The 72,089-nt window shown below is 40.5% G+C and overlaps 1 protein-coding gene across 1 annotated transcript; it reads left to right on the top strand.

The window, feature by feature from the left end:
- Positions 1–47,725: 47,725 nt before the first annotated feature.
- On the top strand, positions 47,726–49,490 carry LOC145980310 (lucifensin-like). The gene is made up of 2 exons (XM_083113337.1): positions 47,726–47,844; positions 49,216–49,490. The coding sequence occupies exons 1-2, from the start codon at positions 47,772–47,774 to the stop codon at positions 49,362–49,364; spliced, it is 222 nt and encodes a 73-aa protein (XP_082969463.1). The 5' UTR covers positions 47,726–47,771; the 3' UTR covers positions 49,365–49,490.
- Positions 49,491–72,089: the final 22,599 nt, after the last annotated feature.

Genomic DNA, 72,089 nt, shown 5'->3' with positions numbered 1-72,089 from the left:
TCTAGGAATTATTCAGGTTTCCAACCTCTAGGAATTATTCAGGTTTACAACCTCTAGGAATTATTTAGGTTGCCAACCTCTAGGAATTATTCAGGTTTCCAACCTCTAGGAATTATTCAGGTTGCCAACCTCTAGGAATTATTCAGGTTGTCAACCTCTAGGAACTATTCAGGTTGGCAACCTCTAGGAATTATTCAGGTTGCCAACCTCTAGGAATTATTCAGGTTGCCAACCTCTAGGAATTATTCAGGTTGGCAACCTCTAGGAATTATTCAGGTTGCCAACCTCTAGGAATTATTCAGGTTGCCAACCTCTAGGAATTATTCAGGTTGGCAACCTCTAGGAATTATTCAGGTTGCCAACCTCTAGGAATTATTCAGGTTGCCAACCTCTAGAAATTATTCAGGTTTCCAACCTCTAGGAATTATTTAGGTTGGCAACCTCTAGGAATTATTCAGGTTGCCAACCTCTAGGAATTATTCAGGTTGCCAACCTTTAGGAATTATTCAGGTTGCCAACCTCTAGGAATTATTCAGGTTGGCAACCTCTAGGAATTATTCAGGTTGCCAACCTCTAGGAATTATTCAGGTTGCCAACCTCTAAGAACTATTCAGTTTGCCAACCACTAGGAATTATTCAGGTTGCCAACCTCTAGGGATTATTCAGGTTGCCAACCTCTAGGAATTATTCAGGTTGCCAACCTCTAAGAACTATTCAGTTTGCCAACCACTAGGAATTATTCAGGTTGCCAACCTCTAGGGATTATTCAGGTTGCAAACTCCTAAGAATTCAGATTGCCAACTTCAAAATCTCCATTATCTTATTTTTGAAATCTGATTAATTAACACTGTTTGTAATTTTTTTTCTTCAGTATTTTACTTCCTAGGCTGCAGGCTTCGCAGATAGCCTATTATATTACACACATACACACACACACACACACCCACACACACACACACACACATATATATATATAGGTATATATATATATATATATATATATATATATATATATATATATATATATATATATATATATATATGTGTGTGTGTGTGTGTGTGTGTGTGTGTGTGTGTGTGTGGTGCATTCCATGTATCCATGTCAAAGTTCCTGCATCTTATTTTTTAAAATTCATTAAATGTTGTAACTTTATTCTATCTTGTAAGTCAACAATCTACATTTGTCATTTGGATAAAACTTCACGTGTTGTACATAATTAAGTTGGAAGGTATTTTAGATATTGTCAGTTTATATTAACATTTGTGTTTTGTATAGTTACACCAAAAACAATGAATTTCTTCTTTAACGGTTAAATTTTCCCTTCAACACCACTAGAAAATTAAAAGGTCAATTACTTTCTGTCATTGTCTTATACTCGTATAATTATTTTTCGTAATTTGAAAATTCACAGAAATTACAATGTTTAAATAAATTCCTTAATAAGTAAAGAGGCAGTGTCTTATCTGTTCCACCTTTGACACAAAATTGTTCACTTACAGCTATATATGTGGGGAAGTATTTTAAGGGTAGTTATGTTTAATGTACAGTGGTAAGTTTCATAATTCGTTGCACGGAAAGTAAGAAAAATGTTGCTTAAATATCAGTAGAATAGTTACTTTAATGTCAAAAATGAAGTCAGGGCGTCCCATCCAATGGAATGCCCCATATTATAATTTTCTTTTAGTAATCCCCTAAGTGTTTGAAATTCCTCAACCATTTCTGTGTGTGCTAAATTTGAAATTCTTTACATTTTTTTAAACACAAATTAATTTCCATCTCGCTTTCTCTTATGGAAAATGCGCTGTACTTCTGCGTTATCAGCATATAATTCACACACCCACAAAAAAACTCTTGCTTATATTTCCTCCAATGATGGAAGCATCTGACTCCACATCTGGAACAATGGTTGCAGATGGAGCAATGTTATTTTCCTGCGCCTGCAGGTTTGTGGATTCTTTATAACACATTGGGGACAAATATAAAGGGAAGAAATCCGTACAATATCTGCCACCACTGCAAACAAATTGCACCTGTGTATCTTCAGTACTATGTCTTACTTTTCTTAAGAAAAAACAACAACAATATTTCGAGATACGTATTATGCTATGCAGCATAGCCGCAGGGGGGAATGGCTCATAGCTTTTCACACATTCGCTCGTTTTCTAAAGCAACTTGTAGATATGATGCGTCGCGGTAGCTCAGTCCTTGGTCGACCTTCGTGGCGGAGTGGTTAGGACAGCGGGCTGCGACCCAGGGGTCCCGGGTTCGAATCCCTGCTCGGACGTGGATGTTTGTGTTCGTCTGTCCTGATGAAAATGAGAATTGAAAGAAATTGGCAAGTATGAATTTGATGTGCGGGGAAGGCTTTTTCCTTTAATAAAAACAAATTAAAAAAAGTCGATTGGGCCTCTGACTACCATGCGATAGACCCAGGTTCGATCCTCGGCTGGGGAGTACCGGGAATTTGTAATTTTTTTTCAAGCGGCTCCGTTGCCCACCAAGCGTCGTATAAAGTGGGTGCCTAGAGGAAGCTCTAGGGCAGGCCATGTGGCACGAATGGAAGAGGAAAGAAGAGTTTACAGGATTTTGTTGGGAAAGCTGATGGTAAGAGACCTGTAGGAAGGCCAAGACGAAGATGGAGAGATAACTTTGAGATGGACCTAAAGGAAATCGGTAGGGATGGAAAAGAGTATATAGATCTTGCTCAGGATAGGGACAGATGGAAGGCCTGTGTTGCTGCAGCCATGAACCTTCTGGTTTAAGAAGGCTAGAGAGTCAGTCAGTCAGTCAGTCAGTCAGTACATAAGATTTAGCATAGTGCATGGGAATCGCCGCCACTGGTGCTGGTTGAAACAATTGAAAACATTGTTAATTTGTGGAACACAAAATTATTCGAATACCTCGGAGAACATAATGTAACTGATAAGCACTAAGCTGTACGCCGTGTGACACGTTTGTCTTTAGGCGACTGTGTGGCTCATTGTTGAAAATGATGACGCCAGAGGTTCCGGGTTGGAATCCCAGCCTGGGCGTTGTTGTTCTTTGTGAGAGTGTTCATCAATTTCATCATATCTTCTCTCATCCTCATCGTCGCGATTAGACAAGCTTGACAGAAAAACTACGCAAATTACCTAATTCAATCAACCTCACAGTATTTCTGATCTTATCTTCTAAACATCTTTGTTCCACATATTCGAACCTACGCCCTTCCGCATAAAAAATCATGTGTAAGGGCCTTATACAACAAACAACATACAATATACGCGAGCGCGCGCGCGCGCGTGTGTATATATATATATATATATATATATATACACACACACCCGTATGTATGTATGCATGTATGTATATATATATATATAGATTTATGTGGGTGTGTATATTTGTTTGTTCCGGCATAACTTTCGAACGCCTGGAGCAATTTCAACCAAACTTGGTACACGTATCACTTAAAATCTGGAAATAAATACTTTTGGGGTAAGACACCCCTGGCACCCCTAGGGGTGGGTGGGAAGGGGTGACATGTAAAAATAACCGGGAACCACCGATATTAAATTCCGCACAAACAGACATCCGTCACTCTTTGCAATCCGCACAACAATAGTGTTTCTCGGGTTGTCTAACATTCAGGCTGTGTTGCGAATGGAATCCATAGTTTTCGTGACACTCCCAATGCGGTTCAACTCCAAGTTCATCACCTATCGGAATGGGGGTGAGAGGGGGTGAAAAAAATGCCAGAAATGACCTAGATTAGTGTGGAATCCATAGTTTTTGGAGTCGAACCTGCTTCACCTTACTGCTAAGTCTTAGAAGTGGAGACATGTCGAACTGTTTGGTTCTCATACGACGATATGTGAAGACCTTCAGCTTCATCGTGAGCCCGCCGCATATACAATTTTATTAGAAGATGGTTACCACATTTTCACCTCATTTCTCCAATGTGGGACATTTTCAAAGCAGTTTCCGCCCAGTAGAGCCTCTTTTGCAGATGATTTTGCCCCCAAACCACACTAAATTCTGGCCTTCCCCTGGCACCACTGCTGTGCATACAGATATGTTTACAACTGAAAACCATACAGAGAGCGGGAAAGCAACATTAGGAAGTACACACATGGGTCATTAATCTGTGAATTATTTAATACACCTAGCTGTGGGAAAATGTCTATGTACGCAATCAGTATTGACAATTGAAGACGGAAAAAGGGCACGTGTGGTACTAATTTCGCTGCAAGGAAAGCATTAGATTTCCTCATCACGTGACCTCCAGTGCACCAACCTCGATTCACTTCTTCGCAAGCAATATAAGCGAATTGCTCAAGAAGACTTTTCAGTAAGTTGAGGAGAATTAGAGAAAGAATATCTAGAAAAGCTTCCAAACATGTTTCCGAGACTTATCGCCTGCTTTCTTCTTATTTCTTCTATATCCGTAGCAACGTCGAACAAGTACACAAGTACACAGGTAAGTTTGCTTGTAGAGATATGGAGACCATTAAACCGAGAAAACCTCGTCATGTTAATATTCACACTTGTTTATTTCCTGAACTTGTCCGACCAGCGAGTGATCCCAAGAATGCGCTAGCTTGTAACTTCCGTAAAACAAGGAACTGGAAAGGCAAACGCGTGGATCTAAACAGGATCTACCGCGTTTGAAAGGTTTAACAACCTTTCGACGCCTAGAATGATAAAAGCAAGCTCCTACCCGGAGCTAGCTCTCTTTTGGATTCTGACACTCATCGACGCTACATGGATACTAGTCCGAATACTTAAACAACACTTTACACTGCTGAACTACGACGATGGAACACGGAGTTACCGCTGCCTAGCATGCTACAAGGCGCAAGGGATCGCTTGGCTTGGTGAACTGAGGGTCGCTGGATAGAACCTTGGAACTTTCACGATTCGGTCTGCGAGAAGCATTAGGACAAGACAACACACACATCTACCAGGTATGAACAAGCGTGAATAACCTTTTACACCAACTTTCCATATCTCTACCCTCCTACGGAGCAGGTTCAGCCATCAAATATTATTAAGCTCTACCTAAATGTTTAAATGAAACTTCCCTGTGACCTCAGAGCCCAGGTAAAACGGGCTTACAACAGTAGATTCATAGCATTATTTACGATGAGGATTGAACGGGTATAACCCCCTCCACCCTCTTCCCCCCCCCCCCCACACACCTTTAAACTGACTTGGTAACAAGCAAGAGCTCGGCATTGGTCATAACACTGTAATTTGTTTGAAACCATTTATTTTCTAATAACTTATAAATCATAAAGACCTTGTTGATTCGAAAACTATTAACATGCTCATTGTCTCAGGATGGATATTTCTCACGGTCGATTTTTATAGGATGACTGGCATATGTTTTGTCACAAATATAAAAATATATATGAACAACTTCACAAAGGGACATCCCAGATTACGTATCGCATAACTCTGTCGCCTGGTAATCAAGGAAACCCGGGTTCGATTCCCAATGGATGCACATTGCAGGATGGCTGAGGATTCCCCTTCAACTGTAAGTCCAGTGTCCAGTACCTATCGAGCATATAGGTAACTTTGGAAAATATAACAAAAAAATCACTGGGGGGGCATGAGTGATTAATTCAGTGATAGTTGATAAATGTGTGGCTTTGTAAGCAGGATGTCTAGGATTCGATTCTCGATGGAAGCCCGAAGTTCACAACTGAGGCAAATGAATACTTAAAACTCCGACACAACTTATGGGACAGAGTGTATACAGCTCAAATTTACGTATAAGCTGTTATAGAAAGTCCTCAAAATGATTCAAAATGTCATTTCGTCATTTAAAGGCTGGAGACCCTACCACAAACTGGCACCAGTGAGGAGAAGTGGTGTCTTGCAATCTGGAAGCTTAAAACCTGTGTAAAAACATTTGGTAAATTAAAATTCAATATCCCTATGAATTCCAAACACATCAGTAAGTTTACGAATGAAGAAGAAAATTCGGTAATAAATTCATTTTGCCAACACACGGAAAAAAATACTATCCCAGTGGCTCATAAGTGACAGCACATGCATTTCGAAGATATTTTTATGAGGCAATCAGTTACTTAGCATGTACGTAGATAAATAAATAGTCTGCATTTGATATGATTTAAACTTGTGAAATCTTACATGCAAAACATCTACAAGAAGAAAAGAAACAACATAAATTATTTTCAGTTTACTCACCCTTGAAGTTGGGATCGCACTTGACACCCAGTCTATCTCATAATGATGGAGCCCTAAAACAAACAACATTATTGTGTAAAGAAAAATATATTAATTTCCCCAAAATTTTAAACATGAATATTGCTATATTTTACACATATGCTTCTTTTGAAATCAAAGTGTTGTAATGCCCACTACAGGGAAACGCACAGGACCGAAGCGTGGAATTTCCGTGTCAGAAGTCTGCAGGTTATCTTAAAAGTTATTGCCCACTGAGAGGTCGGAAACGAGTCTGTTGCGTTCTCTTGCCGCATTTCTCCGCGTCTCAGTGGGCGTCAAGCTTAAGTTGGAATTGCTATTTGCCCTATATTTTAATAATCTGTCAGCTTGCTTCATTTCTTTCCAGCAACCAATAAGGTTGAGACTCGCCTCTTCTGCCATCTTCCGGGTGCTTGCGAAGTGCGCTGCCTTCTCCTTGGTTACAGCGCTGGGTTCTGCAACAGCGACAATGCCTGTCAATGCGAATGACGGACATCTTCTATAATGCATGCAATTGGACACCTCATCCGGAATTCAGCACACTGGATTAAGCATTTTATTAAATTCTAGTTCATTGTAACTTAATTATGTAATAAAAGCTTTAAAGGTTCATTCTTGTCTTAAAATTTTGCCGCTCTTTACCCCAAATAAGTTCACTAATTTTCCAGGTTATTCAGGCACTTTTGAATAAATTTTCTTTCCTCTTTATTGATATTATTAATGACTCCCGAGGACAGCAGTTTTGTTTGAGTATAATCAATATATAAGACATTTCATAATAAAACGGGCCTGTACACAATTGAGGCTAAATCTATGGAAAACATCCTTTCACAATGTAAAAAGGTGGACATTACATTTATAAATTACATGAAGAACATTTCCAAACCATTCCCCCGTAATATCTTCTTACTTGTAACCGTATGTATGATGATACAGTTCCCAGACCTCCCGTCATGTAAGCTATCCCTTGTCTCGACAGAAGACCTCAGGACATGTCGTTTTTCTGTATCTCAATCTTTGAAATTGTTGAGTCAATCTGGACTCGTTGTAAGAAACTCTTTTGCACAAATTCTCATCTCCTAGTAAAGATTCAACAACAACCAATAACTCATATACAGTTTGTCATATACGATGTCCGATGAACTCGTATAGACATTGCACAGTACAGAGTGGCGTAACTGTGACAGCCAATACACATCCCTTGTATTGAAGGTCCTACTGGCGAAGGTGTGGCCATAAGAAAATCAAGCAACGTCATTGTCCTCTCTGCGTTTCTCTCTGCCTGAACGATCATCGGACATCATATGTGGCAAACTGTATAGAAACGTTGCAGAGAGTTTTGACTATACTCCTCTGATTACGCGATATGCTGCACACGTCTCCTCCGTCGTTAGAGAAAAGATCTAGGTACCGTTGTAAATTTCTTGAAACGCTCTACAATTGTAAAGTGAAAATGTTCAATGAGGGTTATTCCTGAGAAAACAAAAAATAATCGATCAGGAAATTCGATTATCGCAGATACAATATAAACTTCCAGTTTGACCAAATTCCAAATGTAAACAAGTGGATACAGAATACCTTGGAGCTTATTCTGTTGCAAATGATCGCATACAGACTGGATCGCTTGAAATTTGAAAGCGATAGGGTAAAACAAAAGTAACTGGAAAAAGATTGGGAAGTTCCCAGACGCTTTAGATGCAGATATAAGGAAGGGACAATACTAATATTTTCCAAGATAATATTGATCTTCTACAAACAGTTTCGTGTTAAGACTTCTGCAGGTTGAAAGAAAGCTTACATAATTTATAAACATTGAAATACTTCAATTTTACAACAGTAAAATGTATAATTTTCGACATTGTGTACTCGAACACAGACTCTTTAATTTTATCATATGGCTTAGAGAGAGCGTAGTCAGAAATTTTTGTAGGGGGTAAAGGCCAGTAATAAAAGTAGAATAGTAGAAATAATAATAATAATAATTTCAACTGTTATAAATTTTATTATACAATAAATAATTACTTAACTAATTAAATAAGCAAGTTTTATTCGAAATTTATTATTATTTATTTATTAATGCTATTCGATCCACAAGCCGAGTGCATATCCAGCACAACAGTTACAATACTGAAATACACAGTTATTGTATCTTATTATTAACTTTTGCAAGTGTCGTTCAAGAAAAGACTTTTGAAGTTAGTAAAAATTTTACTAATAAAGTTTACATTGATTACATTAAATTAACTTAAAATTATAATTTTTGGAATTATGAATGATTTATAACAGTTCCAATTTATAAATATAGTCAACACATGTGCGTTAGACAATTATAATTTTCGAAACACGTAAAATATTTTCATTTGATTTACTCCGGTGATGTAGTGTCGACAATAGAGCCTTTTCCCTCGTGTTTGTGTCCAGTCTTTTCACTTTACTGCCTGAATCGTATGATTTTTCGGATCTGTCTGAAAAGTATGCATAGCTACCAGAGAAAAAAAAATGTTCCCAAATTCGTGTTGTAACCAAAAGCCACACAATGATTGTCGCATTTCTTAAGAACACTGCCTTTACACCTTTGAACTCCATGTTATTCTATTCAAAACCGGAAGTGAAGTTCCCGCCCGCTCCCATGAAGCACAGAAATGTAAACATCCGGTGCATAGCCCCATAGTACTTTATAATTATTAAGTAATTTACACTGAAAAGTTACCGGTAAAACAGGTAATGAAAAATCTAATTTTATCCAAATTTATTAATACGAAATCAGAAAACGTGTCAAGTAAAGATAACATTCCTTTTTCTATAAATTGTCCAATTGATTTCCTTTAACTTGTTGCAAAAACAAAGGTTCTATCTCTATTCTGTGAAAAGTTATACGTGTTTAAAGATTACACAGAAATTCTGACAGCGACCATATTGATGATGTAATTTCTCCGAAACACGCAAAGGGATTCTTTGGGACTTTTTGTGACAAATACAACACAATTAGTACTACATGGTCCAGCAAGGTTCGTTTAATTTTTTTGAATGTTCAGGTAGACTCTAATTTGACTGGATTGATTGATTGATTGAGTTGGTGTTTTAAGTCCACTTTATGCACAGTAAGGCTAATTCGGACTGGACCTCCAGTTTAAAGTGGGATTCGAACCACTATGTGCCTCCACCGGGTATCGAACCCGGGACCCTAATTTGGCTGGACTATCTTCACAAACATTTTCAGCTTCCTCAAAAACTCTCGAAAAATGTTCTGCCTCTGATCTTGCTCCACTTATGCTACCATTTCTATTTTCTGCTTGAATTCTACACTGAGGTGACTTAGTGGTTTGGGCCATTGTTTTGAAGACTACTTCTTCGATTTTCCTCGTTGTGTAGTACTGTTCTGATTTCTATGTGATTCATTCCATGCCTGTTCGGCTATTTTCGACCTATCTATCTCACCTTTGAGTGTGTGCTGCTTGTGATCATATAGCGTCTTCTGTATAGTGCATTCACATGCATTCGCAAATTTTGTTTTACAGGGTCGGGCATATTGTATCTTCCAATATCAGTTGGCAACCCTGTCGGAACTCAGTTGCGCATGCGCAGAAGTCTCCCATGCTTAGGCAGCTACAAGTCTCGCAATCAGTCTGCCATGGAACATTTGCATGATCAAACAAGAATCGTGACAGTGAAGGCGTTCATCCGAGCGGCTTCAATTCAGGACATGCAGCGGGCACTGCACTGAGAAACATCAGGATGCCAGACAATACGCCTCCTCTGACCTGGATACTTCTTGTTTCTGCACGCTGCCGTTGGATTTATATTGTCTGACTCATTGTATCATGTTGTGACGCTCTGGCCATAGGTTGATGGCGACCCTCATTGAATCGTCGTCGCAGTGCGCGCTGCATCTCCTAAATGGAACTGTTCGGATGAGCACCTCCACTGCTACGATTCGTGTCTGAAGCGGCCAACGTTCAATGGCAGACTGATTGCGTCACTTGCAGCTGTCTGAGCATGGGAGACTTCTGCACATACGCACCTGCGTTCCGACAGGGTTGCCAACTGATATAGGTAGACACAATATGCGCCACCGTTGGCGGATATATCTACATTAACTTTCATTGTATCTATGATGTGTCCCTGTTCTTGTCTTAGTATTGTGGGATTTTCTCAAAACGTAGTGTCAGTGTAAGTGTAGGTACAAGCACTAGACAATGGACAATATTCAATTAACATTGCATGCTGTGTGCCTGGTGACCTGAAATAAATCACACATAGAACTGTAAACTCAGAGAATGACATGTTTTCCTTTGTCCGCGTACGGCTTTACCTGCTGAATAAAAATCTGTATAAAATCGGTTTCGCAGTGTTGACTGACAATGATAATGGATTTCAACAACAGGTGCAAAGAGCTTCAAAACAAGATTAATGTTATATTTGTACGATTAAAGTTTTTCCACAAAATTAAAAATAACAGTTTTTTTGACAAATTTTAAAAATCTTAAAATTAAGAATTGTATTTAAAACCTTTCTGTCTGCACCGTATTAAAATTTCATCACGACCCGTTTTTTCATTTACAGAATTTCAAAGAGAGCGACCGTTTGCAAAACCCGGAAAAAACGGCACTTTCTTGTTCTCTCGATGATAAAAAATAGAAGAGACACTCGAACAAAAATGGGTTAGCATAGATTAACGGTGAATTGAATAAACTGAATTTTGATGTAACTTGTTTTCATGTAGGTCTACTGCCTAATTTTTAATTGTAGTCCAAACTCGAATATCTATAATGTTTAATCTGACAGTAAGCAGGAACCCAGTTGAGAACTAACTGCTAGTTAAAGGCTCGTGGCAACAAATATATGTATATGAAGACAGAGACAGGTTAACGTGATCGATTATCCCTCTAATCCATATTATACACACATAGATTCAAAAATATATTAAAAACCAGGAAAATACTTTCAAAAATTACCCTTCACTGCATTTCCTTACACAAATATGCATGTTGGGTCCACGAGTCGAGTTATTAAGGATCGAAATTGCAGAAACTATAACGACAAAACTATTTTTACACATGAGATTTTATTCCAGTGTTTGAAGAAGTTACACAGATTGTTAATTGCGGCAAATGCAGACGTTCTGGTCATCGCAGTAGCCTCCGCTGTAGCCATGGCCAATGCAGTGGAGAGAGCAGGCAGCGTCCCCTACCAGCCATCCTAGGAGGTCGCAGGTGATACGAGGCTGTGGTTTCCCTTCAGCACCTTCTGTCAAAGAAACAAACATCGGAAAAGGAAAATTATTTCACCATCTTCAAGAGCAACGTGGAGACAAACAACAGGGTGATAAAATAATTAAAAAATAATAATTTCAAACAATTTTTATTTAGACTCCTCTTGCATCAGTGACGTACTTTGAAAGGGGTGCTTAGAGACATATAATTCCACGACCCGACTTTGTTATTACTTATGTACCACATAATGAAAATGGCTTTATAGCTCAAATAGTGCAATAGGGTACAGGAAAGAACAGAACATTCACAATGGATAGTGGTAACAGGCCCCGTACCCAGGATTTTTTTAGGGGTGGGAAGCCCGAAACTTTGATTAGCTATATATATATATATAATTGTCATGAAAGATATGTCAATTATTAAATAATTAATTAATATCATTAAATATTTTACGTATTTATATTTATAAACATATATAAACAAATTAATTTGCTACATTTATATAAACGACTGTTTCAAAATGCCAATAAATTAGAAGATAGGTGAAATGTTTTTAATAAGTGTTAGATATTATTTAATTATTGCTTTCTATTAAAAATGATAATTAAATTTTCATACTTTTATTGTGTTATGTTTTTATAATGGTGGAAATCTATGTATTAATGGTTTCTCGAAAGGAAATATTTCCTTATCAGAGTTGTAGCTAGAAATTTCAGCGCCCAGGACGAGAATGATTTTCGCACCCCCTGCACCGAATTTGCACCCCCCCTACCTAGATGTAGCTGGCATACTTAGACATTGTAGAAATTTTATATACTTACTCTTTTACGTTGAATACGATTAAGAGATAACTTAGCATTCAAGAAATGTCGCTAATAAAAGAACAGTCGGCTGTGCATCCCAGACCATCTTCATTGAAGCAGTGTGTGTTATTGTTCACATCTGCAAAATCGATTGCAAATTAAAGATAACTAGGTGGAGGGACAAGAAATGAGAAACTTTAAGAAGACATTAGTTTCCTATTAAATTAACATGTAAGTGCTATGTTTTATTCCCGGCGAAAGGAGGTGAGAAATGGAGGAGAAATGACAGGTCGGTCTAATTTCTGTTCCAGGGGCCTAGAGTGACAATGACAACCACCTTCACAGCTACGGCTCCATTTCATACTAGTCCAATTTGATATAATTTTAAAATCTTATCTATGACTGTAGAAGTCCGTTTTTACCCCATGATGTTACCAGCGTAAATAGAGACAGAGAGAGAGAGAGAGAGAGAGAGAGAGAGAGAGAGAGAATGTATCCAACATTCACACACAGGCTGACATCATTCTTTGTTACTCCTTCTTGTTATGTGTTTATGATGTTATTCTTAGTAAAGTATGTTTGAAGTCCAAAGTAATTGCTTATCTTTGTTGTTATAACACAATCTTACCCTCGGAAAATTTTAATGGGGGAAAAAAAATAATAGAACAAGATGGTTGGTAGGAAGGTGCGATATCCCCTTCCGCCATGAGAATTTGTACTCTGAATGTGACCACCAACGCTGTGGAATTATTCTTATCATGAAGAACATGTCTGAATGTGAATTAACCACAAAAGGAGGACATTTTCTCATCAAGATTGTAGTTCGACAATAGTCAAAACAGGGAGTAAATATGGTGAACTGTCCCGACCAAATTGGAACATTTAGCAGCTTCGCATAAATGGTTATAAAACTAAAATTACTAAATATAGTAGACTGCAGACTTCTGGAGTCTGCCTCTCTCCAGAGACAACCCATTCATTTATGCAAGAAGAACATCTAAATTCTTGCAAAATCTTAAAAATTATTCATGTTATTTTTGTATGTTTTCATCAAAATATTTCATGGTTCAAGGGGGGGGGGGCATGGCCCCCTTGCCCCCCTGGCTACGGGCCTGAGTGGTAAATATCAAGGCCTTTAAATGAAGAGGTCAGGGGTTTGATCCCCGGCGAAGAAACATTGTACATGGTTCAGATCCCTCTTGAAACTCTAAGAAAACTCCCGATTATCTTTTCTGAGAATTGAATGAACTTAAAACAAATTCTGATACAATGAAGAACAACGCCTATTTCAGAGCGGAAGTATTAAGTTTTGTAATGTTATTGCTAACCACTAACACTATCACGTTTGAGAGGCAGAAGGGAAACTGAGCTACCATAGATTATTCATAACAAGTAATACAAGCACTAAGCACGTGGAGGCACGTAGTGGTTCCGATCCCACTTGAAACTGTAGGTCTAGTCCAGATTAGCCTTACTGTCCATAAAGTGGACTTAAAACTCCAACTAAATCAATCAATCAAACACCATGTGCGAATAACTTCTTTCGGATTTCAGGCCTTCTTCCGTCGCTAGGTGGAATATAAATACATATTTAATCCAATGTGTATGCAACCACGTACGATAGATTCATGTTTGACAATTTTTATTTCTGTCGGACAGAAAGCTAAAGGTTATAGTGAAGTGTGAATAACTCTAGACAAAAGTTACGAATTCTTCCTGAAATGGAATAGAATAGAATATGCAACTTTTGTATTGATGGTGACATGCCTACATAATTGTGGAGAAGTAGCTAAACCCTATGGCATACCCTTCACAGCCTTCTTCCTACCTATGAATATGAGCCGCGTGGTTGCATACATAAATAATAAAAATTCAATCTCCAGTGTTATAATAATACACTGTATCCTGAAAACGAGTCTTCGATGGGCATCGTATGAAAGTTGTTGCTGTTATACAACGTCATGCTAGCTTTGTAATATATTCAATCTGTTGTAAGAAACTGCCTTAGATGTCATCTGAGGCAGAACATTCATTATGAACGGTCGGCGCGGCACCTTTCGGATCAACAGAGAGCGCCACCGGCAAATTGTTTTAGAGGAAATGAAATGGAGAGTAACCAATCAGCGCCCAGTTCGTTTCTGTACACATCGTTTCAGCTCGCCCATGAAGGGAACGGCCAGAATGCCTCCACTAAAATTAAAACCGATTGTGGGTATTCGTCGCTAGCGTTAAGCTATTTGCCTTGAACGGCCTGTAAAACTTCGATCATACTCCGCAACAACCAGCATGAAATCCTCTTCCCATTGAAACGGCTGGTTTGTGCGGTGGCCTTACCGTACCCTGCCAGTAGTATAGGTGCACGGGTTGACCAACATCAAGTGAGGATCAAAAAAACCTCAAAAACTCACTTTCTCTCCACGTTCCGCGCCTCATTTATTGCGCTGACGATGTTTCCCAGCGTAGAAAATAGCACCAAAACATCAAAAACTCACTTTACTCATTTGAGGATTGCCAAAACCTCAAAAAAAAACTTATTTTTATTAATTGAGGTTCACCAAAACCTCAAAACCTCACTTTCTCTCCATGCTTTGCGCTTTTATTTGTTGCGTTGACACAGCGTGATGAGTAAATAATGTATTTTTTTATTCTTGAAGGATGAATGCACCTTATCGTAATTTTCCAAGTCTCGGTCAAATGTTTATATATCGTGACCTTTGTAAACCTACCTCTCTCGGGAACGATGTGCCGCACACACACATATGCGCGCCTGCCTGTATTGTGACGCAAGCAAACAAACAAAATGCTTTTACACCAAAACTTTAAAAAAAACTCATTTTTATTAATTGAGGTTCACCAAAACCTCAAAACCTCATTTTCTCTCCATGTTTCGCGCCTTTATTTGTTGCGTTGACACAGCGTGATGAGTAAATAATGTACTCTCTTATTCTTGAAGTACGAATGTATTTTATCGTAATTTTCCAAGTCTCGGTCAAATGTTTATATATCGTGACCTTTGCAAACCTACCTCTCTCTCGGGAACACGATGTGCCGCACACACACATATGCGCGCCTGCTTGTATTGTGACGCACCGACATTGGACTCTGCGTTTGTTTGAATATTTCAGTCGAGAACATGAAGACGATACCTGTGGAAATAGTTCTAGTGTTTGCTACTAGATGTCGCCACTGGCGATGTGGACGCAGTGTTGCCACACTATGAGGGTTTTCCCAAGGGGGGCAAAATTTCCCTTTGACTGTCATTACAAAAAAAAAAAAACTTTGACCATATTTTTAAATAACCAGCATGCCTATGAATTTGTTCGGTTTCAAAAAACAGACCATCATGGAAACTGCACCACCAAATTCCAATAACCTCTTACCTTCCGTGTTATCTAAACTCAACGGTCTGTTGATCATTCACCTCAACAGCATTTGGACGAAATTGGATGATGAAATCGGCAAGATGTTTTACGTCTTCAACAACAATTTACATTTTTACGAAATTCCGATCGACGGGAAACTTCAAATCACCGTGAATCCGGAAAACGTAGGCGAAATCAAAATATCTACCGGCAAGAATATTTTTCGAATCAAGCACGACAAGATGCTTTCTAACATTACGTACAATGTTTCCGCAGGAGATTACCTGTACGTGGAACTTCTAGGAGATTACGACAAACTCGTTCCTCTCTTCGTAGAATTACGAATCGTCTATCCTATTATAAATAACCGTTAACCAAAAATGCCTAACGACATTTTCGGCAACACCAAGCGTGTAGACCACGCAGAAGAGATTCTCATGTTGGATGTCCGAATTAAAAAGTTGAGGAGCGATTTGATCGCTTTGCAGGAGACCTTAAACAAAAGTTTAGAGTCGGAAATCGCTACGCTCCAAACGCAATGTCTCGATCCCATTCTGAAAATCGATTCCGAACTGAAAACGCTCATAAAAAATTATGTTGACGTACCTTCTTACGACAACGTTCAAAATATACAGTTGAGCGTGGATTCGCTTCAAAATGATTTGGCCAAATTACAGCAATTTCAATTGAAAAATGAAGATTTGGAAAAATTGAAACTTGAAATTGAAGAACGAACTTCCGCAATAGAAAAGAATTTCTCTGAACTTCAAACCGTCGTGAACGATATTGATGCGGAACGCTTGCACGTTGTTGTTTCCAAATTACAAGAAGAATTCACCGGCACGTTGGGAGAAATTAAATCAAAGTTGCAGACTTTGGAAGATACAATGACGAACCTACCATCGTCGGACGAACTGCAGGTCATCGGCAAGAGCGTCGCGAACATAAAAATTCAATTGGAGGCTTATCAAGATTTCGAACACATTCAAACCACCATCGCTACGCTTCAGGCATCTCTGGAATTGATCAACGAAGAAATTAAAAATATTCACGCTGAAGCGAGCGCGTTGACGAGCATTCAAGATACGTTAAGCACTGTTCAGCAGAAGATCGAATATTTGGAAAATTTAAACGTCGAATCCAATCTTGCTCATTTTCATCACGTCCTCGACAACATACAGGGTGACTTGGAATCGTTACGGACGAGCGTACCTTCGAGCGAAGATTTGGAAAAATTGAAAACGGCGGTGACGGCACTATCCGATTCGAGCGACGTCAAAAGTTCGTTGAGCGATCTCGAGAGTAGGGTGGCCAATCTACCCACCTCCAAAGAATTACACGCTTTGAAAAGGAACATATCTCGAATGCTGAAACGACTGGAAACGGAAACGGTGAACGTGGAACAGATTCGAGACGAAATCAGTTCGCTGGTGTCGACGTTGCCCACTTCGCAGAGCGTCGCCGACCTTCACACGCAGTTTACAGAGATGCGAAGCATCGTGAACGATCTTACCGAGAAAAGCTCGAAATTAAATCAAGTCGAGAACCTTCAGAGTATTGTCGTCAACATCAGAGATCAAGTTGGAGTGCTGGAATCCACGCAGGAATCGACACTGGCCTCTTTCGGTGCCAAGTTGCAAGAACTCAACGAAAACTACAAGCAGTTGAACGTGGAAGTGAAAATCAAACCGTCGTTTTCTACAGTAACGGATACCATAGTCGAGCATTTGTTGCCCGTACAAAATACATTGGGACAGCTTCACAGCAACCTCGTTAGCGTCGATACTAAATTCGCTAAACTGCATTCTCTGCAAGCCATCGAAATCAACAGCGTACCCAATCAGCAGAGAATCTCCACGTTCGTCGAAGGTAACAAACTGTACATGTTGCATCCTTATCATCCGTACTACAAGTTTCTCCTCGATGGCACGATTCAGATAAACGAATTTTCGTACTGGTCTCACGGCAGAAAAGCTAGCGTTCCCACCATGACGTTGATATCGAATCGTGGTGTCCAGAAAGCAGGAAACATTCCTCTGGCACGTTGGAACGAAACGCGCAACGTATATGAAATACACGAAGACGAAGATCTTACCATTTTCGACGTGAGTGCCGGCGATAAGCTGATCATTCAAAACACGAGCGAGGTGCCACCTTCTTTGAATCCCATCACGCTTGTGCTTCTCTTCAAACGTAATCTCTAAAAAATGTCTAGGCAAGCCATCGTCGAAGAATTGCATAAACCTGCACGCCGCAACTACGAACGTTTGGCGGTGGTAACCAAGGGCATCGATGACCTCTGGCAAAGTGACCTCGTGGAGATGAGTAGCGGCAATTTGAAAAACGTACATAAATTGAACAAGGGCAACAAGTACCTCCTTACCGTCATAGACACATTTTCGAAATTCGCATGGGCTCTGCCGTTGAAAGCCAAAACGGGAACATGCGTCACGGAAGCATTCAAATTAATTTTTCGCGAAAGCAACAGACGACCTCGGTTTTTGCAAACGGACAACGGTAAAGAATTTTACAACGCCGTATTCCAAAAGTTTATTAAAAAACATGGCATTCGACATTATTCGACTTTCAGTCACATCAAAGCCAGCATCGTGGAAAGATTTAATCGAACCTTGAAAACACACATGTGGAAACGATTCACGCTTCGGGGAAATTACAAATGGGTCGACATCCTGCCGGAACTCGTCGATACCTATAATGATACGGTACACAGAACGATAGGCATGAAGCCAGCTGACGTTACGAAATCTGACGAGCAGCGTTTAATTTCTACAGTTTACTGTCCAAAGTACACTCCCACGACTACCAAGAAATCAAAATTCAAAATTGGAGACCAGGTGAGGATCAGCAAATTCAAACGCACCTTCGAGAAGGGGTTCACAAAAAATTGGAGCACGGAACTTTTTACGGTGGTTCGAGTTTTACCCGGAAACCGACACACGTATATAATAAAAGATAGTAGCGGCGAGATTTTGAAAGGAAGATTTTACGAAGAGGAACTCTCTAAAACGAAACATCCTGACACGTACCTCATCGAGAAAGTATTGCGTAGGAAAGGTGACAAACTGTTTGTCAAATGGCTGGGCCTTGCGGAAAAGAGTTGGATCGACGCGAACGAAGTGATCTTGTGAGTACGTGGAACGTGGTGAAACGTCTACCGGATTCGGAAAGTCAAACGAAAAAAAAGAACGGCGGGTTGCTTCCCGACAACATCCGCTGTCTAATCGTAGGTCCTTCGGGGTGTGGGAAAACGACACTGCTCGTGGACAATTTTCTCCTCGCACCCAATTGGTTAGATTGGAAGAACAGGCACCTGTACGTGTTCTCGAAAAGTTTGGAGCAATCCAAATACCAGCAACTGATGAAACTGTACGATGGTCCGGACATTGCAACGTTCGCTTCGGAAATAAAACCACTCGACGATTGCCGTGAAAATTCAGTCGTTGTGTTCGACGACGTCATCCTGGAAAATCAAAATGAAATTCGCAACTTTTTCACGCAAGGTCGTCACAAAGGAATGGATTGCTTTTACCTAGCTCAAACGTTTTCCAAAATTCCAAAACAGTTAGTACGCGACAACGCTAATTTCATATGTTTGTTTCGTCAAGATCACACCAACCTCAAGCACGCGTACGATGACTACGTAGGCGGAGACATAAACTACAATCAATTTTCGGAACGCTGCTCCCACTGTTGGAACAGTGACGATTTCGGATTCGCGACGATCGACATGACGAGGAAACCCAACGACGGAAAATACAGAAACAAAATCAACGACTTTCTAAACGTTGCAACGTTGTGAGAAACGACGTGTATAAATAACGTTATGACGAAACGAAAAATCGAAGACGAAAATCTTAAGCTTCGCGATTACCTCGCGAAACGCTTCAAAGGTTGGAAATCCGAGAATCGCGGATTCTACGAAGAGAAGAAACGTCAAGATCAGCCTGTGATCGATGCCATCAGCGATCTAGGTAAAGAAATTAAAGGTGTCACGGAACAAAATAAAAATTTGATCAACGAACTCGTACCACTTGCAGCTAAAAGTTACACCGTACCCACGCCCATTTCGAGCATTCCTTCGACACCGTTCGAACTGAAGGAAGTACCACGATGTCGAGCCATAAGCAGCACGTCTTCGGATAAAATCGAGTTGGGACCTTTGGCACGAGACTACCTGAGCACGGGGAAATTCGACAAAGATGAAGTGTTCGGATTGTATCCGAGCATGGAAACCAACGAGGGTGTGGTGTGAAAGATTGGGAAATCGAAGGTGACCTTCGAAGGCAACGACATTAAAGTCAATTTAGGCGATAAGGATAGCTGGAACAGGTATCCGGGTACGGTGGGACTGTGGGAACTCGTTGCCAAAAAGCAGCCGAAAGATTACACCGACGAAGATTACCAAAGTTACAAGGAAATTTTGATCATGACGGATGCCTTGTATCAAAACAACGATGCTACGCAGAGTCGCGTCAAATCCAGCAGCGGTGAGAAGTACAGGAATCTCATCAAGCCGATATGGAACCAGGTCAAAACAGGCAGCGGCGTCAAACTCTACAACACCCTGCCCAAAGAATTTGTGTGGGTGGACGATGTGCGCAAGCTCATAGACAGGTTGTTGGTTATTGCAGGAGAGGAGAATGCAGGCAATCGTAATTTCTACAACGAGAAGGTTGGCATCGTGGACATGATCAGCACGAAACTTTCCAACTTCATCGTGAACGACGACAAGGGCATAGGTTACCTCATCAAAATCATCAACACGCTGCCTCCGAGATTCTGGAACGTGGCCGAAGGAAAGGGACTTGTGAACGACATCATCAACAAGTTACCTTTCGAGATGCATTTACCTGGCTACCAGTACTGCGGACCGGGTACCAAACTCGAGAAAAGATTGGAGAGAGGAGACAAGGGTGTGAATCCGTTGGACGCCGCATGCAAAGATCACGACATCGCCTACAACACCACGCAGACGGATCTGGATGCACGTCACGAAGCAGACAAGAAATTGGAGCACGCAGCTTTCGAAAGATTCGTCAGCAGAGACGCTTCGCTGGGAGAAAGAGTTGCAGCACTGGGCACCACCATTGCTATGAACACGAAACAAAAATTTGGGTGGGGTGTGTAAATAAATAACATACAGTAAAAAAAAAAAAACATCATGACTCGTATAACTAATTTGCCGCACGAACTGCTATGTAAAATTTTTAAACAGGCAGTAAACAGAGATGTTAATAAATTTTTAATCATAGCGAGATCAACGCCGGAATTTCGCATCCCTTGTGAAATGGCTGTCAAGGACCGTCTTCGTGAGATCAGTGGCATGAGGTGCGGTGATCTCGACACTCTTCTTTCGGCCGCAGGGGAAAAATTAAACGATAGGTTAGATGAACTGCACGAGGCGAGGCAGGGAAGAAGACGATACACGGATGATTGGCATAAGTCGAAGCAGGAGACGGAAGAAATCATCACGCACATCATCGCGTTTTCCGAAGCACGAACTTTCTTCCTCTGTTAAAAAAATAATAATATATATACGTGTCAAAACTTGATATATAAATAACACACATCGTGAAAAAAAAATAATCTTTGGTATATATAAATAACACATATTGTGAAAAAAAAATTAAATTTCTCTAACACACACTGAAATTTCTCTTCGATATGACGACTGAAAAAATGAGTGATCTCCAAGCATTAAAACAAATGCTAAATTTGTCAGTCGAATATGTAAAAATTCAGGAATTGGAAGTCGACAAACCTTACACAATAACTTCCGGTTCAATTGTTTCTACCCAGTATGGTCCCAAGGTGCGTCTGTTGCTCAACGCACAATACAGTCTATTTTTACCAGATCGATATGCTAACATGTTATCCGACCAGAAGCTATCTATCTTAATCGAGAACAAAACTCGAATCGTGTACAAGGGGACAAAGGAACTTCTTGGTAAGAAAACGAAGCACGTAATAGAATTTGTGTAACGGCTGTGCGGAGTATATATAAAATAACACCCCTTGAAAAAAAAAATTACACGAAACAAAAAAATCTCGGAACATACATATATATAAATAACATACCTTGAAAAAAAAATTACACAAAACAAAAAAAATCTCGGAACATTTATATATATAAATAACATACCTTAAAAAAAAATTACACGAGAGGGAAACAAAAAAAAATCTCAGAACATTTATATATATAAATAACATACCGTGAAAAAAAAATATATAGAGAGCATCAACATGAAGCTCAAGGGTGTCGTGTACCAGATACCATACTCCAATCTAAAAAATCTAGGTGCCCTCGATGGGTTACTAACCAAGAAACAACGCGAGAAGAAACGTTCTTGCTTGACGAAAGGACATGGAATGAAATTGCTTCTCAGCACTCCACAATTGAGACGCTTGCAGCGTTCGCGAAAACAGCAAAAGATCGGAGGTTTCATATTCAGCATCCCGGCCATCCTAGCAGCATTGGGGGCTGTTGGAAGTTTGGCTGGCGGAAGCGCCGCCATCGCGAAAACCGTCATCGACTCGAAGAAGAACAAGGCGGAATTGGAAGAACAGAAACGTCATAATCTGGCCATGGAGAAGAAAGGGAAGGGCGTGATGAAAAAGTTTAAAAAAAAGAAACAGCAGCACTCACCAACAGAGACATTGAATCTCTGATCGAACCGTTACGAATCAAAAACTTCAGAGGAGTTTTCATGTCCGACTCGTTACCTTCAACCGTTAAAAAAAGAGAATGCGGCGTAGTCAACTTGGACAGTCAAGAAAATCCAGGCACGCATTGGATATGTTACCACAACGTAAATAATAAAGCATTTGTTTTCGATTCTTTCGGAGGTGTTCCACCTACAAATTTAGTCTATTATCTGAAAACAAACAAAACTTCTATATACTACAACGACGAACGCATTCAAAATTTCGGAGACGAGAACTGCGGTCATCTCTGTCTCTCCATGCTCGCGTTTCTCTCTAAAATAAATAAGCCTACGATCGAAGATTTCCAGAAAGCATTGTGGAACCTGAAACACGATGGGCGTGTTCCATCTCACGAGCGAATCTTCGATCTTGAAACTCACGCTGCACGACGACATCGTCTATCCTAAATCCGTGGCTCTGCGTGCATTCTACAGCATGTACCTCATACCTAACGTCACGCAGCACAACAACAAAATTAGCGTCGGAAGCGAACACATCGTCGTCACGCCAGGCCAATACAATCTTTCCACTTTGCAAGCTCAGTTACCCAAAGGCACGTACCTTTCTCAAAATTCGGTCACGCACAGAGTGGAAATCGTATCGGCGACGGAGACCGTGGACCTGGGCACCATAGGAGAACTTTTAGGTTTCGAGAACGACACAAAACTCGAAGCTGGCATCAAACACACGGCAACCAACATTCCTAAATTTCTAGCCATAGAGACTCTAAACGTTCACTGTAACGTGGCGGAAGGCGTGATCACTAAATCCTCGGACGGATTACTAGGAAGTCACAAGCAGACGGGAATCATCGCCACGTTCAAACCCAGTTCCGAATTCATGGAACCGATCATCTACACACCCTCTTCGCCGATCTATTTTCCAGTATGTCGCAACCGCATAGACGACATAGAGTTGGTGGTGACGAACGAGAAAGGAGAGGTGGTGGATTTCGCAGGTGTAACGACCACTGCCATCGTGGAGATCAACGTATAATAAATAACACACATAGTGAAAATGGAGCAAATCGAAAGTTACGAATTGCAATCTTTCCCTCCCAACCGTCGCACGTTCGCCAATCTCAACGAAGCGAACAGGGAGATCGAATACGACGTGGACGTAGGGGATGGGTTTGTTCATCCTCACAGAGCGGACCTCTACCTTCAATTCGACGTGGTGAAGAAGGAAAGCGGAGACGCGTTTCCCGCAGCAGCAAATTTGATACTCGTGGACAACTTCGTGCCTCACCTGTTCTCGCAGGTGGAGGTGAGGAAACACAACACGGTCATCGACAGAATCGATTATCCAGGCATCACGTCGACGGCAGTGGGAACATTGAAATTATCCAAAACGGACGCAACGTACTATCAGGCCGGGGGGTTCGAAGCGGGGACCAAAATATCGACGAGAAGTCACACGGTGCTCTTTCCCATGCGTCTGCTGCCGGGATTCTTCTCGGACTACAAGGAGATCGTGTGGAAGGGAGGACTGCGCGTCACGTTTCGAAGAGCGGCCAACGACAACGACGCACTGATGCGATACACCAACTTCAACGCCGACGGCACGCCGATAGCCAACACTTTACCCGAAGCGGCGAAATGCGTCATCCGGAGCATGGAGTTGAGAATGCCGATCGTGGAATACGAAACGAATTACGCCCTCAAGTACAAAGCAGAGATCTTGAAAAGTCCACAGGTGCCGATTCACTTTCACGGTTACCAGTGCGTGCAAAAGTTGGCGTCGGGAAGTCACATGGAATTCGACGTGACGACTCAGTTCAACAACATACAGTTCGACATGCCAGATTTCGTCGTGGTGCTTTTTCAGACCGGGCGCGATAACAATCAGGAAAAAGATTCCAGTAAATTCGACGACTGCAAGATCAAGAACGTTTATCTGAAGAATGGCAGGAACGAAGTGTTCCCGCGCGAGAATTACAACCTGGACATAACCAAAGACGATTACCTCAAACTTTACGAAGCTTACACGGCTTACAAGAGAGTAACAGAGGGAAACATCGACATGTACTACACTCCCAGCGAATTCAAAATCCGCAGGCCGATGTTCGTCATCAACACCACAAAAAGGAAGCAGGTGGTAGTCAACGATCGCACCAACATCAAGGTCGTCTGCGAGTTCCACGACGCGCTACCTGCCGATACTCTGTGCAGCATCATCCTGATTGCAGAGAAGTCTTTTGTGTATGATGTCAAGAATGAAAGAGTGACCGAACAGTTTTAAGTACAAGAAAAAAAAAAATCACATAATTCTCAAAAAATTATACTGACCGTAGGTTCAAATATTAGATTAACTTGCAACGCAATGTTTAGGATGTACTGCGAGAAACACCTTCTTACATTTGTGAGAATAATCTGGAACAAAAAAATAATAAAAAAAATTAATTTTGATGCATTTTAGAAATAAATCACACTTGAACGCACAAAGGAACTTCCCCTTTGGCCCTGCGTGTGCCCCATATTCACCCCGTAGGGCGCGGCAGGGAGTTAGTCCCGCTAAAAATCCCAAACCTCCACCTGTTTTTTTTTTTTTTTTTTCATTTGATGATAAACACTTTTGTTCTAGTATCTTGGCTATATTAAATTAGAACTTCTGTTACATAAATTGTTTTTTTTTTTTTTTTTTTCATACATACATACTATTTACTACATTTGAGGCATATCTTACTAGTTTCTAGACGATGGTGGCCCCACGGGAGCGTGTGAATCCCACATTTCAGAACGCACCTCTTGTCGTCGCGTGCGTCCAGGGCAACCTTTCTCACCTGGTTGGTGGTCAACACATGGTCGACACTCTGGATGCGCTGCTCCACTCCTGGAATTGACGTCCTAGTTTGAAGGGTTTTGACGTAATCCTCAAACTTGAGGTGCTCTTGGACGACCTGCCTGCCCACACCCTTAGCCTTTTTCGTGATGGATCCTTCTGCCCGAATAGTATAGGCTTTGGCGCGAAGACCGGCAAACTCGAGAATTACATCACCGTCCTTCTCGTCTTTGAGTTTGCCAGGCTCCTTCTTGTTGCGAGTCGGGATTTTATATCGGTTTGGCTGGGGATAGCCTGACGTGTCAAAGAGGTTCACAAAAGCTGGTACCGTGGCTATATCCCCGTATGCATCGTCCGTGCGAACGTGGTACACCAAGCTGTCTGCGTCCGTGTAGAGTAGACTGATATTGTTGTTATAGTGCTGGCGTAGTATCCCATAATATATTTGAAACATGTGCAGTTTGCTCAGGTCTAATACTGAGGCACCAACATAAATTGGCTTGCCGAGCATCACCTTGTTCTTCCTCATATGCACCAGAGCAAGCTGCTCATTATAAATGGTCCTCGATTTGAATAACGGGTTTGCTACGAGCCTGCGACATTGTGCTTTGTTTGATATTAGCCTCACATCTACACGATTTCGCACATTCTCCATAGTTTTCCCGAACACCGCATTGTTCATTAACTTGAAGAAATCGCGATCGAAATCAGAAGTGGCGGCTGTACGATGTTCGGTGTTGAGCTCGATGTATGGCCTCAACCATGGAGAATGCTCGAACATCAAAACTTGATGTACTGTGCGGACGGTAACCCCTTGCTTCATCAACCACCGGAGGTTTTGGTAGTGCAGGACATAACGCTCTTTGGGCTCGAAGTCCATGACGAGCTTTGCTTGGTTCGAGCCAGGCGGGCATTTGAATTCCGGGACTGGCGGAAGATCGCAGAACAAATCCTGCAGCTTCTCGGAGAACTCAAGGTCCACCTCGGCAAAAAATCCGCATTCCTCATCGTCGAAACCTTCAACGTCGAAGTTGGAGGGATCAGCCCACTCGAAACCTCTAAAAGGGAGTGGCTGCATCATGGAGTGTCCGTAGAGGTTATTGACGTCCGTGTACATGATGTAGCTGGACGGTTGTGAGGGGTCGTAACCGGTGGCCATGTGGTGATTGTTGGCGTGCGAGTGTCGCTGCGACACCTGGACCATTCCACCCCGCACGGCACGTTCCACAAACAGCATCATGTCCAAGTCCGAAAGAAGCTCAAGCCTGACTTTCGTAACAAGAAGCATGGCCGACCATGCCAGTCCGGGAAGACTGTAGAAGTATGCAGGGTCCAGCTTGTAGATGGTCTTCGCAGTTGCACGAAACGCCTGGATCACATCGGCGAGGAGCGTCACATCAAGTCTGAGGTAGGCGTCGTGGTAGTCCCCGAGATTTTGGCAACCCAGCTCGCGCCACATGGACTGAGCATGGTTATAGTCATCCTCAGAGATGCCCGAGCCTCGCAGCTTGCTATAGAAGTTTGCTCGAGGAGGCAGCGACGTCTCCGCAAACTTGGTAGAGTCAGTGACGTACTCGTAGGGGTAGACCCCCTTTCGCCTGAAGAGACCGGCATCCAAGTTCGGAAAATTCACAGAGGTAATGAGCATTTGCTCGTCGCTGAGCTTTTTTGCCAGGGCATCGAGGCTGGCCGGGAGGAACCTCAGGGAGTCGAGGAAGCGAAGCTCGACGGTATCACCTGGGATTCGAACCCACTTGCTCACACTAATGTAACGCTCCTCGTTCTGCGCCAGGACGTTGATTTGCATGTCGTCGTACCCAAAGTGAGGCACCAGATGGTGGAAGTCGTATCCCGAGCCATTGTGAAAAAACACAGGGATGAAGCGCGGGTCCCAGGCCATACGGTTGCAATCGCTGCACCAAGGACCAACGTACCTGCCGTTAAAGTGATCGTGGTGTCGGACTTTACAGTTGTTGGCGGTGTACTCCTCGACGCAGACAGGGCAAGCGATGGACTCGTCGTGTCTACGTTGATCGTCGGGGGACAGTGGGAGCATAGACTTGGGGGCCAACAGTATCTTCCCTATCTCGTTGACTTCCACAACCATCCTCTCGAGGAAGTGTTTGGCTGCGTCGGGACCACGGTACACGTAGGGCTGGTCTCGTCGCACCACAACGTAGGCGAAACTGGATACCTCGTGGAGTTGGTAAGGGGTAGTGGAGGAAACTTCGGGATCGGGATCGCAAGTGGACAGGGGTTTGAGGAAGGCCTCGAAATCCGCGATGATGATAGCGGGGTGCTCTACCATGGCACCGCGCATGTGGAAACGCTCCACGGTGCCAGGTTTGGGCAAGACTGCCACAGCCGGCTCGTTGGCATTGCAATAAAGTTTGTGGCGAGCGAGCTTCTCTGCAGCGATGTTGGGACCTCTGATGCGTTGGTAATCCTGCTGTTCTTGATTACGAAATGTAGACAAGCACCTGCGGCAAACTTCTATGTGGGTTTTGTCTTTGCTCCGTTGGCTCGAAACAAGCCGAGAGAGCGAGCGAATGAGGGTGTAGTGATGGTGAGTTTCATCCTTGATGAGCAGGAGATGGATTTCTCGAGCATCATCGTCGTCTACGTCGCTCACCCGGATGGGGTACACCACATTTTTGTCGGTGAGGCCATAAACGTTGATGGCCAACCGAGGGTTGTGTGTACGGGCCTCGAACTTGCGAATGTCCGGGACCTCCACCGGGTAGTCGATCCCAGCAATGGCATCTTCCAGCTCTGGCTCGTAGGGTAGATAGTGGTTAACTCGGTGTGGTTGGTTTTTCCATTGGACAGGGTGCAATGCTGCAAGCACCGACCAGAGAAAGCACTTGGCGTCACTGTTCTGAATGTTCAGGACGGCCTTCTTTGTTGTGATGGAAGATGGTAAGCGGACGTAGCTGGAGGCGGAGAGAGGTACAAACTTGCAAAGTTTGACGCACAGTTCGTGAGGCTCGCCGCAGAGCGAACCCCCCGAGCCCTTGGCTTGATGTTCCTCCTGCTTTGCCACCAGCTCCTCGGCAAACTTGTTGTAGATGACCTCTAGGTTGTCGACATCCGCCAGATGCAGCGTCTTCGCCTTGGTGTTGTGGCAGAAGCTGTAAATTTCGTTAGACGGCTTCTTGTACTGGCAACGTAGCGATGCGTAGAATTTGGTGGAGTGCGTTGCAAGCGCATTGCCGAGGATGGAAATAATTTGGGCTTGCAATAGCAGATAGAACAAAAATCGTTTTCCTACAACCCATAGTTTATAAATTACAAAACATCTTAGAAATTACATTTTGAAATTTTAATCCAAAATAACTCGAAAACAGCAGGCACTAGTCATCATCCCTCCAATAGGTTGTAGAGTACTTCTAATTTTGTATCGAATGCTATTAAAATTTTCGAATTAGAGTAAAAACTAAGCCGGCAAATCAAGTTTCTCAAAAAAATAAAAAAATATCTGTATTTCCGAAACTTGAGGGGGTGGAATCGATTTTATTTGCTAGTCGAATAGTTCTCGTCGAATCCTATCCAACAAACCTAAAATCATCATCCTAGCTCAATTAGGAGCCGAGAAAATCAATGTCTTGGAAAACGTCTTAAGATTTTTGTCTTAAGATAATTTTCTTGACAGACCGGAAGTAACATCTTGAGATACCGGAAGTCGACTTTCTTAAAGATTAAGATATTTGTCTTAAGACGTTTTCCAAGACATTGATTTTCTCGGCTCCTATGGGACCTAGAACCATGTAACTTTGGTCTATGTATATAGCAGTACTTGCCCCCGACCCTGTGGCCGAGTGGTTAGCACATCGCGCTGCGACGCCAAGGGTCCCGGGTTCGAATCCCGGTCGGGTATGGTTGATTGTGAATGTCCATTTTTATCCATTTCATTACTCATCCCCATCTTCGCAAATTAACCAAGAGGCACAAAACGCAAAGTAAAATAAACTAAATCAATTATTAAGTTCCGTGTTGCAATCATGAAATTAAATTTTAATTAACTTTTTTTTTTTCTATCCATCTCTCAAATCTATATAGCCTGTGCATATTTGGTACGTCGGCCATTTTGTTTACGTAGCAAAAAAAATAAAATCTCAAGCCATTTTTTGCGAATGCTCGTTGTAGCCATAAGTATAATTGGATATAGTTGTCAGATTTTATTTAATTTGAGGTTTAATATCAATAAGCGTGCATAAAAACTAAATATTTTAAATAAATAAGATTCGAATAACTATGTACTTCCACTAGCCTTTGCAATGGCGCAGCGGTAGCGTCGTTGCCTTGTAATCAAGAGATCTCGGGTTCGATACCCGCACAAGTGGTTCTTGAAACTGTAGGTCCAGTCCCGATTAGCCTTACTGTGCATAAAGTAGACTTAAAACATCAAATCAATCAGTACTTCCACTAGTCTCTACGATAGCACAGCGATAGCCTTGTAATCAAAAGTTCGATACCCGGTGGAGGCACAAGTGGTTTTTTGAAACTGTAGGTCCAGTCCCGATTAGCCTTACTGTGCATAAAGTGGACTTAAAATATCAAATCAATCAGTACTTCCACTAGCCTCTGCGATGGCGCAGCAAAAAAAAAAAAAAAACCGTCCTTGCCTTATAATCAAGAGATCTCGGGTTCGATACCCGGTGGAGGCACAGGTGGTTCTTGAAATTGTAGGTCCAGTCCCGATTAGCCTTACTGTGCATAAAATTGACTTGAAACATCAAATCAATCATACAGTACTTCCACTAGATATCAAAAACACGCAACTCTCCTCCATTTCTTTTTCTTGCCTTCCTCTAACAATTTAACACATTTATTTTTTTTGAAATATGCCCCGCACACATATTTCCTACCTACCAACAACGGCACACAGAAGAAAAAAGATATTCCAGCTACCAAGATGCATGCTTCAAATATATAAAAGCAAAGAGAGACATGAAACACCTTCTATATTCTCTCTTTTTTTTTGCATGTTTTGTGAGTATATTTTCTTCCACAATACATAAGAGCTGGTTGGTTTTTCAGGAAGTTACCTTCCTTCCACAATCTCTTATATCTGTTTGGCTCGTTTCAAGAATCAACTCACGAAAGCAATGCCATACTTATAAATCAAAGCCAACTCATGCAAGCTAAGAAACAAAATTACTTACTTTTTGGAAAATCCTGCGGAAATGTTCTTCACTGGCGTTCAAAATGAAATAAAACTTTCTACACCAGCGCTTTAAGTTTTATACAGTTTTCTAATGAGGTCAAAAGTGAAATGTTAGCCAACGCAACGTGGACCAATAGAAATCCGAGACAATCTTCTCTAGAACATTTTTCCCCTACATTTCAGCCACGTCAGTTAACAGCATAGGTAGCAGTGATGCGATGCAATGCATTAACTAACATCACTATTTTTCAACAGTTGTCAGACCTGATGTTAACAACCTGCTGTAACCTAAGCATCATGTGTATTGAAATATAAACAAAACAAATTGTATACGTCAGTAGGGAATTCTTCCACCAGGAAGTATAACTTCCGTCGTCCCAAGGCCTACGTATTGTTGAATTTGTGTCATTGTGTCAACATTGATAGCACACGCAGAGAGGAGAGGGAACAAAATTGTAGTTTTTCTAGATGTGCTTGCGTCACAATACAGAAATAATAAGAGGCGTGCATATGTGTGTGTGCGGCACATCGTGTTCCCGAGAGAGAGGTAGGTTTACAAAGGTCACGATATATAAACATTTGACCGAGACTTGGAAAATTACGATAAAATACATTCATCCTTCAAGAATAAGAGAGTACATTATTTACTCATCACGCTGTGTCAACGCAACAAATAAAGGCGCGAAACATGGAGAGAAAATGAGGTTTTGAGGTTTTGGTGAACCTCAATTAATAAAAATGAGTTTTTTTTAAAGTTTTGGTGTAAAAGCATTTTGTTTGTTTGCTTGCGTCACAATACAGGCAGGCGCGCATATGTGTGTGTGTGCGGCACATCGTTCCCGAGAGAGGTAGGTTTACAAAGGTCACGATATATAAACATTTGACCGGGACTTGGAAAATTACGATAAGGTGCATTCATCCTTCAAGAATAAAAAAATACATTATTTACTCATCACGCTGTGTCAACGCAACAAATAAAGGCGCGAAACATGGAGAGAAAATGAGGTTTTGAGGTTTTGGTGAACCTCAATTAATAAAAATGAGTTTTTTTTTTAAAGTTTTGGCAATCCTCAAATGAGTAAAGTGAGTTTTTGATGTTTTGGTGCTGTTTTCTACGCTGGGAAACATCGTCAGCGCAATAAATGAGGCGCGGAACGTGGAGAGAAAGTGAGTTTTTGAGGTTTTTTTGATCCTCACTTGATGTTGGTCAACCCGTGCACCTATACTACTCCTGCCGACCGTTCATGGTGTGTTTCCTGCCTTAGTTGCACTTTTGTGAAGAGTTCTGGACTTACGATCTCGCCACCAACGGTCCTAGGTTCGAGTCCTGGTGACATGCAATTTGTGAATTCATCATTTCATCTAATCATCATGCATCGTCGCGATTAGCAGAGGGGGAAAAGCAACGTAAAGATACCGCAAAAGTACAACTAAGGTAAAGTCGATACATGGTACAGAGTGCTGGGGACCGTGCTCATTATTCTAATGGTAATCCTAAAGCAAACGTTGGTGACATTTTTTTCAACTTTTACAAAGTCTAAGTTACATTTGAGAAGAAAGTTAGAAATATCTGTTTCATCAGCAGGAGCTGCAGCTGCGAAGACAGCAATCATAAGAAGGCATAGGAAAAATCGCAGAGCCATTTCGTGAAATTATTATCTTCTTAAGCTCTTCTAGCTGAAGTATCTCTGAATGCATGTATGTCGGCAAACGGTTGCTTATATACAGAAACCGGTCATAGTCGACGTACTCTGTTCTTAGTGTCGCAATAGACAGAAGTGTATACTTTGTTCGGCATTTCTAAACAAAATCTCATTCTTCTATTGCTTTACTGGTTGAAGCACCTGGCTACCTCCTCAACAATGGTAGCAGGTGATGCAACAATATGTAATGTAATTTTCCTACAGCTGCAGCTGTGTCGAGCCCTGATTGAGGAAAAACTCCAGGAAGATTCGTACACAGTCGGTACGACGAAACATATTTCTCTTGCAAAGTGGAAAAATTCGTTCAATATCTGTCACTACTACAAACATGTTGAACCTGTGTAATGTTGTGTCATGCTTTCAAAGTCAAGTTAATTTGATATGGGGAAAAATATTCACACACATTTATTCGTTCTCAAGAGACAATCAAGTGGCATTGTAGACGTGTATGATTTTGGAGAAATACCTATTTCTTTTCCGAATTACGATTTACTAGATTTATATACTTCACACGGTGTAATATGATTGTGTCTCAAGACAATTGTGCAATCGGGTGAAATTTTGCAGGACATTCAATGTGTATTTGTTTTACATTACATATACATGTATGTTTTATATAATGGTCAGTGGCGAAGCGTGACATTTTTACGTGGTCATCGCAAGATTTTCCAAACGTCAGGATCGATCTTTCAACGGAGGGGGGGGGGAGTACAATATATATCTGCCATATTTTCCTGCCTTTGACTTTCTTTCTTTTTTTTTTGTAAGATTATTGAGCCTAAGCAGGGATTTTGACCCTCATCAACCCCTCCTTGAGCACGCCACTGGACACTCGGAAGAATCTTGATGACTCCAGAGAAACCCTGCCGTGGCTGTAAGCATGGGGATGGGGGCTGAAAAAAGGACCTGTTATGACCCAGACCTTCAAGAGTGGGGAAAAGTAGTGCCTGTTCGGAAGCGTTCGGCTGTTCTCGGCACCGGCAAAGACGGAGGAGGCTTCTAACACCATCGCCTTCAATAGGAAACTTGACGGGAGGGTTCGGCGCGAGGGTTAGTACAGGGGGACTCATTTCGATGCGCTAAGATTAGCGAATCTCTTGCGTATTTCCAGCTGTTTCATGCTGTCGCTTGGCTTATTTCGCATAAATATACGAGTATGTTGACTTATTTTTTACTTCTCCCTTAAAATATTTTAAATGCAATATTTTTAATTAAAAAAATATTACTTTGATTGGTCATCGCCCCATCTCCCGATGACCGGACGCCTCGCATCTGATAATGGTGGTTCTATTTCTTGTCCAATACACAAATACCAACATGTCGGAATGCTGAATCAAAAATAACAAGACTTTCGTTAATAAAAAATACAGCAATCTAATAATATCTAAACAGAATGTTCTGGTAGGTCCTTTTTTTAAGTTTTGGTTTCCCCGATGACGACGTCACCTTGTAATCAAGGAGTTTCTGGTTCAATACCGGAGGAGGCACATTGCACAGTAATTAGGATCCCACTTTAAACTGTAAGTCGAATCCCGATTAGCCTATTTGTGCATAAAGCGTGCTTAAATCAGAAACTCTTAAAAGTTTGGGGTGGAGTTATTTACCCTGCTCTTCGTACCCCCAAGCACTGTCTGTGCTGTACAGGGTGATCCAAATTCAGGGATACAAAAGTATGATAGTTAACATTTTCGGACCTCATTCCTATGTAGAGGGTGATAGGATTTAGACCAGCGTAATGCGGACCATAAAAATGGTGGAGACAATAAAATAAACAATAAATTCATAACAATTCAATAACGTGTAAAAATCAATAAGTCAAAAATTGACATTTGATTAAAAAATGTAGGACATTTTTAAAAAAATGTGTCTCCTACATTGATGCTTAAATTCAATTTGACTGCCTGGTGACAATCTCACCTATCACCTTTCCTTGAATATTCTCGTACCTCCTTCATTTTATCTATGTTCACATTTCTTTATCTGAATTGAGAGTTATCTCGGACATGAAACAAGAACTAAGTAACAGCAAAGATCGACAAAAGAATTATCCTAAAATGGCAATGGAAGACACATTTCTCTCGCTCCTTAGGAGAGAGCTTTACAAAATCCACATGGTTTTTACTAGGGAAGATTTTTAATTTGATTTATTTTACTTACCTTTTCTGCCTCTTTTGACTCATAGCGAAGATGAGGATGAGTGATGATTAGGGGGCGGATTTATACGCACTAAAAAAAGCCAAAATATGAATGCAAATATGCACTAAAAAGGCCAAAATACGCACTTAAAATATGCACTAAAAATTATCAAAGCAACCTAATTTAAGGTTCTGTACGCCTTACATGCAAAGTAAATGTATCAGTAACTCACTGAATGCAATTATAGAAACGAAAGTGTGATAAATTGTGCTATTAGGATCACCAAAAAAATACTAATTTACAAATGTTTTTAGTCTTAAGTAACAAAATCATTATATTACACCCATTCCTTTCTCTGGAGGCTCGCTCTAAAAATTGCAATATTGCAATTATAATAATATAGTATTTTGTTGGAAACACTATGGCCTCTTCGTTGCATTAATCAATATCTTATTCTCTTACATTAGCATTCAAATACACTAGACGTTATTTATCGTTGTTTTCATGTAGACAGCATTAGATATACAATAAGTATATCAATAAGTACACATATCCCACGGACGCTATCTCAGTTTTTATAGGACTGCATCTATCTCCTTCCAATTAGTTTAATAGTAAAATTAGGACTTGAAATAACTACTACTTTGGTGAAAAAAATCACCTGAAAATCATGTTTAATCCTCACAGATATGTTGTTTGAATATTTAGCTGCAATCCATCGACAGACATAATCGCAAAAAGTTATTATATTTTTATTATGTCAACTTTAAGAATAAAATACGCTCATAGTGCATATCTTCATCGTCTGACCATCATTCACTTGGTTTCTACTTCCCTCTTATTTTGTTCTCAAATAATAGCATGATCTTTCACTAGGTTATACTGCAGCATTGACCGCAAAAATTAACACAAGTTTATAAAAATCAGTGTCCAGGCCTACGCACTATGCAGGCAACTAAGGTTTTCTGTTACCAAAATTGGAAGCTCTGTTTGAGCGTGGTAAATTTGCATTTCGGCAAATTTCTATATAAGCTGCCAAAAAATACTCTATGTACGTGAAATGTAGTACACGTTTAGAGCATGCTTGACAATAAATAACTCTGCCTGCAGTGGTTTAACGCATCGTTACCTTCTACCCACTGTTGGAGCAATGTGCTGTTACTTCTTCTGCATTTATTGTCACTTCTTCAGCACACACACACACACAGTGTGCCGGATCTACAACCCGCAAAACCCCGCAGTGCGGTGGGGGGGGGGGGGGAGACAAGTAAGTCTTTAGGGGCCCCTCAGCCATTGATATAGTAGAGGGTTGGTGTATAAAAAGTAAACGTAGTTACTCAGGGGTACAGAAACGAATACAATATATACAGGTAAAGGCAAAGTTAAAGTTCACTGTGCACATAGCACCGTGCCATGAAGGTACATTTATGTTATGTAGGAATATGGCCCCACAAATTTCCGATGTCGGACATCTTGGAGGTGATGTGATCAGCGGCACGCTCCGCCCGCCTTTACTCCCCACCGGGTATCATTTGATTTGAGGCTGGGCGGGCCCGGGAGCTGTTTTATGAGGGGAAAAAGCCGGGGAAATTTCGAACTTAGATCACTCACCTAGGGTCTCCCGCGTGGCAGTTAGGCTTGTATAACTTTCAAAATAATACATAACTTTTGCACACAGATTCTTCGCACACAACAAGTGGGAAATTACGCAGGATTCTGCTCTGAATTCTTTTTTCAAACCGACAACGAATTAACGAAAACGCATGGCATATTATGAATGAATATGTGCGAGAATAGAGTAAGAAGCATGGGAATACTGTATACATGCTCTTGAATGAGTCAGTCCATTGCAAAATAGGCACCATTGTTTTCCTTCGATAAAGTCAAGCAGAAGTTGAGAGTATTCTGTTTTCAATATGCCACTGTTTTATATAATAAGCATTAGTATGTTTTTACATGTACCGGTAAACTTGTGTGTGCTACTTCATACTGTATTGATGTAGCTGAAAGTTGCATTGTTACATATTTATACCAATGCTTAACCAACGTGCAAAACAATACGTGTATAGTATGTGTGTGTAAGGGGGTGGCTTAAGCGATTACCCGGGACACAGGCCCCTCGACGGCGCCAGACCAGCGTCTCCAATTTAGGAGAGCCAAACCCTTATTTCTGATTATAAATGTGGATATTTGTTTTATAAAGAGTTGGATTTCTGTAGACAAAAAATATTTGAAGTTACTTTTCAATGACCAATGTATATTGAAACATGTAGCAATTTACGAGACTACAGTTATTTTGATATCAGCCTACAATATACGCGTTCTTTGACATTAAGACATTGAAAATGCAAGGCTATTATTTATCGTCTTTAAAACCGTAAATATACAGCAAGACCATGTTTTTTATTGGTCGAAGGTGGGAAGTAGTGGGATCAGGGTAGAAAGTTGAGGCGGGGCGTGACAGGGTGGACGGTTGGGGTGCCAAAAATCGACCTCGGCTGGATGAAAATTTTTCCTTCGGCTTTCCTTTGTTTTGCAAATATGTGTGAATACTCCCATAAAGGATTGTAGGAATAAGTATAAACCGAATATCATAATCAAATTCTCAGTCAAAAGTTCCATGTAAAGTATTATGTTGTATAATTACATAATCACAGTAGTACAGTGAATTTTTTGTCGGGCTAATAAAGTTCGATGTACCCTGATATATATGTTTTGTTGTCAAAGCTATTGTAATTACAATTTTTCAAAGGTTAACTCAAGTGCATTAGGTCCCAACTTGAAAGAAAAAACCTCTCCCCCCCGCAAACAGAAAGAAATCATTATTTATGTTTTGACGACCCCACCGCATCTCTGAAGAAATCGGGGCCTATGCACATCAGCCACTTCCCTTTAATATATATATATATATAAACAGTGCTCGAAAAATCTTCTTCAGAGCTAGGCGTCCGCTCTGAAAATCAGGAGCCAGGAAACCACCTACTAGCAATTGTGCATATTATAAGAAAGTGAGCCGGCCACTGACGGAGTGGTTAGCACATCGCGCTACGATGCCAGGGGTCCCAGGTTTGAATCCCGGCCTGAGCATGGATGTTTGTAAGTGTTCATTCATCATATCATCACTCATCCCCATCTTCACAAATAAGTCAAAAGTGACAAAGAAGAAAGCAAAGTAAAATAAAGCAAATCAATCAAAAATCAATAAATCTATAAGAAACTGAGCATCACTATTCAAAACATCGCTAAATCATGTGAGAAATCGGGAAATGGTGGGGGGGGGGGGGGACAAAGATTAAGAAATTGTTATTTATTTTATGAAATGTTCACAACGTTGATAAAAAAAATCATTTGCTAACTTACGTTGTACTGCAATTTTAACTTGGAGTTTTCAGAATTTCGGACATGCAAACTTGAAAAATGGCAATATTACAGCAAAAGATCAGTCGCCAGGCTGAAATTTTTAGTCGCCATGGCGACCTGGCGACCGGGATTTTTCGAGCCGTGTATACCTAGTTTTACCATAAATACTGTCCCAAAGTTGTAAGTAAATAGACACAAAATGGTGAGAGATATTGTAATATCAGAATAACATTAGGTGCATGGATGCATTATTAACCAAAATCACAAATAATTATTCGAAATGGCCACCTTTAGCACTGACACACTTCTGAAGTCTTCGTGGCCACGCATCAATTGAATTACGCAACACATCGACTGGAAAATGAGCAACTGCCTTCAGAAGAGACCGACCGCTTTAAACTTTCAATATTGGGATGTCTCTTCTTCCAAGCCATCTCCTGAAGCTTGGACCACAATTTGTAGTCCAAAGGGTATAGGTCCGGACTTGCAGAAGGCCAATCTGAAGTGGAAATGAAGTCTGGAACATTTGCTATGAGGGCACGCTCCATTTCTGTGAAAAAGGGGTAAAAACATCAGCCAAAGTGTACCAGCAGACAGCGCTTGAGAAACTATGCAAGAATCTTACCGACACCATCTTCCATGGAGAGAACTGGAGCTTCCAGCAGGACTCAGCCCCATCACACAAAGCACGCACCACCCAGCAGTGGTTGTAGGCAAATGTTCCTGACTTCATTTCCACGTCAGATTGGCCCTCTGCCAGTCCAGACTTAAACCCTTTGGACTACAAATTGTGGTCCAAGCTTCAATAGATGGCTTGCAAGAAGAGACATCCCAATATTGAGAGTTTAAAGCGGTCTCTTCAGAAGGCAGCTGCGGAGTTTCCACTTGATGTGTTGCGTAATTCCATTGATGAGTGGCCACGAAGACTTCAGAAGTGTGTCAGTGCTAAAGGTGGCCATTTCGAATAATTATTTGTGATTTTGGTTCATAATGCATCCATGCACCTCATGTTATTCTGATATTACAATATCTCTCACCATTTTGTGTCTATTTACTTACAACTTTGGGACAGTATTTATGGTAAGACTAGGTACATATATAATATATGTGTGTGTGTATAATTCTTAATCTCAAGTTGACAAAGTCACATATAAGGGCATAGAGGGTGGTTACCTATATGTATGTCTCTCTCTCTCTCTCTCTCTCTCTGTGTGTGTGTGCGTGTGTGAAGGTAGGTAGAGGGTTGCCTTTGGTAATATTTTGTGGGGGGGCTAGATTTGTAGATCCGGCCTTGCACACACACACACACACACACACACACACACACACACACACACACACACACACAGATTTATCAAGATGTCACATTAACAGATAATCCTCAAATAACGCAACCCCAGTGTTGTCGCTGGAATTTGGAAATGTGACTCATATCTCTGAAAGGTCGTTTGTTGATGAAAGGATTGGTTTTCTCTATCTCCGCAACCAGACCATCTACAACGCTGTGAATTCAGTTTTGGAATGTCCTTGACCCAACTAGTGCCTGTGACCAGACGAAGTATGCTATTTTTTAATGCTGACACAAAGAATGGGAAAAATGAAGCAGACAAAACTTGAAACGAACATTTACATGAAAATTGCTGCCAAATTCCCAATATATGCAAATTAAATGCACGTTAAGCTAAAATATGCACTAACGTTCCAAATATGCATTTATATGCACTATAAGACTTTTTCGGAGTAATCCACATCAAGTGAAATGGGTAAAACAGTTGAGAGAATATGAATTTTCCTTAAGGAAAAAAAACATGCAAATTTGCAAAAATCCGCCCCCTAGTGATAATGTGATGAAATTGATGAGGGGACACTCACGATGGACACGAGATTAAATCCCGGGGTCCCTGGCCTAGAAACGCGCTGTGCTAATCACTCCGCCACATAGGTCGGTGTTGCTAGGGAAGGAAAAGAGTCTTTGAATAGTTAAACAAATAAATTTCCCACCTTACAAACCTTACATGTGGTAAAAAGACGTAACCTTCCTGACCAATTCTGTACAAAGAAAAAAATAAGAATTTTCAAAACAAAACTAAGTATGATGGTCCAAATAGTCAAATATTCACCATAAATGTGCTCTAACGTATTTACATATTTGTCAAATCGCACAAGGAAACAATCGATTTTTCAATAAAAACTTGATTTCCAGAGAAATCATGTTAATTGTCACCTCACCCAACTGGTTCTTTTCGTGGAATCGTTGAGGCAATTTTTCAACCGGAAAAGCCCAGAGCATATCTGCTGTGCATGTTGCCATGATTATTTCGTCAGCAATTAAAATAGGAATTTTTCCTTCTAAGAACTGATTTGGGCTCGATACAGATTACTGAGTATATTATAATCAGCATAATTTTGAATTTTTTTCTGACATGAGTATAGAGAGACATACGCGCACTTGCCTTCTCGGGAACAGAGGAAATTGAATGTTTCGAATGGAATGGATGCTATTCATCTTGACGTCATGACGCAGTGTACTCCGGGAAGAAATAGTGCAAACAGATTCACGTGTGTTAAGGAAAGCAAAAGAGAGGCCTTGTTACAGCGAGAAAATTTGCATTTAAGCACTTTAACACACTTCTCACGGTTTCTGTAGGGCTTCGGATAAGGTACATACAAAGTACACATTCCTCATATGATCACGCACAATGCTTTCCCAGAATGTTTTCATCGCGGCATCTGATTTGTTGCCCGAAATATAGCTCAATGCTTGGTGGGGAAAGTTGTTCGCTGAATATCATCCATTCAAAGTTCGGAGTATCCAAGTTAAAAGAGTCAAAGAAAATTAGGCCATATTCAATGTTCACCTTGCTCTAGATTTAAAATTTGACAAAACTAAATTTCGAGTCAGGTGTCGTATCGAGTTCATTTCGCAACCACTTCCTTCTTCCTATTTTCTCTCTTCGTTATCCAAAATTTTCTATTTGGGACCATGGACGTCCGCAGGATTTTTTCCAGGGAGGGGTAAGGAAGATATTTTAATTCCAGGGGGGCAAACAAGGCACATTTTCCCCAATAATAGTATTGTTCCCTCAAATAACATTGCTTAAATTTGAATTAATCATATTCATACAATTAATAAATATTGTTGTGGCTGAAATGAAATTATATGTAAAAAATATATAATTTTTGGTTGAATTTCATTTTCCAGGGGCGACCACGGTCCCCCTTACCCCCTTCCGGACGCCCATGTTTGGGACTTAGCTTGCTTCGACTAAAATACTTGGAAGACGAGGAACTTAGCTTATTTCGCATCGCCCTTTCACTCCAGTTTTCACTAATCGCATGAATGATGATTAGATTAAATTTCCGAAGGGACGCTTGGGAAGGAAGAGCATCCTTGCCTAGGACGGGACTCGAACCTGGAGTCTGAGGTAGTGAAAGCGCGAGTCGACAACTTAACGTGCTCGGCCACACAGGGAGCAGGACAATACCTAACACCCCATACTCACTGCAGATAGCAAAATAGTTGAACAACGAAATGAAGAAAGAAAAACGTTAGGCATAGCAATGTCAGCGGGATTGCAAATTGTAAGAAATAGAAAAGTTTTGTTATAATAATATACCGTAACAATCTATGAAAACTTTGGAAATCTTTAATCACAAAGAACTCAAAATCCAAGACAATTAGCCATCACTTTTGCAGACAGGAAATATCTAGAAATATCTGAGGAATGCCTTGTCAGACATTGTCGAGCTTCCTTGATGGCCATCGTTGCAAACAGGTGTAAACAATTGCAATCAGGGAAGAGACTACATGTAACTGATTCGGCATTATTAGTAAATTCGATCGGAATAAATGTCTGGGAGTAGAGAGGTCATTGATCAGTCAATTACGAGCAGTTAGGGCGAGAGGCAGAAATACGAATCGAGGAAGAACGTGTTGAAGCGAGTCGCGAGTCAGACTCTGTGTTCAGTCGAACAAGATTGCATAATCAGATTTGAGGCACAGACTATGTATCAAGACCGCCTGACAGGTCTTTACTTTCAAAGTGGTATATCACGGAGTTTATTGATTATTTGTTTTTGTAATCGGTAGAAAAACCGATAAGGCTGTCCACATTGACATCCTTATGGTTGCATACAATTTGGCATTCATGACATGATCAATAGACTTTTATTAACTTTACCACATCTGCTTTGCGACCTCAAGATTCTTTATTAACCGTTTGAATGATTGAAAGCAAAAGCTGGGAGTAGGCGTTGCAGCCCACGTGGAGCTTTTCACCCCCTAATATACCCACGAACGTGGAAGCTTAATCTCCATAAGAATCTTTGCACACTACGGCGTGTATTCAAAATGAACGTAGCCTTCAAATACATCCACTCTTCGCGAGTTGCAAAATACATAACATGATAATCCGCAGGGATTTACAAGAAGAACAGGGGTGTCACAAGAAACACGGGAGAGAAAGAGACAGAAAAATTGAAAAATAGAAAAGGTAGAAAGAAACAAAGATAAGGGTAGGGATGGAAAAGAGAGATTGGAAAAGCAAGAGGGAGGGAAAGAAGAGGAAAAAGAGAAACGGAGAGACTCAGAAAAAATGGAAAGTTTAGGGAAAACATATAGAGAAGAGGGAGATAGAAACAGAAGAACAAGAAGAAAGAGATAGGGAGAGGTAAATCGAAAACAGAAAGATGGAGAGAAGGCAGAGAAAAAGAAATAAACAGAAAGAAGATAGAAATGCAAAGAGAAAAACAAAGAGGGAGAGAGGGAGAGGAAAGAAGGCAACAGAAAGATTGAGAGAGGGAGAGAGAGAGAGAAATGGGAGAGGAAACCGAAAACAAAGATGAAAAGAGATAAAGGGAGAGACTCAGAAAAACCGGAAAGTTTTGGGAAAACATACAGAGGGAATGCGTTAGAAACAGAGGAACAAGAAGAGAGAGAGATATAGGGAGAGGTAAATCGAAAACAGAAAGATTGAAGGAATGCAGAGAAAGAAACATAAACAGAGAAAGAATAAAAAAGGTATAGTGTTCCCCTGTGCATAGCACCACGCCATGAAGGTGTATAGGGGGTGTGGGGGTAACCCCCACACTTTCTTGATCCGGTCGTGAGTGGGGGAAATGTGATCAGCATCACGCCCCTGACCGCCTTTACCCCCCAGGGTTTCCCCCAGGTACCCATGTTATTCGACGCTGGGTGGGCGCCGGGGCCGCTTCCACCGTTAGAAAAGTTCCCGGATTTGAACCGGCCGGGGATCGAACCCGGGACCTTTAGCATGGTAGTCAGACGCGTTACCGACTGAGCCACCGCGGCCAGAGAAAGAATAGAAAGGGAAAAATAAAACAAAGAGAGAGACGGGGAGAGGAAAGCCGAAAACAGAGAGAGAGAGAGAAATATGAGAGAGGAAACCATAAATAAAGATGAAAAGAGAGAAAGGGAGAACTCATAAAAACTTAAAGTTTAGGGAAAATACACAGAGAGAATGAGATAGAAACAGAAGAACAAAAAAGAGAGAGATAGGGAGAGGGAAATCGAAAAACACAAGGATGGAGAGAAGGCAGAGAAAGAGGAATAAACAGAAAGAAGGTATAAGTGGATAGAGAAAACAAAGAGAGAGAGAGAGAGAGAGAGAGAGAGAGAGAGAGAGAGAGAGAGAGAGAGATATTGTGAGAGGAAAACCGAAAACAGAAAGATTGAGACAGATAAAAAAGGAGTGGTGGAGAGAGAGAGAAAGAGAGAGAGAGAGAGAGAGAGAGAGAGAGAGAGAGAGAGAGAGAGAGTTGCGAGAGGAAGCCAAAACAAAAATGAAAAGACAGAAATCGAGAGACTCAGAATAAACCGGAATGTTTAGGGTAGACATACAGAGAGAATGAGATAGAAGAGAGGAACAAAAATGAGATAGATAGGGAGAGGTAAATTGAAAAACAGAAAGATGGAGAAGATGCAGAGAAAGTGAAATGAACAGAAAGAGAATAAAAATAGAAAGAGAAAACAAAGAGAGAGAGGGGGAGATGAAAACCGAAAACAGAAAAAATGAGAGAAAGAGAAGAGGAGTAGTACGCAGAGGGAGAGAGATGGGAGAGGACGCCAAAAACAAAGATGAAAAGAGAGAAAAGGAGAGACTCAGAAAAAAACGGAAAGTTTAGGAAAAACATACAGAGAATGAGATAAACAGAGGAATTAAAATGAGAGAGATAGGGAGAGGTAAATCGAAAAAGAGGAAGATTGAGAAAAGGCAGATAAAGGAATAAACAGAAAGAGAAAAAGAGAGAGGGGACGAGGAAAACCGAAAACAGAAAGATTGAGAGAGAGAGAGAGAGAGAGAGAGAGAGAGAGAGAGAGGGAGGGAGGGAAAGGGAGAGAGAGAGAGAGAGAGAGTAGGGAAAAGAAACATACAGTGAGTGTGAATATGAAGATGGAAAGAATCAAAAACAAAGAAAAAAGAGAACAGAAGGGAGACAAAGGCAGATGGAGAAAGATTTTTCCTCGTATACTTTAGAGGGTGCAAAATGACTATACGTGCCGAGTTATTCATTTATTAAAAAAAACAGTTAGTCAGCAGATAGATAAGTGTGCCCATATCTCTCTCGGGAAAATGTTAGTTCAATATATCAGATTAGCCTCTTGCACAAACGAAAAGACCGTCTGACACAGACAGACAGAGCGTTGAGGTGCTGACACGACTAACTTCTAAGCTTTTGCTGTTCACCACAGCAAAAAATATTGAATACTTTTTTTGTTTGTCCTCTTACAAAAGAGGTATTTGTAGATAAATATTGGTAAGAACAGTTCAAAAATATCTACTTTTTTTTGTTTATCCTGGGCAATATTCCCCGCCGAGCGATATCTCAATTCGGCAGAAGGTGTACACACACCAGTGACCCGTTTCCGTGTACAACGAGTATATCAACAGATCCCTTTTTCTTTCATTTCAACAAAGGAAAATTCTGTCTGTTTCGACACTAAGAATATAGTACGTGGACCATGAACATAGATTTCTGTATATATACCACTGTATATACATGTAGAGAAACCAATACTGAAAGAAGTCAAGAGGATACGCTGATAATTCCACTAAATGGCTCCAAGATTTCTTCTGTGTCTCCTTATGATGGCTGTACTTTCTACTGCAGCACCAGCTGATAATACAGGTATTTATCAAGTTTTCTTCCAACACAATTTAGACTTGTAAAGAGAAATGTTGCCAATGTGTGCTTTAGAATTACTTCTTGAGAAATTAGTAGACACATTTCTATTAGAACTTCAAGATGGGTCTCCAACACTCAGTACAACCCTATATCTATTACACAGGAAAAGCTGTTGTATTTATATTAACAAAACAAGTTTGATTCGTTGATTGATTTGGTTTATTTTATTTCGCCACTCTTGGCTAATCGCGACGATGAGGATGACTGATATGATGAAATGGATGAAGGAAGACTCGCAAAGAACACCAATACCGGGATTCGAACCCGGGACCCCTGGCGTCGTAGTGCACTGTGATGGTCACAAAGGTCGGCCAGAACGAGAGGCCTGCACGAGACCCGGAAGAAACCCGTCCACAAGGAGTCGCGCCTACAATAACATGCGGCACGTACATCAAGCCAGTGTTCGACATAGCGCAAGCGAGCCTTTCTTCCAAAGGCCTACATCACTTACTGGTTTTTCTCTTTATCCGGGTACTAAGAAGTCACGTGAGACTCGATGTAGTTCCTGCAGTCAGACGCGAGCACCACTGTCATTGTTTCCAACAGCCATTAAATTTCACTACTCATGGAGACATTCGAATTTAATCTAGTCGCAGGTGCCTTGAAGTTGCATAACTGTTAGATTTTGTGACTTCTCAAATTAGTTCCATTATTATGTCAAACAGACTAGCATATATTTTTCAAATTTGTTTTGAAGATCTTGAAAAAGGTTTGTGTGTTTTGTTCATTTTATGTCACTTTTCTGGTCTTGAAATTGCAAATTATATGACGCTTCTTGTGGATGCGAGTCTGAGTTGCACCCCCATAGACTCAGACCACCAGCCGTAACTGTCATCCTGTGCATATAGGCAGTGTTTGAGTGTAGGCAAGAGAGGGCGCTCCCGACACAATGAAAGAAAAGATGTTCCGGAACAGCTTATATTTATAGAAGCTTAGACTGCTATATTTTCATTAATTAAAGTCTTTTTGTACCCTCTATTTGATTCAGCATACATACATCTTGGTATTTTGGCTGTAAATCGGTTCATAGTACAAGATAAAGAACAACCAGTACTGAAATAGAAAACCAACATAAAATAATTACACTTCATAGTTCTTTTGAAAGTTTGACATCACAATTATGGTCTGAAGATAAAAACAGGTGTCAACTCGGCAAACTTCAGAAAAATGAACTTTGAATTGCAAAACGTTACTGAACACGTAAATGAAAAGGTACAAAAGCATATGCCTTGATGAATGCGAGTGTCAAATGAATGAAACGAAAGAAAACATATTGTGAAGTCCAGCACTGCATCGACATGGCAGGAAATAACATCACTACCTCGCTTGCGACAGAAAATTGACTCACCTCATGTTTTCCCCCTGACCCTTCAATTATGTCGGACAGTTATTATTACACCATGTGGGGTACATGCATCAGTACTATTTCCACACACTCGCTCACACCTCCAAACGTACAACACGCATAAACTTTATCATGAACATCAAATTTCTGGTCATTTTGGCTCTAAATTTACGCTTTCAATTCCGTAAATACGAAGTTAAACACTCCGCAGTTGGAAAAATCGGGAAAAACCTTTATAATAAAGAAACAGAACAAAGCTCTTCATAGTTTTTTAACTATAATTATTCCATTTCTGTGTTTCTAGCAAATGGTATAGTCCAAGTGTTTACTTCTTTAACGTCGAAGAACTGAAGAAAACCGCCGCCACGAACGTGGGTGGGGATAAATAGCGAGCAAGTCGTTTTCGTCCAATCACACTCAACCTTCAGCCAATGGGCGCAGCTGTCATTCTGCTCGTCTACTCCACGTGGAGTCTCATTCACATGATTGCTTATACGCTGTTGCCGTACTTTGCAACTTCAATGTGGAGACCGTGGGAAGGTGGAGGGACAAGGTGGCATAGAGTAGATATGTGGCAACACTGTGGGTTGAATGTGATTGTTGCAGCTGGTGGGCGCGCTCCGTGGACTTCAAAGACAGCCGGTCGTTAACGTAGCTAGCGCGTCGACTATAACTGGGCATAAAACATATTTTTCGAAAATCACACACATCTACAGAATGCCACTTATAAATTGCTTTTTGAAAACGAGGGAATATGTTTTACTTTTTTTAGCTTTGCTTCGCTATTCACGACGATGAGGATGAGGAATGTGTCGTATATGTACGCAGAGGTTAATTTATAGACAAATTATAAAACAATTTCGAAGATATTCGACTTACATTTTCGTAATTAACAACTTTACAAACAATTGAATGTTGATATCGAAACAGGGTTACCAAAATTAAAATATTATCCACACTTAACATGACGATTTGATGAAATTGGTGAACGAACACGAAGAACGCTCGTGCCCAGGCCAGGATTCGAACCCGTGACGTTCAAGCATCGTTTGGGCACGAATGTGCACCAATTTTGTGCCATTCCTAAAAGATAGCGGCTGACCCTAAAATATTAAGTGTTAGTATCTCTGACTTCTCTTTGTGCAAGAACGAAATTTTCGTATGCGCCTCGGTGCTCAAACAATGCATAATTTTTGTCTAATTTCGAAAATAAGTTTTCCAAAAAAAATGTCCATTTCATTGTTTTCCGTTTGTGCAGTAACCGAATGTTTATGTGGAGTTCGTGCATGAACAAAAAGAAGGAGATTGTCTAAATGAACTTCAATATATTTGTCTTCGTATCAATTTAACATGACATGGAACCACAGCAGATACAAAGCATGAGATATTGAAGCTACACAGGTGGAACCTGTTTGTAGAGGTGACAAATACTGTACGGATTTCTTCATTTTGACTTTGTCCTCAATTGCTGTTCGACACACCCGCAGCTGTAGGAGAAATTCATTGGTTATAGTTTCGTCACCTGCTGCCATTGTTGAGGGTGTAGTGAGCTCCTTCAATCAGCCAAGGAATGTCAGAGATTTTTTTGAGAAATGCCGAACAAAGGAAAATTCTGTCTGTTGCGACATCTGTTAAGGACATAGCACGTGGATTATAGGCATAGATTTCTGTATATAAACCACCGGTTGCAGACGTACATACATTCAGAGAAACCTCAGCTAGAAGAGCTTAAGAAGATAATAATTTCACGAAATGGCTCTGCGATTTTTCCTATGCCTTCTTATGATTGCTGTCTTCGCAGCTGCAGCTCCTGCTGATGAAACAGGTATTTCTAACTTTTTTCTAAAAAGTAACTTAGACTTTATAAATGGAGTAAGAAATGTCAGCAATGTGTGCTTTAGGATTCGAATAACTAGTAGACAATATCTATTAGAGTTTGTAGCAAGGTCTCTGTCACTCTCAGTCACAATGTATTCATACGCTGACAAGCCATGTTCCGACTTCTTCTTATTAGTTGGATATATCTCACTTGACGTCTCTTTTCTACGTCTCCTAATCGTAACGATGGATTGATTCATCAATGATGAGAGTACACTCACAAGGGACTCAATCCTGGGACCGTCTGTGGCAGTCCAACACACAACGCGCTCGGTCACCGAAGGATGCTATACCATAGCATAACTGAGGCAGGCAACGCATCATAAACGGTCAGCAGGGTTCGGTACGGTAACAGACCAGCCCACATTAGCAATTCAAAGTTTGCGGAGTGTGGTCTAAGTTTTACGGACCGTTCAAGACAAAAAGCTTAGCTCTGGCGACGAATGCTCACGACTGGTTTTAATTCTCGGGGAAGCATTCTGTCCGTTCCGCTCACGAGCCACCAGAAGCGATGTGCACAGAATCTAACTCGCCGCTGATTGGCTACTCTCCATCACAATTCCTCTAAATAAATTTGTCAATGACACTCTATGATAAGCCGGAATGTGCCGCGCCAGCCGTTCATGATTGGTTTCCTGCCTTATATTACCTCTATGTCAGTTTCCTACAACATATTCTATTACAAATATGAAATGACATCGTACAACAGCAACAACTTTCATAGAATGATCCGTCGAAGCATAATAATCAGTATATAATTTGCCTATCAAATTTGGTTGCAATAACCTTACGAAACTTAATACTTGCCCTTAATACTAGCATTGTTCCTTTCTGTATCAGAATTTGTTTTCGTCGTCGCCTTTTAATCAAGAGGTCGCGGGTTCGAGACCCGGTGGAGGCATATTGAACAGTGGTTCGGATATCGTTTTAAACTGTAGGTCCAGTTCCGATTAGTATCTATGTGCATAAAGTGGACTTAGATCGAACCCTGGGCTTCTCGAATTAAAGGCGTGAGCTTTACCACTGGTCATTATGGAGTCCTTGTTCTTCCCTGTAGTCTAAGGTAACAAAAAAGCCATTTCCAGGAGATGTAACCTATATTAACGGTAGGCACATGAGTTATGGCAAGGTGGGGTCGTGGGTGCAAAAGTCCTTTTTCAATCCTTGGAAGTATGCATGCGACTGAATCAAGAGTCCGGTATACAATTTTCTGAAATTAGTTTTTAAAATTTATTTTATTAGTGTTGTTTGTGTCCATGTCGCGTTTGCTGAAGATGGCGAAATAATTTTCCTCTTCCGATGTTTGTTTCTTTGACAGAAGGTGCTGAGGGGAAGCCTCAGCCTCGTATCACCTGCGACCTCCTAGGATGGCTTGTAGGGGACGCTGCCTGCTCTCTCCACTGCATTGGCCATGGCTACAGCGGAGGCTACTGCGATGACCAGAACGTCTGCATTTGTCGCAATTAACATTCTGTGTAACTTCTTCACACATTGGAATGAAATCTCTCTGTAACAAATAGTATCGGTCTGAGAATTGTCTGCAATGTTGATCCATAGTAACTGGACTAATGTTTGAAATACACGTATCTGTACAAACAAATTTATTCTGTTTTAAGGTATATTTCTTTACATTACAGCGTTTTCCGCTTAGAGGGATCGAGAAATAATTGATAATTTCAAGTGTAAATAATGGTTATTAACTCACCTTTTTAAATACTTTGATGTAGAATTTCTCCGAGTTTAGGAAAAATGTCAATGGATCTCGATGTGCGTGCCTTGAGTTGCCCTAAACGGTATTCAACTCCCGCCAAGCGTTCTGTAGCATCTGTGCAGTCACTGGCGCAGCTGGATTTTTAATGCGTTGTAATGCTTGCGCATGCTCAAGCACGTGTATTCAAAATTGGTGTGTATACACTCCGAGAGTTTCTGTATTTTCTAAAATGAAAATCATAACAATAGCTTCCTCCGTTTTTAAACGGTGAGCGTTTATTTCTCGATCCGTCTAATCGGAAACACACCGCATCATACGACTCATTATATGGTGCATGGCCGTATTTAAGGGGGGGTTAGGGTTCAACCCCTCGAAACTTCTGGCATGTTGGATTAATGGAAGTTCAGAAACTAAAATTTGTAACACATTTTCAAAAATTTATTCTCAGTTTTACAAAAATTCAACAGGGAGACAATGCTGAAATGATCGAGCTAGAATTTTCAAATATTTTGAATTATGAAATTTAAGGGAAACGTGTTTAATTCTTGCAGCTCACCTGCAACCCCTTCATTTTCACTTTGGTTGTCCTCTTCCCAGTGCTGTTCCTTGATCTTCACTGAAAATTCCCTTGTGATTGGTCCAAAATTCCCAATGGTAACACTGTTAAACCTTGTTTCCACGTTAATAAAATATTCAAATGCTGAGCAAGGCAAATAAGGTTGACAATAAATTGAAAGAGATCTTTGTCTGAAGAACACCCTCTCAGAGGGTGAAAACGTTACGTTTTAGTGTATATTTTTTTTATGCAACAAATTTGCCTTGGTTTGCATTTGAATGTTTTATTTTTTACCAAAATTCCCGTTCCAACTTTGTGATTCCCTGTTCGACAAGCGTTGAAATCCCAGTTCATAAGAGTTCAAACAAGCCATCTTCATAGCGCGTTACATTTACCATCCTTCACCCAACGATTGAAGTAGTTTATATAATGCTGTTTGGTAAGCATAGGAACAATATGAGTGTCTGAAAGTGGGATCGAACTGGTCCATGGAACCCCCCCCCCTCCCCTCGCCTCGAATTGACATCGTTTATTGCAAGTTATAAAATAGCAGAACGTTTGTTAGTTTTATTGTTAATAACGGACATAAAGTCCAGTTAGTTAGTATTCGAACAGAATAAAAAAAAACAGCGTTACATCGAAAAATTAAGGTTACAATACAGTCACTACGATAAGTTTTACTATTTAATCCAAAGAATACCTGATTCCACAGTTTTCAAAATTCCATAAAAATTGTTTTGTGAATGGTTAAACAACATAAACTTTATAACTAAAATTTATCTTACTCTCAAAGCTTTCTCCTGAAGGTATCTAAACTGTAATAACAGAATATAATAACCGTGCATTTCAGTACACACTGCATAAAACGTACAAAAAATAATAATAAAAACAGTCAGTAATAATAATAATACATTATGAAAGTTTAATTATTATTGTTATTATTTCTATTATTCAAATTTCTTGCGACGCACATGGGAACAATTATGAGCGAACCCACCGAAATTTTTTCCTGCTTACGGCCATGGTATAGCTGAAGTCTTGAACGTAGTGCCAGTTCGGCATCTTTGATCCAACCCCAGGGGAAGCTGACCGGAACCGTATCTGGTTTCGAACCACCACCTGTTTTTTCTGTAAAGGAATGTTGTAACTTTTGCCTGCAGTGTTTAGACATCCATTCATTCACTCCCAAGGTCGTTATATTGTATAAAAAAGTAGCACAATACAATAACACAGCCTAGCAAAGATAACGCAAACCGCAACTTCGCGTTCAAAAAATCTCTAAAGAAACTGAATTAGCAACATCTCATTTAGTCCACGTGGACTTGACGAGAGCTGTCATTTTTTGGACGAACGTAAGATTTCAAGGCACGATTTATTGGACTCCACGTGGACCTGGTTGGACATGTGGTTGTTAGGGGGAAAACTGATCTTTCGGAACTTTCTTTGAACTAAAGTGAGGTTGGAATCAGGACGACAAGTATAAGGTGATATACAGGCTCCACTCCTAGAGCCGCATTTGTTACAATCTGTCCCGTTTCCCGCGCTTGCTGATCGCTGGCTTTTATAGCAGAAACCACGCTGCACTGCCGCTGCAGACCACGTGAACTCCGTGCTGGGGAAAGCCGAAGCCAGGCTGTGAATAAAATACGCGGAAATGCACAAATATACACAATTTCCATTCCTGAATGTTCCAGCTAAGATGACACTAAACACAAAAAGACAAGCAAATATCACCAGAATGAAATCCATCCTACATATTTCAAAACGCACACTAATCAGCACCACGCTTACAAAACAAGCTTCTTCCACAAGACACAAACGAAACACGTGAGTTAGACCGCAATGTGGCAACAGCGCCTACGTAAGCTCCTCCTCTCTTCTAGCTTCCATTCGCTTCTCGCTGCGCAGGAGACGACTTTTCCTTCGCTTCTCATTGGCACCGAAACTGTCGAACGATCGCTAGGGCGGGAAACGGGACAACAAACGCGGTATAGACGCTGTCGAAGTCAACAGTGTTTCAAACCCTTTGTACTTTTTGAGTCGTTTTTCTACCACTTTTGTACCTAACGGATACACTGAAATCTTATGTTTTAAGTCGACTTTATGCACAGAAGGTTCATCGGGACTGGATCCAAAGTTTCATGTGAGATACGAATCATTACGTGCCTGCCCTGGGTATGCAACAAGGGACCCCTTGATTACAAGGCGACAATGTTACCACTCAGTAGCGTGCGGTGACCATTTATATAGCCGAAGCACAGAATATATAATTTTTAAATAAACTGTAGTAAATCAAGGGGCAGGCTTCCCTTGATAAAACCACCGCACGCCACTGCTTTAAGGCATTTTAGTCTTTCACGGCCTCCTCTCAATACTAACAGGGAGTCTAAGTATCCTGGGAGTTATGCAAAATTCGAATCGCATGCCGAAGCAGTGCTTCGGTAGCTTACCTTGTATGCACGCCACTGTTACCACTACATCATCGAGGAGTCAGGAAGGATACATTGAACATTAGCAAAATTAGATTTGAAAATTCGTTACTTTTTGTGCAAATTAAAAGTGAACTCAACCAATAATTCTCACAATATTTACTTATTTTTCGATACTTCTACCTGTATGAGATATAAATCAGTCTGAATGCGATAGCATGTTTGGATCGTTACTAAAACTCTTGCCTACTCTTACGGCGGCCGGTCCTCATGCTGACAAGTTAAGTGGAGAGCGGGGAATACGCAGCAGACCAACCAGACAGCAGTGGTGGCTCCGAGAGTTACGATGTCGCGGGAGGAGGTGCAGCGCGTAACTCGTTCTACAGGCCTACTGTGTTTCTTTGGTCACTTCCCCGCTTCCCACTTTCATTGCCAGCATGTAGAGCGCCCACCGTAAGGCTGGAAATGAGCTATAAGACTGTTCCTGATTACGAGTGAATGCTCGATGTCAATATTTGCAAATGTTTTGACACAATATATAACATTTTTCTTTAATTTCTCATATCTACTACCTGGGAATAAATGTGGGGAGATACTGACCCCCGTTCACACCTCCTCCCTTTCCCAGAGTTTGCAGTAGATAAAAATATATGTATACAACATAATCAACACATTCTTCCATAGATAACGCCTTTCATACGTAGAATATATTCTGCCTGCTGTATCACCATCTGGTTACGTAGTCGTCATTCATTCACAGATCTTTTCTAACCACGATAAAAAAAAAATGCCTGTTACGTACCCAATACGCTTAATACGGGTAAATAGTTACAGATGTTAGACGGAGATGGCAGCACAAGGCGTGCAAGAAAGAAGATAGCTGTATTGTAAATAAATGATAGTGTAAATAATAGTGTAAAGATAAACAATAATGTAATAGAGTGGAAGATAAAAAGAAAACATATAACGATGGCAAATTAATAAATACGCATGTGAAATTACCAACGCATGTTTATACGAAACCTAAAAAAGTAAAAACACTAATATAAATTTGGGTCTGTACCCAAAGGGGGGTTGTTACCTCTATAGGATAATTTATGTTTAATTTTTATTGATTGATTTGCTTTACTGCGCTTCTTGTGCCACTTTTGTCTAATCTGAGAAGATTGGGATGAGTGATGACATGATGAAATTGATTAATAGACACTCACAATCATCCATGCTCAGGACGGGATTCGAACTCGGGACCCCTGGCGTCGTAGCGCGATGTGCTAGCCACTCCGCTACGGCGGCCATCTATATTTTTATTGACTATTTCAAATGCGCAACATTTTGTTTCGGGGTAGCTCCGATGACACAGTGGTAACGCTGTTGCTTTTTACTCAAAGAGTTCCCGGCTCGATCCTCGGTGGAGGTTCGAATCCCACTTTAAACTGTAGGTCTAGTCCCGATCAGTCTCGTAACATGAAATAAAAAATCATACAACTCCCAACTTGGTATGGTGAATATGTGATATGTTCGTAATATGTTTCCCCATGCATTCTAACAACATTTACTCTGGAGATACTATTTTTAAGGTTTTAACGGTGTTTTTCATTTGTTTTCTAAAATGATGGATAGATGGCGACAGCAGCAAAAATCAACATGAACTAAAATAAGAAGTAAATGGCGTTATTTCTCATAATTACCTAAAACAAACATATATGGAAGAAAATTATCAAAACACGTCTTTCATCAATGTCGCCGCCTATATTTTCTCGAAAAAATCACACGGTGTAAACCTAGCATATTTCTCGGAAATATGTTATTTGAAAATTGAAAATATATACCAGTGCGAAAACATCAAACCTACACGACCAGACAAAACAGAAAAATAAAATAAATTGTCACAGGAAAATTAGGCCCTTTTCAGGACCAAAACTCCGGTTCTACCTAGAACCACCATCACCGATCGAACTTCGAGCAACAGTCGCAGGGGTAACAAAAGACATAATCAATGCTATACGCCACTAACAAACGATCAAAACAGATCCAAGTCAAGGAAATGATAAACTCAGGAATATTCATTCATTCATTCATCACGCATATTTTTGATCTTGTAAAGGAATAATAATAAGAAAGATATTCAAACCATTTGTATACAGTGTCGGCAAGAAACTCGCCATTTAAAAATTTCAATCCTCATGTAGGATAATAGCAAGCACCCTGGTTTACAATAAGTGACAGGCACAGCAGAGGTAGAGAGACGGAGAAAGGCAGAGAGACAAGACACGGCCTTGTCGAGTATTAGGTCTTGTCTTGTATAAACTTCCATTTCTATCTACTATCGTCTGTTGATTTTATATCATCTTTGTTATTTAGAGTCGCTTTCTACCGATTTTGGCTAGTCGCGACGATGAGAACCACCATGCCCTGGCCGGGATTCGAACCAGGAACCTGTGGCGTCGTAGTGGGCTGTGCCAACCATCCGCCACGGAGGATCGCTCGCGTCTCGAAATACTGTCCATTTATATACGTAAGAAACACATAGATGCACCACCGCACAAACTGTCACAAGGTATACAATTCTCTACGGAAAAACAACTTTTCTCAGAAACTTATAATCGTTTGACATCCATTTCCGATGCCACACACCCCCGAAAAACGCCAATTTATTCTTAATACATGTGTAACCACGCAGCTAGACTCATAATATCTACGAAGGGAATTGCTTTAACTATAAAAATATATGAATGGCTTATTGCAGAAAGGGACCTGAGTTACATTTTTGAGGTATCGGAGTTAATTTTTTCATCTCCACTGTGTCTAGCTGCATACTGCAGGGGGGTGCATTGAGGGTTGCAAAATTAACTATTCATTATGTTGAATATTTGAGCCAACAACGGCACATTTCTTTCTTACACTATTAATATTATACGATTTTTCATTGTTTTTCTCAGAATTGTGCAAAAGTGACTCAGGTCCCTTTCTGCAATAAGCCATTCATATGTATGACCTCTGTATAAATAGCAGACATTCTCTCTGTATGCCTGAACATGGCGCATTAAAGCGAATTGCATCTTTTCTATTTGGAACCGTGTTGACATAGTTAACGCCTTCTCGCCTCTAGGAAAACGTAAACGTATTTTTTTATAATTCTAACGAATGTGTATAGACCCCCCCCCCACACACACACACTCACAGTCAAATCCATTATTCTAGGTAGCATGATCAGTAGCACGCTCCACCCGCCTTTGCCCCCAAGGTACCATCCAGGTTCCAATAGATGGACCTCACCTCACCTAAGTCTTCTTGATTTAATGATTCTATATAATAAAAATAAAATCCTTAGAAAAATATTTGAATCTAAAAGGGATGAGAAGACAGATGAGTGGAGAATGTTACACATTTTAGAACTGCAAAATTTGTATTTATGTCCAGATATTATTAGAATAATTAAATCAAGAAGACTTATATGAGCAGGCCATGTGGCACGAATGGGAGACGAAAGAAGAGTTTACAAAATTCTTGGGAAACCTGACGGTAAGAGACCAGTATGAAGGTCAAGACGAAGATGGAGGGATAACGTTGAGATGGACCTAAAGAAAATCTGTAAGGATGGAAAAGATTGGATTGATCTTGACCAGGATAGGGACAGATGGAAGACTTGTGTTGCTGCAGCTATAAACCTTCGGGTTTCAGAAGGCTAGAGAGTTAGTTAGTGTGTGTGTATTGCCGCAAAATCGTGCGATCCTAGGCCTCCGGATCTCTAGGCAAAATTCTGTCGACAATTCTACCAACTCACTTGTCCTTTTCTTACCTATTATTCTAACAGTCGAAGAACATATATTTCAAAAGACAGTAATTCGACGTAGAATGACTCAGATACACATGCTACATCAGTAACATTCAAAACATCTGGGTGTGTTGTTTATTAGCAATCTGACTGCTATAGTTGTCAGTGGTGCGTACACGTTTAGTGGGTAATTGTGTGTAATGGCGCCACTCCTAGTATCTAATTTTATCATGCACAAAGGCTATCGACGTAAATTTATTCTTGTGAATTGTATTACCCTACTATACACACTAGAGACAACTTTCCCTTGTCTACATAAATGAATATAATAGTCGAGATGACCTTGTTCAAGTAGATGACTTCTAAATCATTTTCAAAGCGCGAGTTTTCCTCACATGAGCACATATGCTATTGAGTTAAATGCCCTCAACAAATACATGAGTGAGTCACAATGGGAAGTATAGTGAATGCGCATACACCAAATGTAGTTTTGTTATGAACATAGAGCAACAGTGGTTCATAGTAGGTTGTCAACAATGAATTATTGATTAATGTGAGGTGTGAGCTCTATAAGGGTACACGCCACACTTGGCTTTGCAGACTGAAGCGTCATCTTGATATCAGTCACCATGAATCTTTGTTTGGTAGCTCTGTTGGTTGTTCTGTCTCTTACTGTTGGCGTAGGAGCTTCGGCTGAAGAAGCAGGTAAATATTTTATGTGATGTTCTCCACAATTAACAACCCACCATTTCAGCACCGTGCTCCGGCCTTCTTTAACCTATGGTTGCTCCAGTTATCTCTTTATGAGATCTTTAAGCAGGAAGATTGCTGACTCAGAAGATTCCAACCTGCAATTACTCACCTCTAGAATCGAACTCGAGCCATTCATATGGCAGTCGGACATCCTACAGACTACTTTTCTTTCTTCCTTTATTATACGAGATTCATTTTGCATTTTATCTTTCTTCAACACTTGTAACTATTTGTTTTCTAGTTTTAGATTGCACGCAGATATTTAACAAAGTTATTTAAAGTGCTAAGAAAAGAATGAATGTACATTTGTCTGAATGTCACACCCGTTACAATGCAATTGCCCTACAGCGTGCAGAATCGTGTTCCCGAGTCATCCACAGAACATATATGGTGTCCGAGCACGTTACGTGGTCGTCTTTTGATCACTGGTTCGAGTCCCGGACTGAAAATGAGATTTCTTTTCGAGTATCAATTCACCAACTTCATCATCATCACAATTAGTCAAAAGTGACATAGGTAAAGAAAGGTAAAGTGCTCCCCTGTGCTTTGCACCACGCCATGAAGGCGTATAGGGGTATGGAGTTACGGTCCCACACTTTCTTGATTACATCCGAAGGTGGGAGTGATGTGATCAGCACCACGCCCCTGGCTGTCTTTACCCGGGCCAGAGTTTCCTCCAGGTACCCACTTTATACGACGCTGGATGGGCACCGGAGCCGCTTGAACAGGTGGAAAAAATCCAGGTTCTCCCCGCCGGGATCGTACCCGGGTCTCTCGCATGGTAGCCAGACGCCCTAACGACTGAGCAATTAGTCAAGGGTGACATAGTGAAAATACAAATATAAATGTAGAGTCTACAACATAACTCTACTGATATTCACCCTTTGTTTCAGCAGCCAAGGATTTGTTGAAGCCTGAAGCTCGCTTCACTTGTGACGTCCTCGGCTTCTGGGTTGGAGATGCTGCTTGTGCCATCCACTGCAGAGGCCATTGGTACAGAGGGGGATACTGCAATGGGCAGAGAGTATGCGTCTGCCGATAACTTCTGGTAACATCAAATTATGTATCGTCAGCAATAAATGAAATAAAGTGTATTTGTAACTTTGGTTTATGTCACGCTTCTAGCTCTGCATGTTAATCAAGACGATATCAATGTCGAACTAACAAAGGCAATGGCGATGAAACAAACATTACACACTATACCGCATAAGCTCCTTCTGGCCAAGCTTCATTATTATAAATTCTAACCCACTGCACTTAAATAGTTCGAAACTTATCTTAGCGGGAGAAAACAGTGGGTTAAGACAGGGGAGCTATCTTCTCCACTTCACGTACGAGCTGGGGTGCCTCAGGGCTCGTTGCTTGGTCCGCTGCTATTCACGCTCTCGGCCGCTGATTTAGTCAGGTCTGTGAAAATATGCAACGTTCACTGTTATGCTGACGACACTCAATTGTATATATCCACACGCACATCAAAATTGCAGGACGCGGTCGCACTTTTAAACCAAGATTTGAAGAACATAAGCGATTGGTGCGCTTCAAATGGGTTAGTAATAAATTCAAACAAATCAATATTTACAATTATCGGAACAGGCAGTCTCTTGAAACATATTGACATCAATGAATGCGAAATAATTCTTCAAACACAGCGTATTAAATTTTCTGAAACAGTAAAAACCCTAGGACTGATCATGAACCAGCGGCTCGATTGGTCTGAGCAGGTGATACAACAATGTGGCAAGGCGTATTCGATATTAAAAAGCCTCTATCTTCTGGTAGACTTCCTCTCTCCTAGTGCAGTCTCTTATCTTCCCCCTGTTTGACTATTGTGACGTCGTTTACGGGCTAAGAATAACAAAAAAGCTTGCAATAAAAATACAGAAAGTTCAAAACGCATGCATTAGATATGTATATAGAACAAAAAAGTGTGAACATATTATAACTGTGCTTAATGAGCAGGGAATCCTTTCCATGGCACGACGGAGAAAACTGCACTTGTTTTGTACACTGCACAACATAATTAATAGCAAGAGCCCAAACTACCTCTTTTCGAAATTAAACTTCAGAAGCAAAATTCATTCGCATTCAACCGGAAACGCTACCAGTTTCAGCTTACCTCGTTGCAGAACTTCAGCTTATCAGGCCTCTTTCAGTTACGGAGCACCCAAAGCCTGGAATGCACTACCAAACCTAACCAAAAATCAAAACTTCAGACGTTTTCGCGATATGCTCCGTGAATCACTGATCAACGATCAGAAGCAGGGTAAATCAACTTATGAATAATGATAAATACTGGGAGTTGCCAGAATTTTTTTTTTTTTACTATCAACTTTCTCGACTTCAGTTACTTTAATATCTAATTCACTGCTAATATTGTTCCAATGTATATGATTTTATTCCTATTGTATTTTATTGTATTTTCTTCATCAATTTTTTTGTAATCTGCATTTCATTTTAATTTTTAGTTTTTATCTGTTCTATTGTATGAGATTTTATTCCATTTGTATTTTATTGTAATTTCTTGTTCAATTTCTTTGTAATCTTGAATTTATTTTATTTTATTTTAATCTGTACTTTTTGGGGTTAGGTGATAGACCAGCAACAGCTGAACCTCGCCCAGCAATAAAGTCAATTCAATTCAATTCAATTCTCGAAACTCAGCCTCGTAGGCGTGACGACTACTAGTAAGGTCTGAACTGTAAATCCAAGACTATAACATGCCTAACATTGTTCATTTCATGTAATTTCTTTGTACACTTCGCAACATCTTATTTGACCGCCCTGAAAAATTTCAAAGTCCGGAATTCGTAAATTTGGCAGCATAGCGCTTCAGATCCAACTAAGAGTAGCCAACTTTGCAACATTTCTTCTTCCTGAATGAAAACGCTCGTGATTTTTTTTTCATTCTTTCACATTCCATAAAGTAAAAATACCCTAAAGCAGTAATAAAATATATCAGTAGACAAAAAAATGTTAAGTAGAAATACGAATGTTGAAAATATTTCAAGATTCTTCGTTCTGAATTTGAAAATAGGAAAATGTATGTGCATTGTGAAACACTGAACAGGTTCTCATCCACCTGGAAAGAATTGCGGTCACATTTGAATGCAAGAAGGCAAATTTATGATGATTTTATGCGAAATGTTTAATAAAGATACCTTGCACAACACCAAACGATTCTGCAAAGTGTGTCTTTTCCTTGGTTCTCCTGGAAACTCCGGCACAATGTTGCTTCAACTGAGATTAACGTGTTTTACTGAGCTTTCTGTTAGCAATCTCCTGGAGTGGTTGGTTAGATGACAGCACTTTCATTTTTTTACTGTTTTCGTCAAGATCGAAACATCGTAGGTTCAAATCCCACCCTTTCCTTTTTATTTTTTCCTTTTTATTTACCGAGTACGAACTGTTCTAATAACGTAATATAATATTATATGATATTACTGTAAATATTTATGCGATACATGCTCAGTGGCGGCGATTGGGTTTCAAAACTGATGGGGCAAGGGTGGGAGGGGGAGGGCAAGGACAGTTTCTTTCCCTTGGTAGATAATGTTTAGCATAGTGCTGGGTCATCTGCCCCTCCACACTCCATAATCGTCGCCACTGTGCATGCCTCAAGTAATGCTTCTACTAATGTTTTTAATCTTTCAGTGATTGGCAGGGTTTTAGGAAATACTTTTCCTTTCATTCAGATGTTATAAGTAAACACATATTAAGAACTTACATGTCAACTTTCTGCATCCGGAAATGCTGGACATAAATCGCATAAATATCAACGGATATCCAAGAAACGTAGATAAGCATTCTCGTCCAAAGCCGTTTACTTCCCGAAAAAGATTTTTCAAAGAAGTAGGTTTGAACCCATGACCTTCCATTCCATAAGCAAACGATTCCCCTACACCACACGGTTCACGTTATTTTATGCACTCAGTTCGGATCCCACTTTAAACTGTAGTCCAGTCCCGATTAGCCTTACAATGCATAAAGTTGACTTAAAACACCAAATCAACCAATTCATCTCCTTTCAGAGTGGGCCTTCTATGATACTGTAGTCGGCCAGCATCCGAAAATACAGTTCTGCTTCGCGTATACCAGAGTGTAATTGCATTTAATATTGTGACTAATTTTACTTTAAAACTACAGATTAAAGCGATAATAGTGTCCAGAAAAAGAACCTCAAAGTAGATCTTCACACAAAGTATTTTAATCCATTGCCAAACATTTCAGTTAAGAATAATATAATGCTCTTCCATTGACCGTATTTTCGATTCATGGTGAATTTGCTAAAAGGACCATGTCAAGAAATGTAAATATGTAAGTTTTACTAGTAAATGCATTTAAAATGCACGAAACAACAGGGGAGGAGAATAAACCTCAAAAATAAGTAAAAATGCAACAAAAACTGTTAAAAATACTGACAAATAAACTAAAAGCCAAAAAAAGCCGAAAAATGCAAAAAAACAAAAATGTAAAATAGAAAGTGTTTTCCGGCTCTAACTGAAGGGAAACGGACATGATATCAGGTTTAGCATTGTTTTTAAGGGTCAGAAAAAAAGTTGATTTTTCATCAACTTCCGGACCCTAATTAGTAATTATGACCATTGAAAAAGTTGGAGGTAGCTTACTTAAAATTTTCTTGCTGAGAGATCGTATCGTCCCATATCTCCACTTCATAATAAAGAAAAACATCAAGTTCATATTTCGAAAATGACTTGGAGTTTTTCACCACGAAAATATGTTTCTCATAGTTTGAAGTTTGTTATTATTATCTTTCAAGGTTTCCATTGTTTTAATTTCACACATATTTTATATTTCATACGTTCCTCTCTCTTTTCATACAGTCTTTGGAAAAAAGCTGAAGTTTCTTGTCAAACGGGGTCTGGTTCAAATGACTCCTTTTCGCTCTCCTGTTCCTACTTTAATCAAACAACAAAATACTTCGTAACTATACGATTGCTTGTTCAAAACACGGAATTTTTACACAATTTACAAAATATGACAAAACGCCAATAGACATTGTTCATCATTTTTCCCTTTCAGCGTTTCTCGATTTTATCTAAATTCGTTTCCTCATGATAATTGCCATGAGGAAATTATAGATATGACATTATGTGTGAATTGGTTTCTTCAAACTGGTAGCGTGCTTGATTCTTACGAGGGAGGTTGTAGGTTCGATTCTCCACCCAGGCAGATTTTTTCAGGAGTATATCGTTGGGTGTAAAGTTTATCCACCGTGCTAAGAAGTTAACATTGGTCTCTGTATTTCACGAGAGGAAAGGAAATAGTAAGAGAAAGTTATTTCGATGATAGGAGGAAGTCACATGCCACGTGGAATGCGCAGAATCAAGTTACATAGAGTTAAGTCTGTAATGGTGGCTTCGAATATTGCAAAGTTAGTGCGGAAAGTTTGTTATACTGATACTCGTACTTTCTGTTCAAAGAAGACAAACATTTTAGATACAAAGCAGTGAGGAATTAACGATCATTATGAGGTTTTGAATTTTTTTGTTTGTCACTCACTATATAAATACTTATTAGTAGTTTCTTATCGAATCGGCCTTCGTCGCAACAACAATTTATTTATGTTAATTAGCGATTTACTATTAGTTCTAGACGCATGGTAAGATGGTGGTGAGGGAATTGACAACAGTCATTACGAAGGAACGGACATAAAATTACCAATCTTAGCAATTTGAACTCATTAAACGCTCTCCTTCGTTACAGTACTGCACTACATCACTACTTAACATAACTGTTTTTTGTTTTTTTTTAGTATATCGAAATCAAATAATCAATATTTTAGGTGTCAGTGAAGAACAAACCATACATAACTTAAATAACATTACATTTTGCTGTTCAGCAAACAAAAAAAGGAAAAAAAGAAAGAGGAGAGGGTGGGATTTGAACCCGCGACCTTTCACGCTTGATGAAAAATGAGGATAGCAGCGCCTAACCAACAGCTCTACGTTAACTTAATGACGTTATACCCTTAAAAACATGTTGACGTTTATGAAGACTCCCATCTTCCTGTGTTTCAAGCACATTTTCTCGACAAGTCGTGTAAAGTATATGTTTTTGAGAACTGTTCGATATTATGCAAGGTATTGTAAATAAAATGTCACATAAACTCCTCACAAATTTGCTTCTTTCTGCACAAACTTGATGGCAATTTTCTCCAGCTGGAGAAAAACTCTATTCAGTGTTTCAAACTCCCTAAATTTCAACTCGAGCAAGCAGAATCGTAAATATCCTTCATGGTTCATTTTTCCAATTTATTATTTCTGTTTGATTGTGTATTATAATTGCGGTTTATAGTTTCTAAGTTCATGGAAAGTGTTAAATTGAAAACCTATCACCACAGCGTTTTTCGTCTAGTTTTTCGTCTATTTTTACTCAAAGTTGGCTACTCTCACCTGGAGCTGAAGTGCAATGTTGCTAAGTTTACGATTTCGGGACTTAGAATTCTTTCGGGGCGGTCAAATAAGATGTTGCGAAGTGTACAATAAGTCAGTTATGATATTTTGAAAATGGGAAACTTTAAATACCGCACCCTGTATAAACCTACACGCTGTACCTGGAATCTCTAGAGCACGCTAACGGAAGCAAGTCCTCTGCGTAAGTAGTGACTCGAAAGGACTCGACCAATGAACGTGCGAGAGAGAAAGTGAATGCATAGTACTACGTAAACTCGCCCTACAATGTATTAACACTGATGGAAACCTTACTATTAGTATTTGCAGACATGACACATTACAGAAGGAGAAATGTCATCCCATCGAATTGAAAACTAGAGAGTTTGAAAGACGAGGGGAAAGGCCAATGGCGCTTCCCCCCAGATCATGTCATAATTCCCATAAACAGTTCCGGATATATAAACCGCCAAGCCCTTGCCATACCCTTCGCATACGCAAATGTATGTATGTATGTACATAACCATGAGTTTTTCTTCCCTAACCCTGTTGTGCGGGTACCAAAGGTCTTTTCTGCTGTTACGGCGTCCGGTCCTCATGCTGGCAAGGGAAGTGGGGAAGCGACCAATGCAGCACGATAAGAAACACAGCAGCCAGTAGAATGAGGTTCACGTAGTACTTCCTCCCGCCGCGTCGTAACTCTTGGCGCCACCGCTGTTGTCTTTTTGCTCTGCCGTGTAATCCCCGCTCCTCACTTTCCTTGCCAGCATGAGGACCGGCCACCGTAACAGTAGAAAAACCTCTAGTTAATTCTTGTTAACAGTCTCAAGAGGTGAAACGGACGTTACTATACCGCGTTTGTTAAAACCTGTCCCGTTTCCCGCGCTAGCGATCGCTCGACAGTTTCGGTGCTAATGAGAAACTAGGAAAAATCGTCTGCTGGGCAGCGAGGAGCGAATGGAAAGCAGAAGAGAGGCGCTTACGTAGACGCTGTTGCCACGTTGCGTATTTTAATTGGCTGCCTGGCTTTGACTTTCCCCAGCACGGAGAAAAGCCAGCGATCAGCTAGCGCGGGAACCGGGACACGTTGTAGCAAACGCGGTATAGATGTCAAACACAGGAGCAAGGGACGAAAAGCCTGTGGATAGAACTAAATTACTATTTACTTTAAGGGCCATCAAATCTGATTTGCTAACCTAATCGTCCCTGGATACCCAACGCAATGAACGACGAACTAGAAGCGATATCAGAGCAATTACACAAATATTATGAAACATAAAATTGGTCCACCATTCCCACCTCAATTGCTGTCTCTCTAAACAGCTCTTAAAAGTGACTTATCAAAAGTTTCATCTGTATTTGTTGTGGCAAAACTTCTGTATGAGAAGTACAATACCATTTTACCTTCCTTTCCAGAAGTATGTCGTCCTTCATAGCGACACAGTAGGCTACTACGCAAGGGGTACTGGGTTCGAATCCCGACATGGGAAGGCGTGTACTTTCTGAGTGTTCCTTCATCAACTCCATCCTATCATCATTCATTCTCATCGTCGCGATTAGTGAAAAGTGGCAGAAAAACAATGCTAGAGACTTCTGAATCATGGAGACTTCTGGGTTGTAGCAATCCTATTGGAAGTGCTGTTACAACCCAGAAGTGTCCGTGACTGTACGTGTATTTTACGAGAGGACGGTCTTTAGTAATATTTTGCGGGAGGGGCCCAAAATCTGTAGTTCCGGCACTGCCCATAAAATATTTGATTACGACAGAGTGCTTACTACTATCCTATTACTGAGAGTCATTCTTTTTAGCCTTACTGAACACTTAACTTCCTCTGGTCTCACTAAATTATTTATTTTCTTCATCTAACAGATTAAATATGGCACACCTCGTAGCAAAATTGACTTGGATTCAGCTAACTAAATGAATTACTAAAGCAATGTATACTGATTCCCCCCTCCACCACCTCATTGCAGCATGGTACCAAGGTGTAAACTTTTCTTACACATATTTTAGAAATATTTTATATAATATATATGCATGCTGATTTTTATACTATTTTAACCAAAAATAAAAAAATTGAAGTCCGCGCCATTGCCACCTTCTGTGAAAGGATTTCATTATTTCTATGTGTTCTCGCATCTATCCATAATTACAAGTTGTATACAGGAGAATACAAAATGAAAGGTAAAGGGTGTCAAAAAAATATGGGATTTTCTGAAATCTTAACTTGGCAACACTGCGAAAAATGTGGCGCCACGTAACGTACAAAACATAAATTAGTTGCCATGCCATTCAGTTATCATGGAGTATTGGAGTGGTGTACAACGCGCATAAGCTATGAAATCGTATAATAAGAATAAGGGCCCATGATGCCAGGGCGGCGACAGATATTTTCGAGCGGATGAGCAAAAGCTCCATATTGATAGATTTGGGAGGGCAGTATAAATTTAACACCACATATATAGCCCAGTCAATGAAGGACAAAAAAAGGCCAATGTCGGGAATATTTCCGTAAAAGCTGAATTTTGGTCAGTTGTTAGAACACTACTAGTAGTGCAAAATCCCAGAAGTCCCCGCCCCTCCTCGCGGTGCATCCCCCCCAACAAAACATCAATTTCGCAGACTCTCAGTTATTGACTTATATCTCCGTAACAAATGATCGTAGGCAGGTAATCTTTCTTCAGTATTAATCCTCATGAGATGGGCTACAAAAAAGTTACGTTTACCTTTTCGATAATGTTTGTGGTTTTGCCGTAATTTAAAAAATAATCTTCAAAAAGTTAAGTTTTTCTAGTACTTCCTGAAGTTTTAGCATTGTAACTTTAGAACAAATTAATAACAAACAATTGTTTTAAATAAAAGTTCTAGCCTACTTTATAAGCTTTAAAACGATACCAGTTTTAATATATTTTAATGAAAGATGTGCCATGAAATGTGTCTCTAAATGGAGGACAGCAGCAAAAAAGTGTGTCTTTATTACAGTCCGGCGGTTAAGTCCGGAAGCATTGACTTTTCGATAAAAGCATGAGACCTGGTAGAATCAATTATTATACCACTGAAGACATGTTCAGTCGAGTAGTCAATCGCCATCTGCGTGCTGATGGCCGCCATCTTGAAAAGAGTCCGCCATATTGGATATTTATGATTTGACATATCTCGGAAACGGTGGCATCTGTCAACTTCAGGATTGTTCAGAAATGCTCAAAATAGTATAAACTTTCATAATATATCAATAAATCTATTTTTGAAAAATAAAAATAGTGGTTTTGTAGAAAAACTTAGATACTTTATGTGAATAACTTAGAGTTAAAAGTCTTAATAATTCTCGAACCATACAATAGTATTGTATATTTGGCAACGTTACGAAATGTTTGTTAGAAGAGTTTAGATGAACTGAACCCTTAAAATACTAGTTTTGTATTTATAAATTTACCTTAAATCACATTTTTAAGAGAAATTCAATTTATGTACAACCCAATTTGATTTCTGAAAATATGAATGAAAGAAAAACACATTTTCATTGTAACTGATAATAAGAAAACAGTGAAAATTATTTAGAAAATATTTTGCTATGAATTTTTCATAAGTTCGTTTCCGTTCTTTGATCAGATCTCAAAATCGTATCCTTCACATTCGCATAATGTAGTGGAGGCAAGATTTTCCATTCAACACTTGGAACGTCCAGTTCACTGTTAACTTTGCGCGTATTTTATGATTTCTCTCGAGTTATCACCAGCAAGTACTTACATACATTGTCAGCCATTGACGTATCCAAGGACCTCTGTCGTTCTGCACTCCTCCATCAGAAATCAGCAGGGCTGGGTTGACAACGAAGACACTTACAAGAGCCTACGGCTCGCTATAAGTGCTGGAGGTTCTTTCATGGTACAGAAATGTTATTATTCTAACATCCTCATGCTGACAAAAGTGGATCACAATATACCATTCTAACCATGTCAAAACGAGTAAAAACTATTGGGATATTTTCCAATAACTACACATTTCCGGATGGCCTTAAGCTCAAAACACATTTCTCTTCATAAACTTTTTGTTTATATGAAACAAAGTTAAAATTAACAAAAAAAAGAAACTAGTAATGTTGCCTGTAGTATTGTATGGATGTGAAACTTGGTCCATTGCATTAAAAGAGGATCGTAAATGAAGAGTATTTGGACATAAAACCATTAGAAAAATATTTGGAACTAAAAGGGAAGAGGAGACAGGTGAGTGGAGATGGTTACATAATTTAGAATTGTATAATTTGTATTCATGTCCAGATACGTATTATTTGAATAATTAAATCAAGAGGACTTAGGTGTGTAGTTCACGTGGCACGAATTGGAGAAGAAAGAAGAGTTTACAGGATTCTTGTTGGGAATCCAGATGGTAAGAGACCTGTAGGAACACCAAGACGAAGATGGAGGGATAACGTTGAGATGGAATAAAAGGAAATCGTTAAGGCTGGACAACATTGGATTGATCTTTCCCAGGATAGGGACAGATAGAAGGCTTGTGTTGCTGCAACCATAAACCTTCGGGTTTACAAATGTTAGAAAGTGAGTGCATTACTTAAGCTGAGTACCTTTCAGTCTTCAAGATCTGATGAATTAAGAAACTGGGTGTCATCATGTCGGGAGGCTCCACCTTGAAATGACTGCCTTAAAATGCATGGCGGTGTTCTTACTGGAGGAGCCTAGATATAAACTCTGGAGAAAACCAAGATTCCTTCTTATTCGGTACAAGGGATTCATTTACAAAGCTTGACATTTAAGGAAAACAGCACTAGCCCTTCAGACGACAACGTATGTACTCTACAAACTGCATAAGGATGTATAACTTGTCAATTGTAACACAGAACCTAACTCAAGATATCTCAATTTGGAAGACTAGTGCATGCAACGAACTAAAAAAGCCCAAAACTCTCAGTGTAACAACTTAATTGAGAGAGCTTCACATTGATCACCTGGGAAATATCCTTCATGAAATAAACTTCTTTTGATACATCAAAACTTTTTTGCAATCTGCAGTGGCTTTTTAACCCTCAAGACCATTAAAACCAAGCACAGAGTACTATACTCTGTCCCAGGAATCTATAGAGCAAGCGAACAAAAGTAAGTCTCTGCCAAAATGATAAATTTATTACAAAATATTTTGTAAAACAAATGTCAGTGTTTTCGTATCATCAATTACAATGAATGCTTTCTTCTTTCAAATAGTGAAACAATTTAATTGAAATACAATTACTCCTACTTTCAGAAATCAAATTGGGTTGTACATAAATTGAATTTATCTTAAAAATGTGATTTAAGGTAAATTTATAAATACAAAACTAGTATTTTAAGGGTTCAGTTCATCTAAAGTCTTCCAACAAACATTTCGTAACGTTGCCAAATATACAATACTATTCTATGGTTCGAGAATTATTAAGACTTTTTTTTAACTCTGAGTTATTCACATAAATTATCTAAGTTTTTCTACAAAACCACTATTTATATTTTTCAAAAATAGATTTATTGATATATTATGAAAGTCTACACTATTTGGAGCATTTCTGAACAATCCTGAAGTTGACAGATGCCACCGTCCCCGAGATATATCAAATCAAAAATATCCAATATGGCGGACTCTTTTCAGCACGCAGATGGCGATTGACTACTCGACTGAACATGTCTTCAGTGGTATAAGAATTGATTCTACCAAGTCTCATGCTTTTATCGAAAAGTCAATGATTCCGGACTTAACTATAATAAAGACACATTTTATTGGTACTGTCCTCCATTTGGAGACACATTTTATGGCGCATATTTCATTAAAATATGTTAAAACTGATATAGAAAAACTTCACTTTTTGAAGATTATTTTTTAAATTACGGCAAAACCACCAACATTATCCAAAAATTAAGGATAATCTTTTTTCTAGCCCATCTAATGAGGATTAAGACTCAAAACAAATTAACTGCTTACGACTATTGGTTACGGAGATACAGGTCAATAACTGAGAGTCTGCGAAATTGATGTTTGGTGGGGGCTGGGGGGGGGGAAGCACCGCGATGAGGGGCGGGGAATTTTGGGATTTTGCACTACTAGTAGTGTACTAACAACTGACCAAAATTAAGCTTTTACGGGATTATTCCCGACATGAAATCTTTATTGACTGAGCTAATATGTGCATGTAAGACGTATACAGGGTGGTGCAAAATTCCGTTTACAACGCGGAGGAGGTGAATCGCCAAGTGAAATGAAGGCGAAAATGTATACGGAATTTTGTCGAATGACGCACAGTGTCAGAGCTAGAGGATGCCGAAATCGTGTGAAAATGGACTTCACACCTCCATATGCCGACAAATGGTACTCATATAAAAGATGAGGCACGATATCCGGAGAATAAAACACACCTGGGCTAGCGAATGATGGACAAATCGCGTGTCGAAAATGAATGCGGCAGGGATTCCCCACAAGAACTGAGGGATTCCCGGGAATATATCCGACATGGAACGCAGGTATCGAATGGGGGTACAAAGGGAAATGACGAAGGTCACAGCACATGAAGAACATTTCGCCAGGAAGTGTCCGAAAAGCAGGCTGCAGAAGGGGACTCCCCAGAGAAGAGGGGACACAGACAACATGTGCAAGAGGTGTACTATGATGACACACACGTACAGAAAAATAGTATTCTTTATTGGCTGTGGAAATGACATACGATACATATCACAGACGATGTTGAAAACGTCCCCCAGCCACATCTACGCACAGACGGCATCGGCGTAGCAGGGACGCTCTGGTATGCTCAAATACGTTGGGTATGTCAGTGATCATCCCAGCAGCGACGGTAACTAGAGCAACGAGGTCCTCCACACTTTCCACCGGGGTTTCGTAGACCAGCCTCTTCATTTTCCCCACAAGAAGAAATCTAGCATTGTGAGGTCGAGTGACCGAGGTGGCCACAGAACAAGTCCTTCGCCTACCAATCCATCTATCACAGTATGTATTGTTGAGTACAGCTCTGGCTTGGCGGTCAAAATGTGCAGGGGCAGCGTCATGTTGATACCATACATCTTGCCTAATTGGAAGGGGTACAATTTCCAACAGTTCAGATAGAACTTTCCGTAGGAACACACAATAGTTCCCACCGGACAAAGTATTGGGCAACACGTACGGACCTATCAGGTTTTCCCGACAATGCCACACCACACATTCACTGCAAACCGTCGCTGAAAATGACGCTCTATGATTGCATGCGGGTTTTGAACATCCCACACGTGACTATTATGGGTATTGATGACGCCTTCTCTGGTGAATAGTGCCTCGTCGGTCCACAACACTGCATTTGGAAAATTGGGGTTTGCAAGGGTTTGTTGCAAATACCACTGACAAAAATCAAGGCGTAGGGGAAAGTCCGTCGGTTGCAGGTGTTGCACCTTCTGCACTTTGTATGGGTGCATTCCCTCATCGTGCAGCACGCGTAACACATTGGTATTGTGCGTGTGTCGCACATGGGCAATGGCACGGGTGCTGGTGCCTGGCGTCTCCCGTATCCTGTCCAACACTTCCTCCTCAAATTGCACACTGCGCACACTGCGCGGTCTGCCACGATCCCACACCCTATGTAGTACAGATCCAGTTTCACGTAAACGAGCATCCACCTGTTGAAACAGGACACGTGATGGTAGGCGCCGATTTGAAAATCGTTCGCGATACACACGCCTTGCCTGATGGCTGTTTTGGTGTGTCTCACTGTAAACGAGATGCATATCGACAAGCTCGTTGGTGGTGTATGTCGCCATTGTCAGGCTCACAAAGGAGCACACGAATACGTACGAAACTAACTTGTGATGTACCGTTCACGACTACAGCACTGAACACTCCACACAGGTGTCCACCCCGTACGGACAACACAGATGGTACGCACTACGTACTTCCTAACGGTCACTTTAGCAATGTGCTCAATTTCACCACACGCCTCAGGATGAACACCTTGCGACAACACGCGTAACTGACAGGCAGATCGCTCGTCGCGTACACTGATGCGTTGTTTGTACGTACGTATACCAGCGATAGCGGGCCGTGACAGGTAGCATCCCGCTGAGCGCCTCTAGAAGAGCTTTATGTACTACTACGTCTTCCGTCGTAGTATTTGGAGCCGATATCAGTACGTGCTGGTCGTTCTCTCACCTGTATGTACGTATTTCATTTCTACGTACAGCCTTGGATACTACTTGTGTACGTGGGTGTGATCATAGTACACCTCTTGCACATGTTGTCTGTCCCCCCTCTTCTCTGGGGAATCCCCTTCTGCAGCCTGCTTTTCGGACACTTCCTGGCGAAATGATCTTCATGTGCTGTGACCTCCGTCATTTCCCTTTGTACCCCCATTCGATACCTGCGTTCCATGTCGGACATATTCCCGGGAATCCCTCAGTTCTTGTGGGGAATCCCTGCCGCATTCATTTTCGACACGCGATTTGTGCATCATTCGCTAGCCCAGGGGTGTTTTCTTTGGGGATATCGTGCCGCATCTTTTATATGAGTACTATTTGTCGCCATATGGAGGTGTGAA

The sequence above is a fragment of the Lepisma saccharinum genome, chromosome 27 (assembly GCF_977018435.1).
Source record: "Lepisma saccharinum chromosome 27, izLepSacc3.1, whole genome shotgun sequence".
NCBI lineage: Eukaryota > Metazoa > Arthropoda > Insecta > Zygentoma > Lepismatidae > Lepisma > Lepisma saccharinum.
This window is presented reverse-complemented; position numbering and strand designations above follow the sequence as displayed.

Excerpts from the sequence above, each read along its gene's own strand:
- LOC145980310 (XM_083113337.1), top strand. The coding sequence starts at position 47,772 with ATGGCTCTGCGATTTTTCCTATGCCTTCTTATGATTGCTGTCTTCGCA. Across the intron at positions 47,845-49,215 it reads AGCTCCTGCTGATGAAACAG|AAGGTGCTGAGGGGAAGCCT; the intron begins GTATTTCTAACT and ends TTTCTTTGACAG.